This window comes from Hibiscus syriacus, unplaced genomic scaffold, assembly GCF_006381635.1.
Source record: "Hibiscus syriacus cultivar Baekdansim isolate YM2019G1 unplaced genomic scaffold, ASM638163v2 tig00111393_pilon, whole genome shotgun sequence".
Classification (NCBI taxonomy): domain Eukaryota; kingdom Viridiplantae; phylum Streptophyta; class Magnoliopsida; order Malvales; family Malvaceae; genus Hibiscus; species Hibiscus syriacus.
Genome location: NW_024063079.1, coordinates 685,814 through 757,902, shown reverse-complemented (window position 1 = coordinate 757,902; position 72,089 = coordinate 685,814). Strand labels below are relative to the sequence as shown.

The following is a 72,089-nucleotide window of genomic DNA, read 5'->3' as shown; positions in this document are numbered from 1 at the left end:
ATTATTTGTTAATTTAAGAGTGGGTTTTGATCCTTAGGTAATATTTAAGCTTATGGAAAGCTTAGGTTATCCTAAAATCAAAAGATGAAGAAGTTATGAAAGATTAAAGAAAATGAGTTTTTAAAGGAAATGTTGGAAAGAGTAATAAGTGAATTTTGAGAAGGAATTTGACTTGTCATCAATAAATAAGATTATGAAGTTAGAAAGGATTTATAACAAAGTTGAAAATTTAGTAAGATTCTTAATTTTAAGAATCATGATGAGATATGGAAGATAAATATGGTTATATGGATATAAGTGGTTTAAGTAATGGTAGTTGAGTTAAGGACATGATAGGGGCTTAAAATAAAAGAATTGAATGAAGAGTTGAATAATTTCGTGCTTAAAATGGAATTTATGGGTTGTGTGCATCGATGCACTCTCAAATAAATAAAAATCGAATGCAAGTAGTGTATCGATGCATAAGTAGTGCATCGATGCACCCCCTTAAAATACAAACATCGAATGTATTTTATGCAGCGATGCACAAGTAGTGCATCTGTGCATCGTTAGGGAATGCATCGATACACTATACAGTGCATCGATGCATACCTTCATTAAAAGATGAAATTGGCTTTTCTCTTAGCCTAAGGAGTGATAGTTTCGAATATATCAATTAGTATACTGATAAGTATAAATGTATTATTATGATATAGAATGAAAGTTTGTTCCGGAACAAACTAAGGATTAGGATTGATTCGAAGCAAACGAGGCCCAGGTGAGTGCATACAAGTTAGTTTATGATGTTCAATGAAAACAAGACTTGCGACGAGTCTATTTCCTATATTAGAATGTATGAATTTATGATCATATGTATATGTTTGATTTGAGTATATATGATATAAATTCCAGTAGTGTTAAATGATTTGTGTGAATACATGTAGTGTGAACAGTTATAGGATCTAATATGATGATATGATTGCATGGGAAGTGAAATAAGTTATATGATGGATGACCATACATGTTGCAGGGTATAGGTGATTAATTATGAGAATCAGTATAATATATTTATGACTACATGAGATGGGTGATGAGTTAAATAAGACCAAACTATAGAGTAATATGATAATAAGAGAATAATATATAGATCAGAAGATAATAAGAAGAGACTTTATGAAAATGGTATATATATAAATTACGGGACATGAGCATAACGATGTACGAACCTATAGGATAAACACTATAGGAAAAAGTGATATGCTTAAAAGAACTATGATATAGAATTATAAAATGAAGAACTATAAAACCTTATGAGAAGATTATAGGAGCTATAGAACTAAATTAAATGGATAGAATAATTCATAATTAATAACGTGAGATAAGTGATAAGGGTTATATGTTATTGTACATGTTAGTATAATAAATCATGTAAGCTGATACAAAGGGAAAATGAGATAAAGATAGCTTTTACCTATAGGATTGATATAAGATTATATGCCTGAATGATAACATGTACAAGGTAACTAAGCTCTATTATAGGATCTATGTGAGTATAAGTAACGTGATTGCATAAACTATATATATTTATATGATTTGGTATGTGCCATTTGATTCCTGGGTATACATGTAGATAATACATGTGGATATAAACTATGCAAAAGTGATCTATGTGACTAGATGTATATGAAATCTAAGTGATATGACTTATAGGTATTTCTATTATAATGTTACATGATATGTATGTTAAATGAATTATGTGATGGTATAAGAAATGATATGAATTATATAGGCAAAAACATGTACATGTTATGAGATAAGACATATGACTATGAGTTATGTGAAAAGCTGTGTGATACGAATGAAAGTGAATTACAGGTTTATGTGAATATTTGAAATGAAATAAATGATAATGCCCATGTTATGTGTCATGAGAGCTAGGCGTATAGTTGGCATGGCAAGAGTCGAGAGTCTACGCGGTCTTTCGGGACATATATATTCTTTGGAACATTTATGAGGTCTTTGAGACACATACTTGGTCCTTAGTATATGTATATGATTCTTAAAGAATTTCTATGTGGTCTTTATGGACATTATATGGCACTACGGTGCATTTCTACACGCCACTTCGGTGCAATTCTACGTGGCACTACGGTGCATTTCTACGCGACACTTCGATGATATACGAGCTGTGGTGACATCATTAGTACACAACCTCTATAGACTCACATATCTATAGTTCTCACAAGTGTACCATAGGCTAATCAAAGAGATAACATGAATACAATATATATATAATGTATGTGCTTTTGGTTACAGGAATTATGATTTATGGGTGTTTCTTGGTGAAATGATATGTGTGATATGATATACATAAATGATAAGAACAAGATCAGGTGATAAATAATTGGATGATAATGATAGAAATAATTATAATAATTTATATGATAATGCTAAGAAAGTAGATGATGATATATGTACATGAGTGTATTTGTTATATAAAAAGGTGTGTAATTTTGTATGAAATTGTTATATGATTTGTATGATAAGTTAGTATTAAATGTTCATGTGGTTTATATGGAATGTTTTATGATTTCTATTATATGTTTATTTGCCTCACTAAGTCATCGACTTAGCGTGTGATTGTTTCACACGTAAGTTCGAGAAGAATTTAGAGAGCATTGGGGAGCAAGACAGGTCAGTATCTCCTTTACAAAGTTCAGATCAGAAAATATATGTATTTGACATGTAAATAAAAATTTGAATTCGATATACTCGAATTTGTTTTGTAAAATCATATGATACTAATTTATGTAAATTAGTCAATTGTATTTAGTAAAAGTTTTAAAATTATTCACTATTTTGTTCAAGTAAAGGTTTTGAAAAGTCAATGTGACATCTCGGACTCGTAAGCGGGTCGGGTACGGGTTGGGGGTGTTACAGAATTGATTCATTTCAAAAGAAAAGAAAAGACCTACCGGAGCGTGTGTGTTGAAGAAATGTTCCTCAGCATGCATTTTTGGAATCATATCACCACAAACTTTACATTTTTTTAGATTACGGGAGCAATGAGCATAATGCAACTCGATGTTAGAAGAAGGTATAGCCCTGTCACTGAACAATTAAGAAGGAAAAGTACTTGTTAAATACTCTTCTGTATGGGAATTTCAAACGACGGTAAAACCTAAATAAATGAATGTTAGATAAATTAGTGATTAATCAATATATCTGGTTATTCTAACTCCGTTAATTCACTAAAATAATGTATTTCTATATTGCAGAAATATAAGGTAATAGATGAACCTTGGTAATCTTTGTCACAACTCATATTTAACCTTCCTAGGGAAACATAACCTTGGTAGTCTTTGAAACAACTCATATTTCACCTTCCTAGGGAAACATAAGATCATACTACAGCATCGTATGAAACTACTTCATGATAAATAGGAAAATGTGGAAGCCCCGAGCTGCTTTTTAACAATTTGCAAATGCTAAGCACACTTTTCCATTAAGTGGAATACAAAGGTTATTCTTTTATTAGAACAATAAAGGATAGCCTGGAATGGGGTTGTAGATGCTGAATGTGAACCACATGCTTCCAAGATGCTACTTACTACGGATAGCTGCATGAACCAACTGAGCTAAGCTCAGGATTCAAAGTGGATTATAAAAGTATTGTTAACGTAGACTAGAACACCGCCAAAAAAGAATCAAAAACTATGTACAAAGGTTCAAAATACCCTAAACAAACAGAATTCATCACATGAATTCTCAACTAGGAGCAAAGACAAAGGCTGTGATCACATGAACCGAATACAACAAGAAATTCATCAAACAAACAGAATTTTAGGTCCTAATCCAAGCTAAAACCAGAGGGTAATTCAACTAAATTATCCCCCTTCTCGACTTAATTTGGCCAATTTAAATTACCAATAATTTCTTTGAGCATTAACCAATCTACTACACAAACTCTAAACAAACCACGAAACAAGAATTCCTTCAATCCGCCAATATAAGTTCAAATAAACAAAAATCTCAGCTGATAAAAGCATAAATAAACAAAACCGGGATCGAAAATACAAGAAAAAAATAGCACAGATATCCAGCGAAACAGAATTAATTCTAAAAAAAAATCATAAAAATACTAATAAATACCAGTGATTGCATATGCGGGTGGTTTCTTCCGAAGCAATTGCCATAGCGATCCGTTTCAAAATCTTTGACCAACAAAAAAATCAACGAAAATAATAATCACGAGAGGGAAAATTAGATAAGGTGAACAAAAATTCGTGATGAATAATTAGTCAATTAACCTGCAAAAGACTTTGATTTTCCTTGAAACTCTCCTCTTTCTCTTTTATTTTTATATAAATTGAAAATGAAATTAGAGCGAGAGTGAGAGAGTTACTTTGATGACTGCTTTGATTGAAGCAACTGGTCTGGAGTTTTGACATTGGGAGTTGGGATGGGACCATCGATGGAGTCCACCATCCGGCTTTTCTCCCACGCGCATTCCACTGGAGATGAGTTGCACGACGATTTGCAATTTGGGCCCTTGCTCTTCTAACTTTTTTGGGCCTTCAACACAACAATATGCTCTTACGGAGAAAAAAAACTGATTAATTGTATATCATATTTGGTTAAAATACTAACAAGTCCTGAATTATTATTTAATTTGTTTTTAAGTTACCCAAATGTTATCTTCTATTCTTAATTATTTTATTTCAAATGAAAACTTATTTTATATTAAGATGGTTTTTGATAAGTTCAAATATTTATTATTTAAAAATTAAGTTGCAAAATGTATTTGATATATACTTAAATTAATAAAATTTATCAGAAAATTTTCATTAAGTGATAAATAAATAATTATCTATTTATCATTTTACATTTTTCATTAAAATATTACTTTCCTTCTAATTGTTAAGTAATTTTTAGGATTCAATTATATTGTGTAAAACTCTTTTAGTTTTACATAAATTTAAGATCGTTGGATGAGTATAAATAGATGGCTTAGGTTAACAATAGGAAATGGGAAGATATTTATTGAAAAAAAAAATAAGAAGATACTCGGTATCTATTTTACTCATCCAAAATCCTAAATCAATATAAAATTAAAAAATTACACGTATAAATGAATTTAACCCATTATAAAATTATAAGCATATTCATTTTAAGATTGAGGTAAGCCTCCAATTCCCCCTTATCGGGCTATTATAGCTTGCTCTCTTTCGACCTACAGTTGCTATGCTTATTGTTTACGACACTTCAGATGTCCAATTTTTATCTAGATCGAACTATCTTTTATAAATTTTTTTGAAGATTATCGTATAAAATTTATTAAGTGATTTTAGTGATAGAATAAAATATTTTAAAAAAATGAACTTTAAATAGTTACATTTGTTAAGTGTGTGTGCATTATTAACAGACTAAAAAAATTAAACATATATCGCATATAAACACCCTATAATATTAAAAAATGATACTTATACGGGGAAATGATAATAATCTGAATATGGAATATTTATATATTTTAATCTATTTTTTTTAATTTGAATGTTAAAATTATTATTCATTCATGATTTAGAGTGGTTAAATATATTATTATTTGAATTTGCATTACTTATGGACATTGCATATTAAACTTTAAAATTTGACTCTAAATTATAAAATATTGAATGTATTTGTTTATAAGAAAATTAAGCCTTAACCATTTTTAGTATATACAGATATTTGTGAATTTAAATATTTGACGTTATTTAAATTTTATTTATTTTTATAAATTTAAATATATATATAAGACAATAATATTTGAGATAAGATTTAATTACATAGTATATAAATTTTTAATTTTATACAGATATAGGACTGTTGGATGAGTGAAATAGAAAATTAAGATTAATAGTAGAAAATGAGAAGACATCAACTGAAATAAAACAAAGTTAATTCAACCCCTATTTTCATTCATCCAACGATCTAAATCTATATAAAACTAAAAAGTTTTACATTGGGCAAGTGTATTCTAACTAATAATATTATTTCAAATTCATATAATATTTGAATAATTTATGAATAAAAAAATTATTTTGAAAACTATCTATCTATTGCGAAATCATATTTTATGAATATGCAGTTGCATGATTGATAATCTGAGGTGATAAAGGTTTTTTAAGCTATTTGAATTTTATATATTATTAATGTTTGTTTATGATTAATATTTTAGGTTTATGGCTAACTTTTTTAATGATATGATTCAACACTCATTAATCAACTTATTAAAGTATTAAACCTTAACGGACAACTTTTAATGTGAATGTTAGTCATTTCATTATTTCATCTATTGGCTTTTTTCTATATAAAAAATTGAGTGAGAAGCATTATTGGACCTAAAGATATATATATATAATATTGCTTTTTTTTTTAAAAAAATGTATATCTATTGATTGATTAATCTGAATCGGATACTATAGAGGTGAACGACCCTCCCAACCTAATTTGTTCCATTTATAAACGTTATGATCGACACCTAACCTTACTTAAGAGATAATCTTACTTGAGAGATCTCACTTAGACACTTGTTGTTGGTGTATACTATTGTTGTTTGATCCAATAATTCCCCGGTCCCAAAGTTAACATTAATATACTTATAGTCCTCAACTCCACAACTGAAATTTCCACTGTCTGCCATAAATACGTAATCAACGTTGCACGTGGAGTTAGACTAGTGATCCATACCAACTTAAATATTTGCATTTCCTCTCCTCTATTAACTTATTCCACTTGACTAAGTTTTCATACTTATCATTTGAGTCGAATCCGATTAGATAATCTAAATTTCTATTCACTTGATATGAAAAAAATATAACTGAGATAATATATAAACATCTACCTAATAATATCATGTTGTTAAATTCGCAGAGGGATTAAATAGTAAAGAAAGTGTTGTTTTTTTCTAGAGGATTCAAGTCTGACCAATTATGTTTGTGGAGTGTATACAATATATGTGTTGTCAATAAAGATTAATAAAATTTGACATATATTATCTTATAACTACTCAAACTAATCAATAATATAACCATATTGCCAAAATCAGAAGTTTTGTAATGCCCAAATTATACATGATTTATTATGGAGATTGCAATATTTTGTTAGACTTAAAATATTATTCAATTTATTTAATAGTTATAAAAACACCCTAACTCATATTCGACCCGAATACAAGTCCGAGATGTCACATTTACTTTTCAAACTTGATTATTAAAGAAAAATCCCGGGGAATTTAAAACTTTCATTAAAACAAAATACTTTAATTTACATAAAAGAGACCACTTAATACAAAAGATTAGAGCATTCATAATTAATCAATTATTACATACCAACACTTTATACACAACAAATACCTACTTGTCAATTACTTCTGATCTAATTTCTTGTAATGTTGTTGTCCGTGCCACCGCTATTCTGAATCTTCTTATTTCTGGTATCTACGTGTAAATCACTTACACGCTAAGTCATAGACTTAGTGAGGCAATAAATGAATATGCAACAATATCTTCATGAATATGCAACAATATCTTTATGAATGCATTCTTACCATTTCTTCATGACATTTCAATATGCATGTATCTATTACACAATAACATATATAATCATATCATCATGTACAAAACCTTCTTGTACCACTTTCACTTTACTTTGTATTTCAATTGCCCATGTATATTATTGAGAATAGAGGTATGTGAGACATAGAGGTTGTGCACTAATGCTGTCACCACAGCTCGTATCAATTCCTCATGGGGCACCGAACCTTAGTTCAGTATTCGTCCCGAAGGACTCATATATGTCCCGTAGGACCACTACATCCCGAAGGACTATTATACCCTCGACTCTTGGCATGCCAATTACACCTATAGCTCTCATATCGTATACTATGGGCATTATTCTTTTATTTTATATGTTCATGTACTCATGTCATTTCTCTTGTGATCATGTAGTTCATGTCATTTCTCTTGTGATCATATAGCTCATGTCATTTCTCTTGTGATCATGTAGCTCATGTTATGTTCTCATATCACATATGTATTTGAATCTATTCATATATATACATCATTTATCCAATCACATGAACATATATATGTGTAACACCCCCAACCCGTATCCGACCCGAATACGAGTTCGAAGTGTCACATTAACTTTTCAAACATTTATTCGTATAAAATAGTGAGTAATTTAAAAAAAACTTGGATAGCATTTAACTCATTCAAAACGTTTACAAAATATATCAGAGTTCATACAATTTTTATCTTTAGGCTACATGCCAACTACACTCTATATACCATACATATATTTTCTGATCTGACATTTGGTAAGAAGAACTGACCTGTCTTGCTCCATCTTTATTTCTCTTTTCGCTTTCCATACCTACGTGTGAAACAATCACACGCTAAGTCGATGACTTAGTGAGGCATATAAAACATATAATATTTCATATAACATAAATCATACATAAACATATACCATCATTATCATTAAGAAACACACATAACATTATATAATTTACCTCTTACCATAGTAACTCTATCATTGACTCATCGCAAGCCAATGTTTGATCAATCACATAAGTACAATTTAAATTGCACTCACCTGGCCTCACTAGTCCCTTTCAATCTCTTATCTTCCCTTTTTATCGATCTTACTTGTCAATGATTCCGAACTCGTTTAGGCTTTGAATCACCTAATTATACATTTTAAGACAATTATTAGATACCCACACCTTTTAATTGGATACTAGCAACTTAAACGAACTTATTAAACCAATATTAACATTTTCCTTTAGGGGGGAATCGATTCCCTCCTGTGGGGGTATCGGTTCCCCTCTGGTATTCTGTCGTTTGAAGGGGTATCGGTTCCCCTTGAATGGGTACCGATTCCCTTTGCCCAGAAATCATATTTTTAGCTCGAAAATCACTTCAATTTCTCTCAAACACTATATCATCCCCCCCTTTTCATTCTTAACTCTAGTACACATACTTAAACCAATCTATATCATTTATTTCATCTTAAACCTTAGAATTCTATTCTCCATATAGAATTCAATAATCATATCAAATTTTTCATGTTATTCAATAATTCTAACACTTCTAACTTCTTAATCTCATAGATGACAAGTCAAATTCAACTTAAATTCAACTTATCAATTCTATTTCAAGATTTGATTCAAGAACTCAAAATCTTTAATCTCTCATATACCTTTCATCTTGTTGTTTTAGAACAAATTAGCTTTCCTTAAGCTTAATTATCATCTAATAATCAAACCCAACCTTGAATTGAACAAATAATCAACTAATAAGAAACTTACCTTTGCCCTTGCTCTTACGGGAGGGGAAGAAAGGAAGAAGATGAAATGCTTTCATCTTCTCATGTTTTTATCTCTTAATAAGGGATAAAATATCTTTCATGACAAATTACCCTTTTACCCTTTAATTCTTTAGATAATTACTAACAACTTTAAGGAAATATCCTCAAATAAATCATTGAACTATTCAAGTATTGTACTTTTATTATCAAATTCTGAAATTTACGATTTAGTCACTAACCCGTAGTTTGGGATGTTACAAATCTCCCCTCCTTTTAATAAATTCGTCCTCGAATTTTCATTGCACACACTGATAAGAATATCTTTGTTAAGCAATTTCACTTATACAGAACCTCATTCTTTACCATCTCTTGTACTTTGTTATTTTTCCTCAAAGCTCCCTTTAAAACTTGTAAATACTCTTCTCTTTGTCTTCATCATATCAATGATCCAAATATCTAACCGTATTCAAATCCAGATCATACTTGATTAACTCACTTTATCTTTTCTTCCAATCTTATAACTCTATCACCTTTACTATCACAGTTAGTAAATATCAACTGTTCAATCTAGGGCACGAGCCCTAATTAATTAATCATATTTTTTTTCCAACCATAATTATCTCAATAATAGTTTACTTAACTTGTCAAATCCATTCATTCTTAAACTTTTCTATTACTCTTTCTTATACACATACTATTTACACGTCTACTATTCCTTTTTACATATCATCTCTTCAATAAATCTTTCGTGCTATCATAAACTTCACTTCATTACTTTAATTCTTTCATTACATTTTTCCTTATGCTTTTACATTCCTTTCATATCATTTATACTTTTCCTTCTTTATCCTTTTCAACTTTTCTATCAATCCTTAGTTTCCGTCAAACATACAAATCCTTTAACTTAATACGCTCACTATCACACTACTTTATTATTCAACTAATTTCTTTCAATCAAAACATAAACCTTCATCAAACTATCCATATATTTATTCTTCTCAATCAAAATAATTCATTCTCTATTTCCTTCACTTATCAAACCTTAATTCTCATTTGTCCATAATATAATTCCTTTGGTTCGAATTCAACCATTCCATTTACCTTTGTCTTATACATAACTAAACCATATCATGTCCTTCATACTCTCATGCTATTTTATATCACATATATTTATCCTTAACTATCACTCCTTATCACATTTTCATGACTTTGATAGTCAACTTTACTTGCACAAAACCTTATTCTTAATCATTCTTATACTTATGTTTCTCCACTTGTTTCAACAATCACCAGATTTCAATACTCATCTAATCCATTTCAAATACTTTTTCTGCTTCGATTTACATAACTTCTAACAGGGCTTTTAACCCAATTCCAAAGGTTGTCTTTAACCTTGACTTATTATCATTAACTCATTGATTAATCTTCCAATATCATACCCTACTGCTTTAGTCTGACTGACTCTCATCTAATTCGATTCTCTGACAGAGAATATAACTAATTCATATCGGGTTTAAAGTTGAAAATCAGAATCTCTATCTTTCTTTAATGGTGCTTAACTATATACACTAATTCTCTTAATCATATGAGATTTTTGTTCTCCAATCTCTTCATTCTGAGCTCTTTATAAAACTTTAACGCGATTAATAATTTCTTGAAATAAGAAAAAATTTCGAAACCAGTAACACTCTTTTAATTTAAGCGCAAGCCCTAAACAACCAATCACATGTTCTTACTTATCCTTTCTAATCAAATCAACTCAACAATCTGTTAACTTATTAACTTATACTCATACACATGCACGTATAATTCCCTTGCTTCAAGCTCATATTCGAGCTTATTTGTTTTATGAACTGATCATTCATGTACTTATTCTTGAACTCTTCTATAAAAGATAACCACATCACTTGATCTTTTAACATTCTTATGGACATTTGTTCACCATACTTTAGCTTGACCACATAGTAACGAAACTACTCAATTTAACTTCTCCACTTTGGAGAATGACAATCTTCTAACATTATCTTCCTACCATTGATCAATTTTCTGCAACAATGGAACATTTCTCACATTCACCCTTGAACTCGGGTGTTCTCAACTCTTTTCAATACATTCATTCTATGAATTATTGAAGTAAAAATTAAAATATATAATATCATTCCATATCAGAACATTCTCTAATCTTGTACAGGCACACCCTGAGGTTTTTCGCTCTTCTCCCTGCCTGGCCAGGGCAGGTGAATGCTATTACCTGCAGTCTATTGCCTTGTGCTTCACTTTAGAAGCTCTCATATATTCATGTACTAATATCATTTCTTCTATCACATAACATGTGCATATGATCATCCAATTCATATAATTTAACATATCATTTGCATATGTTCACATATCATCTATCACATAAACATATATATCTCATAAATCATCATCATGTATTCACTTATCTTATATAACATAACAATTTAACTCTATTTACAAGACAATATACTCCTTACACTATCAGATCAGAAAATTTTTCACTTTATGTTGGCATGTATACTTTTTAAAGCACTTTTGACTTCATTTTTAGCCTAGAATCGGCTAAACCGTAGCTCTGATACCATTAAATGTAACACCCCCAACCCGTATCCGACCCGAATACGAGTTCGAAGTGTCACATTGACTTTTCAAACATTATTCGTATAAAATAGTGAGTAATTTAAAAAAACTTGGATAACATTTAACTCATTCAAAACGTTTACAAAATATATCAGAGTTCATACAATTTTTATCTTTAGACTACATGCCAACTACACTCTATATACCATGCATATATTTTCTGATCTGACATTTGGTAAGAAGAACTGACCTGTCTTGCTCCCTCTTTATTTCTCTTTTCGCTTTCCATACCTACGTGTGAAACAATCACACGCTAAGTCGATGACTTAGTGAGGCATATAAAACATATAATATTTCATATAACATAAATCATACATAAACATATACCATCATTATCATTAAGAAACACACATAACATTATATAATTTACCTCTTACCATAGTAACTCTATCATTGACTCATCGCAAGCCAATGTTTGATCAATCACATAAGTACAATTTAAATTGCACCACCTGGCCTCACTAGTCCCTTTCAATCTCTTATTCCCTTTTATCGATCTTACTTGTCAATGATTCCGGAACTCGTTTAGGCTTTGAATCTACATAATATACATTTTAAGACAATTATTAGTACCCACACCTTTAATTGGATGCTAGCAACTTAAACGAACTTATTAAACCAATATTAACATTTTCCTTTAGGGGGAATCGATTCCCTCCTGTGGGGGTATCGGTTCCCCTCTGGCATTCTGGAATTCTGTCGTTTGAAGGGGTATCGGTTCCCCTTGAATGGGTACCGATTCCCTTTGCCCAGAAATCATATTTTTAGCTCGAAAATCACTTCAATTTCTCTCAAACACTTCATATATCATCCCCTTTTCATTCTTAACTCTAGTACACATACTTAAACCAATCTATATTCATTTATTTCATCTTAAACCTTAGAATTCTATTCTCCATAGAATTCAATAATCATATCAAATTTTTCATGTTATTCAACATAATTCTAACACTTCTAACTTCTTAATCTCATAGATGACAAGTCAATTCAACTTAAAATTCAACTTATCAATTCTATTTCAAGATTTGATTCAAGAACTCAAAATCTTTAATCTCATATATACCTTTCATCTTGTTGTTTTAGAACAAATTAAGCTTTCCTTAAGCTTAATTATCATCTAATAATCAAACCCAACCTTGAATGAACAAATAATCAACTAATGAAGAAACTTACCTTTGCCCTTGCTCTTACGGGAGGGGAAGAGAAAGGAAGAAGAAGATGAAATGCTTTCATTCTCATGTTTTTATCTCTTAATAAAGGGATAAAATATCTTTCATGACAAATTACCCTTTTACCCTTTAATTCTTTAGATAATTACTAACAACTTTCAGGAAATATCCTCAAATAAATCATTGAACTATTCAAGTATTCTACTTTTATTATCAAATTCTGAAATTTACGATTTAGTCACTAACCCGTAGTTTGGGATGTTACAATATGTCTTATGCATGTATTACAATAATTATCATATATGCATGTTCACAACTATTGTACTATGAAAATCAATATAGGAATTAGACTTATCACAAGTCTTATTCCATTATACTATACATATAGTATGCACTCACCTTATGCTTTGCTTTGATTCGATTCTAATCATTTGATCGTTTTTTGGAATAAGCTTACTTAGTATCTACATAATCACACATGGATCTATATCAGTAATATAGCTAATATACTCTAATGGTTCACTCTTTAGATTAAGATAAATGTCAATTTCCTCTTTTAATGAAGGTAAGCATCGATGCACTACTTGTGCATCGGTGCATAAAATGCATTCGATGTTTTATTATTAATGGGATGCATCGATGCATGCCTTATGCATCGATGCACTAATTGCATTCGATCTTTTTATTTTAAAAGAGTACATCGATGCACTACTTGTGCATCGATACACCTTCAAACACTTTCTGGGTTTTAACCTTGATGCATCGATGCACTATGAATATGCATCGATGCACTCTGCCCAGAATCCTCTTTTTGAACCCGAAAATTCATTCATTTTGGATTAAATCCTTCATGTTTAATCCTCTTTTTCATTCTTAACTATAGTACACATCCTTAAACCAATTTATACTCATTTATTTCAACTTAATCCTCCAAATTCTATCATTCATATGTAATTTAAGAATTACACAATAATTCAACATGTTTGAATTCCACTTTTAACACTTCGTATCTTAACTAGATTGATGACAAGTCAAATTTAACTTTCAATTCTAGTTATGAACTCTATTCCAAGATTTCATTTAAGAACTTCAAATCTTAAATCTCTCCTAACTCCATCATCCTTTGATGTTAAGATAACTTAAGCTTTCCTTAAGCTTAGTTATCATCTAATAATAAAAACCCAATATTAAATTTAACAAGAAACTCAATAATCAGAAATCTTGCCTTTGCTTTGGTTCACACGCACAAGGAAGAAAGAAGAAGAAGAGAACTCTGGAAGCCACGTGTAAATCTTTAATTATTTTCCTTGCAATTACTCTATTGTTTCCATTCCTTCTTCCTTTCAATTCCTCCTACACAATAATTAAATGTAAATCTTTATATTATTCATTCATTTTATTTTAACCACCAAATTCTGAGACTTTACAATTTAATCACTAACCCGGTATTGAGGATGTTACAATTTGATAAATTTTTCAGTTATAATTAAATATAATATTTTTTTATCTTTATATTAATCGATTATATTTTAGACTTCTCCCCTTAAATAGATTCTTCATTGGGCCAAATCGATAAGAAGAATTATTCCTATATGGAAAGCATAATTAAGGAGTGACGCAACAACCCACCGTAGTGTGAGTGGGGGGGGGGGGGCAATGAAAATAAATTAACAAAAAGGAAAAATATCAGCCTAAAGTATACAACAAGAGATAAACAATGAAATAATTAACAAAATGAAGAGCCGAACTAACATTTTAGAGCTGTCGACATTGAAAATTTTAAAATGACCTAAATTGGATTCTTGATAATCGGGAGGGGCCAAGACTGTTATTATCTTTAACCAAGACCCAATAACGTCCCCACTTATTCAATAAACAAATCTCAAAACGGCTTTTGTATTTTTCTTTGGAGAATGTTATCGTATTTAACAGAAATTTATTCAAATTCATCCGTTAATAAATTGAAATTTGGTAATTATACTTTATAAAAAAAGAAAAAGTAAAGCATGTCGTAAGTTATAATTATAGGATTGTATTGAATTTATAAATGATTCGTGTGAACTTAACCAACTGGATCGCCATGAATTTAAGCTGTTGTGAGGCTGTATAAGTATATAATATGGTATTGAAATGGACAACGTGACTCAACAATCGTCCAAAATTTCTGACATAAACATTAAAATAGAACCTATTTGTAACTAAAAACAATGTGGCTCGTGCAAGTCATCAACGCAAACGTCGGTGAAAAATGACCTTTGGCTTCCCCAGGAAAACAACGGTGACGGACGATAGCAATTTGTCGGCCGTACCTAATCCATTTAATACCGACTATTGACCATGACGTGGCATTCTTAATTATAGATGTATGTAAACCTAATTAATTCACATGATTAAATCATCGAAATAGTAATTAGAAGATTTAATGAATCGTTTATTTCCTAAATTATGGAGTATATACTTTACCCACTTATCCTGTAAAGATTTTTTTGAACCTTTAGTCATTAACATTCAGTGAATTAATAGCAATTTGTTGTACGTTCAAATCAAGGTTAATTTAGTTAGAATTAAATAAAATTTATAGGGTCTGAACTGAATAAAATAAGATATATGTTATTTACCCTTCTCAACAAAGCCATGTGCTGACCATTGTGTCATGTATCATTGTTTCTATTACCGTTGATTTTTTTAGAATGGAATCCATGATTTTTGAATAATTCGATAATAAAATTAAATCTTAGGACATTAAAAGTTCTATAATAGAATGTTAAACCGATAAAATATATTTAATTTAAGGGCAAATGATTTATTAAATTAAATTAAAATATAAGTCAATATAAATTTATTTTAATATATAAAATATAAATCATCATACATATTTTTTGAGAGTATATTATTAACATACATCTTATAATATCAAAAATTATAAAATATTTTAAATACGATATCACACGAGAAATTCAAAAATTGTTGGGTCGGAACACAATGTGGATTTCATTGGCTAGAGAAGAGATGAAGTTGGTAATTTTGTTGATTAATTTGTGACCTCTACTTCCTCCACTGAAACATTCTCTTTGGCAGAATCTTTGATTTGGAGTTGTTCAATTTCGTAAGGGGTTCTCATTCTTCCACAGTTAGTGTTCTTCATTACGAAAGCATCTGATCCCGGTCCAATTATTCTACAAAATGCAAATTAAAAACACATAGATAAATAATTTAGAGAGAAAAAACAATAAACTTTTCAATTATTCTTTTTATTATAATTAAATTGCTAAATATTTGCTCTCACCTTTCACAAAAAATGAAACCGAACGGATTTCACAGTTTTTAAAGCTGCAAAAAAAAAAAAAACTTGGCAATAATTAATTAATTTTGATTTATCCAAAAATAATAATAATTTTGGAGGTAAAAACAATTTTGCAGATGAAGAGGGAAATGAGACTGACCGAGAGAGTGGATCATTGTGTAAAGGGTAACACAATTATTTTTAACAAGTTCAATCATTGCCTGCTGCAAATACACTCCATGGCTCACCACCGCTATCTCCTTTTCTTCCCTCTCCCACAGCCTACAACATTATTTATTTAATTATATATTGAATGAAATAATTTGGGTAAAATACACAAATGATCAAACTACTATACGGCGCTTCTTTATCGAGTCTCCGGATTATTAAAAGTTACAAAATAATCCTTCAACTATAAGGCATTGTTTTGGTGAGAAAGTACAAAATTATCACTCGACAATTCATATGTTCTAAACTCGTCTTTTTCTGTTAAAATATTGATGGTTGCCTAAATTGGATGTTAACTTGTTTGATTGAAATATGAATAGTTTGAGATTGTATGATCAGTTTTTTATCATATCTCAATCAGCAGGTTAATGCCTAGCTTAGACTTTCGTCAAATTTTTAACGAAAATGATGAGTTTTTGGAACATATGAATAGTCGGGCGACCATTTTGTAGTTTTTAATAGTAAAGAGACTCAATAAAACGTCCTATAGTCAGAGGATCATTTTATAACTTTTAATAGTCAGGTGACTCAACAAAGAAGCACCTTATAATCAGGGGACCGTTTGTGCACTTTACCCAAATAATTTGTTCTAGTTTTATATATTTTCTAATCATTGAAAGAATAAAAGTAGATAATTGAAATTAATATCAACCGTTTATTTGCATTAATACAACAATGCTAAAAACGGGTAAAATTAAAGGTTTTAATTAGATATTATAGAAAACAAACTCACCATTGGGTAAACTTCATTGCCCTCGCTCTCACTGCTTCATGTGTTTCTATTTCATCACCGCCTTTCCACAAAATGTCATTTTCATTTTCGATCTGAACATTAAAGCACTGTTAAATTTTAAGGCAGAGGAGATGAATGCAGCAACCGAAGGCCGCCGTGGAAACCAAGAGAATATAAAGTATTACTTGCCAATGAAAAATCAACGGCGGGGAAACGGGACCGGTAATGGCTGATGCTCCTTCTTTTGTCACATTCGAACTTTCCCTGCATCTCACAACAATATCATAATTAAGCTTTCAATACTCAATATATCTGTTTGTTTAGACTTTATGGTTTTTTTTTAAAGAAATAAAAAAAGTGATTTTTCTTTGTTTATTTCCTTCTTTGGGTATGGAGAGAAAGAAAGAAAAAATACATCAATTTACACTATTACTTTTAAGGTATTTTCTCTGCCTATTATTCTTAACATTATTATATAGTCATGTTTTTATATATGAGAGAGAGCAGTTTGAGAATTAGATAAAATTGTTTTGAAGAGATAAAATTTTTTAGTTTTTGAATTTGGTAATTCTTTTTACTTGATTTTTTACTTTTTTCTATATTAATCATTGAATTTGAATTTTTGATCAATTTTTAGTCCTTTTCATGATGTGGCACATTATCAAAGTGTCAAATCATTCAAACTAAATTTGGAAAAGTTGCTAGGTTTAGAGACTAATGCAATTAAAATAAAATTGAAGGATTAAGTTTGAAAAATTTGTCAACCTCAATGGCTAAAAGTTGTTTTGTACATTGCTTTAAATACTCAGTTATTTTTTTTTTGAAACATAATACTCAGTTAAATTTTTAGTATGTTAAACACCAACTCTTATAATTGAGATCAAGCATTACAATATAAAGTTATTTAATTTAAAATTTTTGAAAATTTAATAATATTAAATTTAAAATAAAAAAGTAAAATTTAATTTAATAAATATTCAAATTAACATGAATTTAAATATTATTAAACAAAAAAGTTTAAATGTCCCGTCCCTACTATGGGTAGTTCAATTAATTCTATTTGGTGATTGAAGAATTAATCAGATGAACACATTAGTATGAGAATTAAATACTCTCTGTAACGTTATCTGGGCACTTTTGCCATTAAACCAAATGTGTTTTTTCCTTTCATGACCTCATCCTTTGTTTTTCCTTCCTTCTGGTTTCTTTGGTACTGACCACTCCATGTGAAGAGAACACCGCGTGGGCCAAAAACTTGCTTGATTAACGGGTGGATGCATGGATTATTTTATGGGAAGATGAAAAACAAAGACCTAACTCAAACAATTTTGTTTAGAGATAAATCAAGGAGATGTTGGCACTTCTTGAAAATTTTATTTTTCATAAAATTTAAATACTTTTATTAATTATTTAATTTTATATTTTTAGAATATTAATAAATTTTCTTATTTTACATTATTTAAAATAAAATCATGCGTACATCTCTAATTATTATGTATATTTCCAGATGATACTTTTCCATAACGAATGCATATATCTAAGTGTGGAACTCACATGTGACCCTTGCCTGATCTATGCTAGCTCTAGTTCAAGTTAGAACATACCAGTCGTTCTCGGCAAAGTTCATATGCTATAATCGGAGGCCGATCGACGGTTGTGAATTCTTCATCGTCTTCACCATGAAAAATTCCAACAGCTGTTTGAAGTGTCCTGGAAACATCACCCCAAAATTTTAGAGGGATTGAAGGGATCCTTGATCAAAGATGAGAGAATTTTTGGTACCTTGACATAGGTGAAGAAATCACCACTTCAATCCCCTTTAGCAATCCACTTGAACAAACATCTTTTCGCTGATCACGAACCTATTAAAGAGAGACAGAAACATCACCACAAATGTCATTTTATGAAGGAAAACTGATTCAGCTCTGATCAATAACCTGTTGCCAGCCTAGAGGAGAGAGTTCAGCATCCAAATATTCAAACGATGTTAATGGATCTCGACTCTTCTCTGCTTCCAGATGTGCTTGCCTTGCGCATGCCTCACCTGAAATGTTTTGTTTTATTTTCATTTGCGTATTTCATCGAACAGCTTTAGACAATGAAAATACACAACTGTTGGATTGTTTTAAAACTTCACATGATTTGGCTTAGCAAACACTCGTTTTCCCTGTTTGTTTTGTGGGATAGAAATTTCGGTTTTCTTGGCCGTGATGTTATGATACTTTTTCCCATTTATTTTCTGTGGAAAATAAAGAAAATATTAATAAGAGAAAAGGGCACAAACCAGATGAAAAAGTTTACGACGGCCAAACTGAGCTGCTGCAATTGCTTCCATTTCGGGAAATGTGAAGAACAAAGGAAGATAAAAGGAAAAATATATAGAGGTAGGCTTTTGGCTTCTTATATACACGACACCATCAATGAAATTTCAGTGAATTCCTAAACTATTAATTTTAAATTTATAATTCAATCGGTTTTATCCCTGCAATATATTAATTAATTGGTTAAAATATTTCTAATAATTTTTCTTGTAATCATTTATATTATTCAAAAAAATTAATTTTAGAATAGATTACGTATTTAATAACTAAACTAGTCTCACTGTTACGTTTTGGTCACCTAACTTTTGTTTTGTTTCGATCACATATTATTAAAAAAATTAATGATTATCCTGATGTGTCATCATAAATACTGGTAGAGCCAGTATATATAATTGACAGCCCAAAAAATTTAATTTTTTTGCCCCTACAAATTATATATATATATATATATAATATATAAAAAAAAAAAAGATGACATCTCTTTTAGAAATATTTTAACACCATTTTAAAAAGAAATTCACTGTACATATTGTAAAATAGAAAATTTAAAACTCAATTTCCCATTTTAAAAAAAAAATCTTAATATAATTTCTAAACTTGACACCCTAAAATAATTTTCTGACATCTCCCTTGATCATAAATTAGTGTCACGTATCATTGAAAAAATAAAAATGACCCGTCAATAATTTTTTTTATTTTTAGCGATGTGTGATTAAAATAGAATAAAATGTAAGTTTAATGATGATGATTTAAAAAAAATAATTGAGTGACTAAAATGAAATCATGAGAATAATTGAGTGATCAAATAACATAGCTTACCCTTAGTTTAATTGTAATCGATATAAATTCATTTTATATATTTTTTTCCTGTGAAATATCATCTTATGTTAACATTTAAAAAAGAAAAGAATTGTGCTCATAGCAGTGCAAGGTTGAACATTGAATAGCGTAGACTTGATTGCTTCAGAAATTTGATCAGGCTTTCCATGGGAAAATAGTAAACTTTAAGGCTGGTTTAAATATTTCATAAATTATAAATTTAAATTTCAACATTTATTAAAAAAATGTTTGTTTTTCATGTAAACCCACTAATTTCTACGTAAATAAAAAAAGAAAAGAAAACGTGGAAATTCTGTGACTAGAAGACTTAAAAGACCATAACAAATGCAATCCTTGGAGCAAAACGAGCCGACACAAGGAAACTTCCTGCCGCTGCGGCTAGACTAGTCTATCCGCTGGATCGAACCACGATTTGGAAACAGATTCTATTGCGTTAATACATGGAGAGAGCAAAGGAGGCAACTTACTTGTTTGATTTGTTAATAATAATTAAACTTCCACCCCCAGGTCGACTTGAATTAAAATGAGAACTTAATTAAAAAATTATATAGATAGGGTTATTATAGTAATTATTCATAAATATATATGAAAAATTGAACTATCTTTCCATATCGAGTCGAGTCATAGGCTTTCATCCTACACTCGAACCCGATCTCGTTTTATATAAAGCACGAACCCGAATTTTTTATATAAAAATCCGACCGTATGAGGTCAGATCAAAATCCATTAATTTCAAATTAAATTGTCATTCTTATATATACATCATGCAACATATTTACTCAATATATATATCTTTAAAAAAATTAATAATCTTTTTGACTATTAAAACTTTTTAATAAATTATTTAACTTTTGAAATTCAAAAGTTGACAAAAGGCATTCAATTTCCACATGCCTCATTATACAATTAATGTAGTCTTTAATGCAAAGACAAGAAAAACAGAAAGTTGAATATATTAGCATATTTCTCTTTAGATAATTTAAATATAGATTATTTATAAAAATATTTAAAATATATAAAATTTTAAAATTTTAAGATAGGCAATTGCTTTCAATCCATTCATATTCCCACCCATAAATACTATATATTTGACTAATATATAATTATAACCTTCAAGCTATATAATTTCTAAAATGATTCCTATTTATAACTGAAAATTACATTATTGCCTGGTGGGTTAAAATCAAAGTTTGGTTACTTTGTAAAGGAAAAAGAGTTTCGTACTTGATGGAGTCTCCAGGTATCTTCCGTCGTCATATCTTGTTTGTACTCAACTCCCTAAAAATGACGTTTGCTTGAAAAGTATGTTTATTTGTTTGATTCCATCGCTATAACTCCGTTTGATCCCAATCTTTATTTAAATTATATAGTAAAAAAAATTATTGGTATTAGATTTTTTTACACAAGAAGAATTTTATTATTATTATTATTATTATTATTATTATTATTATTATTAATTGTATTATTTAAATTTAAGATTTTGTCGTCACCGTTTTTCACCCAAGGCGTCGAAAAATATATGTATGACAGAACTTTCGAGGAATGTCGATTTTAAATTGAATTAGTTCAAAAAAGACTGGAGTCGTCATCGATATTTTGGTTAGTTAGGCCGAATACCCAGAAAACGTCTTTTAAATGAATTTTAGAAAAATCATTTAAAGGCGAAAATTGGTCTGCGTTTAACCAGAAATTCATTTTTAAGGATTCGAGAGTTGGTTACACATGGGGAAGGGTAAGTACCCCCACAACGCCAAAGATTGGTACATCTCGTTATACGTTGTCAGAAATGATGAAATTTTACAAATTTGAACTCAAAATTTAAATTACGACCCTTTTCATTTCTATGATTTTTAGACTGAGTTTTAAAATATTTGACTCGATGAAAGATTTAATTCACTCGATTTTATTTAAAAATGATGTACTCTTGCTACATGAATTAACAGAAATTAAAATCCAGTTATGTTGGACGTAATTTCGTTAACTGCAAGACAATATTACCTTGTAATCTTGTAGGAAACGAGTAATCAAATGCATAATCATGAATACAACAATAATAAATGTAATATGCAAAACAGAATAAATAACCACCTAACATGACAAATAAATGATAAAATACAATTTTTATTTGAATAACCCTAAGAAGGGCACTCCAGATTTTTGGAGGTCTTCCTTATGTTAGTCAAACAATTGCTGAAATTCTCACATCATTTTATAATATTAACCATAAAAAATTATTAAAATAAGTTCTCAATCAACACTAAAAATTTTTTTAAAAACAGACATATGCATAAGTTTCTTGAAAAATATATGTATAAACATCATACATATTAATATACCGTAAAAATATTTTTACTATATTCTATTGAACTAAATAAAATAAAATGAAGTAAAGAAAAACAAATCACAACTACAAAAAGAAAAGGACATTAACGTAATAATCCACATTAATCCATGAAGATTCAACGAAAATTAATATCAAAATGAAGACAATGTCAAGTTACAGTGACTAAAAATGTAAATAAAGCATCCTAACATAAATACGACGAAGGACTAACATGCAATAAGTCAGAAACTAACATTTAAAATCAGTAATTTACCCAAATAATATTAGCTAAAAGTGCAGTGACTAAAATGTAAAGACAGACAAGTTCAAAGGATCTAAAGACAATTTCTCTCTTTTTATAAGATATATAATAATGGAAAATCATGCAATTGGGGTCTACACATTTCAAACAATTAACAAAGTCGAGGGACCTATTTCCAAAAACACGCTAAATGTTAAGGGACCTAAAAGAAAAATAAACCAAATAGTTAATATTTAATACAAAAATGAAAATAACGAAATGAGGACATAATTTTAAAATAAAATAAATTAAAGAGTAAAGTATAGTAATGATCATTGAACTTTTCTAAAGCTTTCATTTAGATCCCCCAACTTTTAAAACTTGCAATCCAGTCCCCCAACATTTAGTCCGTTTGCAATATGGTCCCCCAACATTTAGTCCGTTTGCAATATGGTCCCCGGCGTAACTGTTGGGGGACCATATTGCAAACAGAAAAAATGTTGGGGGACTATATTGAAAGTTTTAAAAGTTTGGGGATCTAAATGAAATATTTATAAAAGTTCAGTGATCATTACTATACTTTACCCTTATTTTATTTACAAATTATAAAATATAAAATAATTAAATTCGGGTAGTTTCGCTTCCAATTTCCGAGCGAAAATTTCTTTGAAAGTTATATATAAAAAGAATCTTCAATTCCCACTCTAAATTGGCTTAGAGTTGGAATAAACAACACGGAAATTTTCGAGTACCCTCAAATCTTCCCGAAAGTAATTAACACCAATTTAAGAAACTTGGCCCTTGACTCTATCAATCAATTCTTTGAATTCTCAGGTTAGTTTCTTTTACCCAATTCTTAGATCTGTCTCGTTTTTCTTTTAATTTATAATTTTGTTAGATTATACTTTGTGATGAATGCAGATGCGGTCGTGTTTCTATTTTTCTGGGAGTTTTTAAAATTTGATTTATATTCTGATTTTAGATTAGGGTTTTCATTTTTTTTGCCTAAATCTAATAAATTGTTGAGATTGGCTAATGATTAGTATCGTTTATGGGAATAATTTGATGAATTCGAAAGATTTGATTTTTAGAGTTCTATAAGGTTTGTGGTGGATTTTTTTGAAAAATGAGAACTGGGTTTGGAGTGATTGACTGAAAGTGGTGATGTTTTCTTTTAATTCCATAACTTGAATTTCTGGATTTTTTTATTTAAGTTTTGCCCTTTCAATTCGTGCATTTTCCTCGTGATATTTTGATCTTTTGGTTTAGGTATATAAGCAATGGTGAGTGGTTTTGGGGAATCAACAAGCATGCCTCCCCCAAGTCAATCTTGCTCGAGTAGTAGTAATGCTAATGATGCTGGTGATTTCGAATGCAATATCTTCTTTGAATTGGCTCAAGATCCAATCGTCACACTTTGTGGTCATCTATTCTGCTGGCCATGTCTATACCGGTGGTTGCACCATCACTCTAATTGTCAAGAATGCCCGGTTTGCAAGGCCCTCGTACAAGAGGAAAAACTTGTTCCCCTTTATGGCAGAGGCAAAAACCAGACTGATCCGCGCTCTAAATCGTATCCGGGTATGGAAATCCCCAACCGCCCAGCAGGACAAAGACCAGCAACTGCTCCTCCTCCACCCCGGGAAACAAACCAGTTTGTGAATTACGGGATTGGACTAATGGGCGGTTTTGTTCCAATGGCAACTGCAAGAATCGGTAACTTCACAATGGGTTTTGGAGGCTTATTGCCATCCTTGTTCAATATTCAGTTTCATGGATATCCAGATCCTGCTGTGTATGGAACACCTTCAGGATTTCCTTGTGGATTCCATACGTTTCATAGTGGTCATGCTCATGGGTTCCCCCCACCGACGACTCGGTGGTAGCAGGCAGATAATGTATTGAAGAATCTTCTTTTGTTGATTGGTTTCTTTGTCGTGCTTGCTCTGCTTTATTGGTGAAAATAGTTTCAAGCCTTCGGCCAGTTGTGGTTATTTAGTCTGTAAATACACCAACAGTACTGTAGATTACGTTTTTGGCTTCAAGAACAACTCACACCAGTGTCAAATCATATTTAAAAAAAAAAACAGTTTAAGTTTTCGGCCAGTGATGATCGAATGTTCTGCTTTACCATTGCCCTCTCAACTAGCAGTGGAGACTGGAGCTTGAAAATCTTGTTCTTGTTCTTCATCTTCAGGAGGATGTTCCGGTTGGAATGCTAACGTGTTTCCAGCATCTTGTTCGGTAACAGAGTGGAAAACTGTTTTGATGTTGGTACTCTTCAAGGTTTACAATGCGTTTGCAATTAACATATTTTCATTTGGATTCTCACTAGGTTTCGTCAGATATCAACCTTATTAGATTCATTCAAAGTTACAGTTGGTTTCTTATTCAAACTTGTATCTGACTTCAGATTTATATCTTGGAAAACAAGTGTATTCGAGACGGTTTAAAACAGATATCGGTTCTGTATGAGCAGAGGTGTTTCTAGTAATGTCCCGTCTGTTTTGCTTTTTTTTCCTCCTAAAAATAAATTGATTAAAATCTTAAACATATATATATATATATATAATTTCAATGTTTAAATAAAATAAAGGGTAAAGTATAGTAAGGGTCACTGAACTTTTCTAAAACTTTCATTTAGGTCTTTCAACTTTTAAAACTTGCAATATAGTCTCCTAACATTTATTCCGTTTGCAATATGGTCCCCCAACAATTACGTCGGGGACCATATTGTAAACGAACTAAATATTGGGGGACCATATTGCAAATATATTAAATGTTGGGGGATTGTATTATAAGTTTTAAAAGTTGGGGGACTTAAATGAATGCTTAAGAAAAGTTCAGTGACCATTACTATACTTTACCCTAAATTAAATTGAAATTGGTGACCAAAATGTAAGATGATGAAATTTGGATGGTCGTAGGTGTGATTTGACCAAGTGGTGATATCAAAAGCCCTAACCCTTGAAACACCGTAGTTTTGATCGAGCTATATAACCCCATTTTCCTCATTTTTTTCATTTTTTTCTTTTCATTTTATTATTAGACGAGTGTGACATATCCCATAATAATTTGAATTATTCACATTAGTTTCGTTGATACTCTTATAATTTACATATCAGTTAACTCTATATAACACCTAAGAATAATATCGTCGAGATATATAAAAACAAATTTAACTCTATTATAAAAAGACGCTGTCCCTATATATTTTAGATTTTTTTTTCACCCTTTAATCTCTACAATTCTCAAGTATTCAGTTCAATAAATTTTTCATTCAAATATAATAATGACTTATCATGAACCCCACCACTTCTGAATAAAGTTATCAGAAACTTCCATATTTATTTATTTATTATATTCGAGGTATGATCAATAAAATCTAGGTTTAAATTATTCTAAAAACCTTTTAAGGCAGATATGGTTAGACTTGTGACTTAATTAAGGTCAATATGCAACATCTGGTCCATCAATGTTTAGAAAAAGTTTAGGGTTGTCGACTGGATATTTGATTAAAAAACACCTCCGTTAAAATAAAGTTTTTGAGTAATATTAAATTTTGAATTTAATTTCAAATAATGTTTTAAAAACAATTTTAATCAATTAAATCCGTTCAATTTTACATTTTTATTTGAATAATAATTAATAGTTTATTTTATTTAAATAAACAATATAAAAAACTTATATTAATTATAAAATTATATTTTAAGTTAATCAATCACTATTCCGTCAATAAAATTATTTAAAACCAATAACTACTACCCGTATCAACAAAAATAAATTACAAATTGTTAATTTAACCACCTCATTTTCCATGCTTCCAACTTTTTCGAATAATATTTTTTAAAAATTACCTCATAGAAAGTGTTGAGAAAATTATTGTCTCATCTATGATTATTGTTATAGTACTTGATAGACGACGTCTAGATTATCTGGTGACATTTAAAAGACGTATAAATTATCGAGTGTCTTTGGAAAGGCATCCTCCGAACTACAACATTACTAATTTGCGGGCATGCATGTAATTTAACAAATTTGATCATTACCAATATTTTCTTAAATCGTCGGATGATGTATGTGTCTTCCAAAGTGATTTATACAAATTTGATTTTCTAAATTTCATTTACTTGCTAATTACCCTTCACCTATCTATCTACTCGTGAATTCCAATCATATATCCACCTTTTCATAAACTTCAACTAATGTATCTGAGTAACTTCTACAAACTTAGGGTTCAAACCTTTTTTTCAATTGTAGAAAATGTATATTAATATCAACAAATTCATGTGCAATATATATTGAATACAAGTATTAAATAAAATTATTTAAAGAAAATAAAATAAAATTTGGGTGACAGATTCAATCAATAAACGAACACCCTTATGTCTTCAAAGCAATATTTGAAAATTTCTTCAAAAAAATAAAAAAAATGGTTGAATCAACCAGCTTTTCAAGTTTCCTGATCAGCTGAAGCCTCTTATATATGCAACATGTCTACAATCTAGTTGGATAATTGTCGAATCCAACTCTTACTATAATTTTTATCTTTTTTCGTCTTCCTTGTCCTGATTTCGAGCTGAAATTAAGCAGCTGGTTCGTATCTCTTACTTATAAATAGTTATGATTCGTTTAAGTGGTTAACTCTTAGCATAGAATATTTTGTGTCCGTCCTATTAACAAGTATTATGGCGAGCAATTGAGTTGGAGTCAAGGGATTAGCCAAGATCCAAACGCAAAAGAAGGAAGAAGAAGCCGATGTTTGCCACGATGGCAGTGCGACTCCGGTTAAAGCTCAGACCACCAATGCACACCCCAATTTAAGGGTTAAAAATTCAGAAATTATAAAGTATTGGATTTAATTGGTATTTTGGAAGAAAATTAAGGATTAAATTGAAAAATTTTAAAGTTGATAGATCATTTTATAAAGTGCAAGAAATTCATCGGCTAAATTCATAGTTTAACCATTTTTCTTCAAGAGAAAATATAACCACTTCCCTGTACGCAGTTTCAGATTGTTTTTCAGTTTTCCTTCCCCTTCAACCCCTCCTTTCAACTTCGATATACTTAACGTCCGACCTCCGATCGACAAACCGAAACCACCATCATGTTCGTTGTCAACCGATGAACAAAACCCCTCAAACCTTTCGTCGTGAATCGTCGTCGTTAATTTCAGTCGGAAGTATCGTCGGTATTAACTCGATTTAAGTTGGTTTTTCGTCGATTCACGACAATCCGACCATCCGTTTTCGACACCTCCCGCACCATCGTGTTTCTTGCATCGTTCCGAGTCTGTCGGTGTCTTCTGTTTCTCCGTCGTCGCCGGCACGTGAAAGGGTGAGAAAGTTAAAGTTTTTGATGTTTCGGAATCGAGCTCTCCACCGTTCAAAATTGTGAATCGAGCTCGGTAAGTGTCTCAAAATTCCTTAAAATAATTATTAGGAATTTTTGCAGGAATTTTCCGACACCGTATCACTGTTCACGCGCCGTCACTGCGTGTAGGTAGAGATGCACATAAGCCAGATTTCAATCCAATCCGGATCGGAAAAACCGATCCGGTTTTTTCCCCCAATCCAAAAACCGGATTTTAAAAAAACCGGATCGGATTTTAACCGGTTTGGAGGGCTGGATGGTGTAACAGGTGTAACCGGTTTCGGTTTGTAAAAAAACCGGTTTTTTAAAAAAAACCAGATTTTTTCGGATAAAAATCCAGTTTTTTAAAAAAACCGGATTTTTTCCGGATAAAAACCGGTTTTTTATCCGGTTTGAAAAAAACCAGTTTTTAATCCGGTAAAAAAACCGGTCGTTCAAATTTTTCACAAACCGGTTATACTATCCGGTTTTTAAATATCCGATCCGGTTTAAAAAAACCGATTTTTCCAAAATCCGGTTTCGGATATTTTTTAGACAAAATCGGATATTCGGATTTTTTGTGCACCTCTACGTGTAGGGGGTGCTAATTTTGTAATTGATTTTTTTTAGGGTGATTTATGTAAAATTCGCGTGTTAGTTTTGTAAATATTTTTAGAAAATGTCTAATTTTATAATTAATTTCTATTAGGGTGATATTTATGTAAAACTGTTGACTGACCGTTGACAGGCGTTGACCACAGTTGACCTGAACTTTGACCGACGTTGACCGAGCGTTGAACAACCGTTGTCTTTTTCCGGGTACATCTATCATGACATTTTTCGACGTTCTGAGTTCGATTTCGCAGTCCGTTTTTTGAAATTCAGACCCGAAAGCCTCGAAATTTCCTGTCAAACCCATTGACTTTGACTTTAACTGAAAAGTCAAAAATTTCAAAAAGTCATATTTATGTTTTCGAAGTCTAGAATCCATTTTTCGGGTCCGTTTCACCAAACTCGAACCTGGTAAGCTGTTTTTGACTAATTTATCACCCGATTCGATCTGTTTTTCGGAATTAAGCTCCTTTTTTATGTAATTTCTGTTGATATGGATCCGAGGAAATATTGAAAATTGAATTAAAGATCAAAGATGTTCGAATGGAATTTATATGGTCGATCAGTATGGCACGAAAATTGAGGTAATACTTTACTACCTCTTTATGCTTTATGGTACATGTGAATATTGGTAAATGCATTATTGAGATAATGTTGGTCTCATTGTGTAGGTAATTAATTTCTACACTCGATTTGAATACGATAAAAAGGTTCAGTAATTGATTATGGTTCAAATGACTTTTATAAGAAATTGAGGGATTGTTAGAATTAAATTACAAGTTCTATGCTTAGTGATAAAGAAATCAACCTAGATCTGTAATTTATAATTTATTTCATCAAAAGTTAAATGTTAAAGACACTTGGATGAGAAATTATAAGAATACTTCGTTAGGGTAAAATTACGAAAATACCATTAAGTTATAAAAAGACAAGATTTGACTATGGAAGTTGGATAAGAGGTCTTTAAAAACATATTGATCTGATGAAACTACTGATGTGCATAAGAAATGCTAGTTTTGCTTAGAAAATATAGATAATCGGTTTTTAACCTAAGAGGGTTTGTTCAAGATACTAGAAGTCTGTTAAAGAATCATTTCAAGATAAGAAAATGTTCGGGAAAGCAATTGACCATAAGATCTCTAAATTATAATTATCTTCGTTAAGAGTTAATACCGAAATTATCTGGTTAAGAAATTATGAAAATACCCTTGAGAGGTAAACTAGTATGAGTTAACCCTGAATGAGAAAGTACTTTGAGAATTTATACTTAACTCGATAAATTATATATTTAATGGTTAAGATCATTCTTTGTACAGAAAATTCCTGATAACATGTTTGTAACTTCTGAGAAGGCAATTGACCTGAAAATCTCCGAATTAAGAATAAATTATTGAGGGTGCTCTTTTGTCAGAATTGTTCGAAAGAACTGGAAATGATGGTACATTTAAATTAAATAATAAGATCAGATGGGTTATAAAGGGTTAAAATACGCTGGATTAGTAAAATGACCAAAATACCCCTGTAATGGAAATGACTCAAGAGTATCGCCAAGCCAGGAATGAATGAATATCTTCAAGCTTTGAAATAGAAGGAAAACATTAAGCACTAAAATGACTAAAATTTCCTTATGGCCTAGACGGAGTAGATGTTTTGGATTTATTAAGGAATCTAAGTAAATATGAGTGTGGTACTGATCTTAGAAGTTATGGATCACATATTAAGCCGAGCAACCAATGCTAGTGTTATATCAGTACCAGAACGACATAGATGTCACTTGAATGCGTATTCGACTTCTCAAGTTTGGTCTGATGATAATTTTTGAAGTATTCAGATCAGCTCAATTCTAGATCACATTCTGTACTAAAAAGGGGATATTCGTTAGACAAATCAACCATGAAGACCAAATTGAACATAACAAGAGTACAATATGTATCTGAAATTCAGAAACGTCTGAATTACTATGAAAAACCTTGAAGTAACTGTAAAGGATTTGACTGCTAAATGAACTAAGTAATCTCAAGGACTGAGGATTAAGTAAGAGATTGGAATAAGTTTGGAAACTCTGATGAACTTATGTGATGTATCATCCCTATGGATTATGAACCACAAATCAAGTACGTTGATATTTCCTGGTATAGTTGAAACATGGAAATGAAATAAAGACCATTAGAATATTTGTTCGTCTCCTTAAGATCTGTTTAGTGATGACTCAGAAGATGATCTATGGATAATAATATTTGGTATTAAAGAGTAAATACTCTGGAAGGTTAATGAATTGACAAGTTGACAAGTATTAGTTATGGGAGCTATTCATCTGGAGTTGTTCAATAATCCAATCAATCGACATAGATTGTAAAGGTTTTGAATCTTAGTTCTTCCTTATCAGCTCAAGTCACATTCTGAATAACTGATTATTCCATCAGTTATTGAACTCTTCCAATAGTGATTCTAAATTCCGACATTCTATCGGTACTGAAGATCCGTGTGTCTCTGCCTGTTAAGATTATCATGTACATCTGAATAATATCCATAAACTCTGGTGTGTTCCCTAATCACATAAATATTTTATTTGATTTCTGACTTGAATTATGTTCTGATACATTACCTGAATTATGTTCTGATTTCTGATCTGGATTCTGTTATGATATCTGATCTGAATTCTGTTTTGATATCTGATCTGAATTCTGTTTTGATTTCTGATATCTCCGTTTACTAACGGAAAAATGTTTTATATGGGGGGTTTATTGTTGGAGGAAGTATATCTGCAGGCTTCTCAGCTGTGTGCTCAGAGCCTCACTGGTTGTGTGGGGTGTATGGTTCCGGGGAACCTACACAAACAGATTGTGAAAGGATGGGGATGTATATATATGTTTTAAAAAGACATGTATTTTTTACTGGTTTTATGGGAACACACTAGAAAACCTATATGATCTCCTGAACCTAAACATCCCAAATATTGTTCCATCTGAAATGAATACTATCTGTTATTGCCTGAAATATTAGTAGGATTTCCGCTCAATATAAAAATCTGTGGATATCTGAACCGCTAAGGAAATACATGTTATTTGTATCTGCATGTTCTTCAGCATCATCTGGTAGTTCTGTATTACTGAGCTTTCCGAAGCTCACTCTATTACTCACCATTGTAGGTTAAAAGAATTGTACTAGTGCAGCTATCACTTCAGTAAAGGAGTTTTTCCGGCGTTGTTTGTAGAGTATGGTATATGTGATTAAGGGGCATGTAATTGTATTTTGTTTTATATACAAGTCTAAAAATTTGTTTTATTTATGCATAATGATAAATCATTTTATAAGTTACATGTTTTAATAAAAGTTTTACATTTTCTGCTATTTTTATGGTGGGTCGCTTCGGTGGCCCTAATGTGACACTCCAGATCAGATCAGGTTAACCACATCGGTCTGGGGGGGTTACATTTAGTGGTATAAGAGCTTTGGTTTGAGTCAAATTTTTTCAAGATAGACCGGTCGATTGAATTTCAAAAGATGTCTGATCAATACATGCCCCTAGACTACAATCGTTCCTCTCTGAGCTGGAACTCCAGGGCTGAGTCCCTATCTATAACGAGTAAACTAAAGTTTCTATCCACTAAGGCTATACTTGTACAAAAAGGAGTACCAGTAACATCTGTCTAAACACTGTAAAGCACCTCACGAGCCATGTGAGAGTTAATCATCTGAGAAATTCTGACTCGACTCCGCAAATGAAATTGGGATATGCTACTGCTCTATGAGCCTATTCTCATGACCAAGGCTGAATTTATTATTCAAGGAAATTTTTGTTCGGACTCTTTTATTGAAATGAGGGAGAGTTCTGATAAGAATGTATACTCAACTGGTTAAGGATTATTGGAGGATCCGTATTTCTATAAGAGATACATGAAAGATATGAAAAACTGATTGAAGTTTCATTTCTGCAATAACGTGACATGAATGAATTTCGAGGATGAAATTCTTTTAAGGAGGGGAGAATTGTCACACCTCAATTTAGGGCTAAAAATTAAGAAATTATAAATTATTGGATTTAATTGGTATTTTGGAATAAAATTGATGATTAAATTGTAAAATTTCAAAGTTGGCAGACCGTTTTATAAAGTGCAGGAAATTCAGTGGCTAAACTCATAGTTTAACCATTTTTCTTTAGGAGAAAATATAACCCCCTTCACCATGCGCAGTTTCCAGATTGTTTTTCAGTTTCCCTTCCCCTTCAACCCTCCTTTCAACTTCGATCTACTCACCGTCTGACCTCCGATCGACGAACCGAAACCACCATTGTGTTTGTTGTCGACCGATGAACAAACCCCTCAAACCTTTCGCTGTGAATCGTCGTTGTTCGTCGTTAATTTCAGTCGGAAGTATTGTTGGTATTAACTCGATTTCAGTTGGTTTTTCGTCGATTCACGACAATCCGACCATCCGTTTTCGACACCTCCCGCACCATCGTGTTTCTTGCATCGTTTCGAGTCCACCGGTATCCTCCGTTTCTCCATCGTCGCCGGCACGTGGAGGGTGAGAAAATCAAAGTTTTTGATGTTTCAGAATCAAACTCTCCACCGTTCAAAATTGTGAATCGAGCTTGGTAAGTGTCTCAAAATGCCTTAAAATAATTATTAAGAATTTTTTCGGGATTTTCCGACACCGTATCACTGTTCACGCGCCATCACTGCGTGTAGGGGTGTTAATTTTGTAATTAATTACTGTTAGGATGATTTGTGTAAAATTCGGGTGTTAGTTTTGTAAATATTTTTAGAAGGTGGCTAATTTTGTAATTAATTTCTGTTATGGTGATATTTGTGTAAAACTGATGACTGTTGACTGTTGACCGTTGACCACAGTTGACCAAAACATTGACCGGCGTTGAACGACCGTTGACTTTTTCCAGGTACACCTATCATGACATTTTTCGACGTTCTGAGTTCGATTCCACAGTCCGTTTTTCGAAATTCAAACTTGAAAGCCTCGAAATTTCCAGTCAAACCCGTTGACTTTAACCAAAAAGTCAAAATTTTTGAAAAGTCCTATATATTTTCGACATCCCGAATCTGTTTTGCCAACCTCGAACCCAATAAGCTGTTTTTGACTGATTTATCACCCGATTTGATATGTTTTTCGGAATTAAGCTCCGTTTTTATATAATTTCTGTTGGTATGGATCCGAGGAAATATTGGAAGTTGAATTAAAGATCAAAGGCGTTCGAATGGAATTTATATGGTCGATGAGTATGGCACGAAAATCGAGGTAATACTTTACTACCTCTTTATGCTTTATGGAACATGTGAATATTGGTAAATGCATGATTTAGATAATGTTGTCTCATTTGTGTAGTTAATTAATTTTTACACTCGATCTGAATACGGTAAAAAGGTTCAGTAATTGATTATGGTTAAGATGACTTTTATAAGAAATTGAGAGATTATTAGAATTAAATTACAAGTTCTGTGCTTAGTGATAAAGAAATGAATATGGATCTGTAACTTATAATTTATTTCATCAAATGTTAAATGTTAAGGTACTTGGATGAGAAATTATAATAATACTCCGGTAGGGTAAAATTACAAAAATACCATTAAGTTATAAAAAGACAAGATTTGACTATGGAAGTTGGATAAGAGGTCTTTAAAGACATATTGATCTGATGAAATTACTGATGTGCATAAGAAATGTTAGTTTTGCTTAGAAAATATAGATAATGGGTTTTTAACCCAAGAGTGTTTGTGCATGATACTAGAAGTCTGTTAAGGAATCATTTCAAGATAAGAGAATGTTCAGGAAAGCAATTGATCATAGGATCTCTAAATTATAATTATCTTCGTTAAGAGTTAATACCGACATTATCTGGTTAAGAAATTACGAAAATGCCCTTGAGAGGTAAACTAGTATGAGTTAACCCTGAATGAAAAAGTACTTTGAGAATTCATACTTAACTCGATAAATTACGGATTTAATGGTTAAGATCTGTCTTTGTACAGAAAATTCATGATAACATGTTTGTAACTTCTGAGAAGGCAATTGACCTGAAAATCTCCGAATTAAGAATAAATTATTGAGGGTGCTCTTTTATCAGAATTGTTCGAAAAACTGGAAAGATGGTACGTTTAAATTAAATAATAAGATCAGATGAGTTATAAAGGGTTGAAATACGTTGGATCAATAAAATAACCAAAATACCCCTGTAATGGAAATGACTCAAGAGTATCGCCAAGCCAGGAATGAATGGATATCTTCAAGCTTTGAAATAGATGGAAAAACATTGAGCACTAAAATGACTAAAATGCCCTTATGGCCTAGACTGAGTAGATGTTTTGGATTAATTAAGAAATCTAAGTAAACATGGGTGTGGTATTGATCTTAAAATTTATGGATCACATATTAAGCCGAGCAACCAATGCTAGTGTTATATCAGTACCAGAACGGCATAAATGTCACTTGAATGCGTGTTCGACTTCTCAAGTTTGGTTCGATGATAATTTTGGAAGTATTCAGCTCAGCTCAATTCTAGATCGCATTTTGTACTAAGAAGAGGATATTCGTTAGACAAATCCACAATGAAGACCAAATTGAACGGAACAGGAGTACAATATGTATCTGAAATTCAGAAACGTCTGAATTACTATAAAAAACCCTAAAGTAACTGTAAATGACTTGACTACTAAATGAACTAAGTAACCTCAAGAATTGAGGATTAAGTAAGAGAATGGAATATGTTTGGAAACTCGGATGAACATATATGATGTATCATCTCTATGGATTATGAATCATAAATTAAGTACGTCGGCATTTCCTGGTATAGTTTAAACATGGAAATGAAATAAAGAGCATTAGAATATTTGTTCTTCTCCTTAAGATCTGTTCAGTGATGACTCAGAAGATGATCTATGGATAAGAATATTTGGTATTAAAGAGTAAATACCCTGAAAGGTTAGTGAATTGATAAGTTGACAAGTATTAGTTCTGGGAGCTATTCATCTGGAGTTGTTCGATAATCCAATCAATCGACATAGATTGTAAAGGTTCTGAATCTTAGTTCTTCCTTATCAGCTCAATTCACATTCTGAATAACTGATGATTCCGTCAGTTATTGAACTCTTCCAATAGTGATTCTAAATTCTGATATTTTATCGGTATACTGAAGATCCGTGTGTCTCTGCCTGTTAAGATTATCCTGTACGTCTGAATAATATCCATAAACTCTGGTGTGTTCCCTAATCACATAAATATTTTATCTAATTTCTGACTTGAATTCTGTTCTGATACATTACCTGAATTCTGTTCTGATTTCTGATCTGGATTCTGTTATGATATCTGATCTGAATTCTGTTTTGATTTATGATATCTCCGTTTACTAACGGAGAAATGTTTTATATGGGGGGTTTATTGTTGGAGGAAGTATATCTACAGGCTTCTCGGCTGTGTGCTCAGAGCCTCACTGGTTGTGCGGGGTGTATGGTTCCGGGGAACCTACACAAACAGATTGTGAAAGGATGGGGGTGTATATGTATATGTTTTAAAAAGACCTGTATTTGTTTACTGGTTTTATGGGAATACACTAGAAAACCTATTCTGATCTCCTGAACCTAAACATCCCAAATATTGTTCCATCTGAAATGAATACTATATGTTATTACTTGAAACATCAGTAGGATTTCCGCTCAGCATAAAAATCTGTAAATATCTGAACCGATAAGGAAATACATGTTTATCTGTATCTGTACATTCTTCAGCATCATCTGGTAGTTATGTATTACTGAGCTTTCCGAAGCTCACTCTATTACTCACCATTGCAGGTTAAAAGAATTGTACCAGTGCATCTATCGACTTTAGTAAAGGAGCTCTTCCGGCTTTGTTTGCAGAGTATGGTACATGTGATTAGAGGGTAAGTAATTGTATTTTGTTTTATATACGAGTTTAAAAATATGTTTTATTTTTGCGTAATGATATATCATTTTATAATTTACATGTTTTAATAAAAGTTTTAAATTTTCCGCTATTTTTATAGTGGGTCGCTCCGGTGGTCCTAACGTGATACTCCAGATCGGATCGAGTTAACCGAATCGGTCTGGGGTTACAACCAACGAACTTCACTCTCTTCAGAAGAAGAAATCGGCTCCCAATACGCCCCATGAAAACACCCAAGGTGTTTTTTCTAGCAACAACACTGAAATAGAGCGCCAGAAACAGCAGCTGCAATCCATCAGGTAATTAGTGCATCATTAGTGTCGTGTTTCTATACGGTGATTATTTTCTGTATGGGACAGTGCTTGTTTGGCGTCCTTGACGAGGGAGATCGGTCCGAAGTTGGTGAAAGGTGAACTTAATTGACACAGCTTCGTCTGGCTCGCCGAACATTGAAATGGAGGAGCATACTTTCATGGTGAACAGAGAAGAGCTGTGGATTACTTGAATTCCTTGGATAAGGTACTTATTCAAGTTTTAGTTAATTAAGTTGAGGGTTGCTTGCTGAGTTCAGACCACGTATCTCGCCTTAAATGATCAACCTGCGTCTTAGGAATGGATGGATGTAGTGATAGAATCTGTTTCAGGTTTTCGTAAATGATCAGTTTCTAAATTGGGATCCACAACACAGACTCAAAGTCCGTATCATATCTGCCAGAGCATACCATTCCTTGTTCATGCACAACATGTAAGTCACGAACCAAAAACAAATAGAATTGCAGATTTCTTCCATTCCATTCGTTTCAAAACAAGATAATATGATAATTTGGTGTGTCACAGGTGCATTCGACCCACTCCGGATGAGCTCGACAACTTCGGCGACCCGGAATTCACCAAGGGCAGTTCCCGTGTAATTGGTACACCCATTACATGACTTCCTCAACCTTGATAGGAGGGAGATGATCATTCTAGGCACACAGTATGCAGGGGAAATGAAGAAAGGTTTGTTCAGTGTTATGCAATATCTCATGCCTATGCGCCAGATCCTGGGAAGACAACTTTGTCCACTGATCATAATAGGTGTTTAATCGGAGATGATGAGCAATTGAGCATTGCTGGAGCGAGAATGGCGTGTCGAATATAGAAGGAGGTTGTTATGCTAAGTGCATTGATTTGTCTAAAGAGAAGGAGCCTGATATTTGGAATGCCATCAAGTTCGGGACCGCTAAGAACTCGGATTCATCTACTTTAATGGTGAACCTATAGCAATATCTAACTTGACCGCTATTGTTCCCCAGTGTTAGAGAATGTTGTATTCGATGAACATACTCGAGAAGTCGATCACTCGATCAATCTGTCATGGGTAAGAACTGAATCATAGTGAACAAATAATGTTCGAATCCAGGCAATTGCTGTTCTAACGATAAAATTGATTGCAGAGAACACAAGGACAGCCTATCTGATCGAGTATATCCCGAATGCAAAGATACTGTGTGTCGGGCCTCATCCGAAGAATGTCATCCTACTGGCTTGTGGTGCATTTGGTGTGCTTCCTCCAGTGAGCAAGCTGAGCTTGGCTCAAACCATGTATCATTTCATCAGTGGTTACACTGCTCTGGTACTTCAACAAACCTTCTTCATGTATATGTATATATATGTGTGTGTGTGTATAACAGATTGTTTATCATAAAAAAACAAAACAGGTTGCTGGGACAGAAGATGGTGTGAAGGAGCCACAGGCGACATTTTCGGCTTGCTTCGGTGCGGCATTTATAATGCTACAACCGACCAAGTATGCAGCGATGTTAGCAGAAAAGATGCAAAAGCATACCGGCTGGTCTGGAAGAACGTATACGAAGATCAAGAGTCGGAACAACATAGCTATAGAACATGGCTTCTGGTGTATGCATTTCAATTTCAATGGATAGTTATGTTCTTCCCTTTTTCTGCGGCAGCTATGGTGGAACAGGCAGTCGTATTAAGTTAATTTACCAAGAAAGATCATCGATGTCATTCATTCGGGGAGTCTTTGGAGGCAAACTACAAAACAACTGCAGTATTCGGACTCAAAATTCCGACCGAGATTGAGGGTGTTCCTTCTGAAATCCTGGATCCTATGAACACTGTTAATTGGATTTCTCTTTTTTCTATAGGTTTTTCACCATTGTTCTTCAATTGCGTCTTCCATTTTACTCGAAAACTTGAAGCATTATTTATTGGATTGCAGTGGGGTGACAAGATGGGCTATAAGGATAGTCTAGTGAAATTAGCTGGTTTGTTCCTACAAAATCTTTGAGGGATTCATGGATTCCAAGATTGGCAAACTGATGGAACAGAGACTTGCAGCTGCTCCTGTTTTTTTGAACAGCCTGGTGGTTCGGGATCGGTGGAAAGATGGTTTGATCTAAATGAAATAATTATGAGATCGTCAATCCAATATATTTGGATTCGATCCAACTGATGCAATTTTCTATATAAATCATATAATATTAAAATAGGCATATTTATATAAACAAAAATTAATACAATATAGCATCATATCATTTTGTCAAGATTAAAATTTTTAAAAAAATTAAAAAATATAAAATTCTAATATAGAGATTATTAACATAACAAACTCTGAACAAAACTTCACCTATAAAACCAGTTCAATTAAGTGTAAAAAAGATTAAAAAAAAACAATAAAAGTAATCCAATGTGTTAAAACCTGTTAAACAATGGACAAAAAAATAAAACCTGTTAAACTTCAACTATCCCAATTCTAGAGAGTGGAATAAAACAATGAAATAACATTTAACTTACAACAAGAATGAGATATAATGTAAAGGGTAAAGACTACCGATCCACAAACAAATCCACTGACCATTTTGTGCAGTGAAGTCTTGTTCCGTAAGAATATTTCATGTTACAAAATTCTATGAACAAGAAAAATCACAAATCTTTTACATCTTTGTCATTGCCAGATGAATAATTTTGCAGGCACTAGGCTCTACTGTATGGCGATGATTGCAGCAAATCGGCTCGGAATAAGCTTAACTAATGCACCACCGGGCAGAACTGTCAGAAAAATAGCTCTGATCAGAAACTATTTGGCATAAGAGAACGTTTAGATATCTGTAGTACAATCAAATGCAAATTATACACGATTGACAGTTGTCTCAAGCTGTTTTGTTGTCATTAGTTCTCTCTTTGCCACCTTTCACGTATCATGTGTGTGCTTTTTTTCCTATCTCTCGGACAGGCCAATATTTTTTATAATAAAAGTCAAACTTACTACAAGGGAAATTCAGAATTGAATATCTTACCCGTTTATCCCCACCTCGACATTAAAACGTTGTGGAACTGAGCTTTCATCACTAAACAGGCAAGGTAACCTCTAGATTCTTCTGAAGTAGCCAGCCTTTCGGATAAACAAGATTGTCGGTATGTAAATGTAGATGCCAATTCATAATCCTCGAACAACCAGGTGGTATACCTTCCATTTGGCTTTCATCTTCCACTACTTGCTCAATAAATGTTGTTTCCTGCATAGAAAGAAAAGTGAGCAAAGACAAGAATCAAGCTGTAAGCCTAACATTTGTAGAGAAAATACACATCGACATCAATGAAATAGTGCAAAATGCAACACAATGTGATTCATACTTGGAAACCCTCCTTCACTGTGTCCAATTGTCGAATTGAGTTTGAGAAGGGGCGTCACCATAGCTTTGGGTCCCACAAGATGGTGCTGTTGAAAGCAAATCCCGACATATCAACATGAAACCTACGAAGTCTTTTGCTTTTCTCATTTGTGTGCCATCCAATTACTCGACTCGCATTGCAAACTGAACCTTCCAGAATAGCCTTGTTTTTGCTTCGTTCAAGCATGGCAACAGGCCAAGTTCCGAAACGGCTACAACACAAGAAGATGCATATCATGAATTTGTGTATAATAGCATAATTGGAAAAGATGAAGCATTTCAAGGTAGTCACTTTACAGCTACACCATTGGAGAGCAATCTGTAGTCTATAACATGCAGATGAACAAGACAAACTCGGAATTCAATCTAGAGCAATCAACAATTAACAAGTCATATCAATCCAAGCTAAGGAATTAGCAAAATAGTTATTGAGATCCTCATTAGTCTTTTGAAAAGGGAAAACTTCTAAATATCAGCTAACAGCTTGAACTTTTAAGTCAAATAACCAAGTTCTGAATAGCACATACCAATGTCTGAACATGAATCGGTTAGGAGTATTTCGAGAAAAATAAAGATTCCGGGCAACATAGATCAAGATTACAAGTTCATAACAAAACAAACGATGAAGGCAAAGCTTGAAACATACAGGCTGAATGTCATATGAAAATGAAACTAGATCCGGGTAAATAATAGAGAGCTAAAACGGCGGATTTAATCCACAAACAAAAAATGCTATCATTTGGAAATGACAATAATTTTCAGATACTCACCAAACTACTAAACCAAAATCTCTACGAAAACAAGATGTTATTAAGAACAATTCAATAACCATTAACTTCCCAACCGCTTTGACCCAAATTTGTAATCCTCATCAACTCTCTTCAAAAGCAAGATTCCCTCAAAAAAAATTTAAAAATACCTTATAGTTCTCAAGCTTTCAAACAACTCCAGGGTGTAGACATTATCGTCGTCGGCAAAAAATACGATCCCGTCAAGCTTGTGCCGTTCGATATGTTCCAAAGCGGCGTTCCTTTGATGAACACCTCGGTCCTTCACGTTAGTAGAATTGCGCGTGGACACGACGTGCCGATACATGACCCCGTTTTTCCTCAAAATCTCGGCCGTCTCCAACGACACCGTTTTCTCCTCCACCACTATCCAAACCAACGGCGGCTTCACTAGCCTCAAAACTTGGCCCAACCTGTTCAAGAAATAAGCTTGGAATGCCCGATTATAAGTCGGCGTAACGACGATTAACTGCTTTAAAGGCTCTATTGAATCGGCAACTTCCTTTTGTTCTTCCAATCGAGTGTTAACGCCCAATGCAACATAAGAAACAATCGGATCCTCCGATTGGAGATCGACATGCGGCAGTCCGAGGTCGGGAGGAGCTAAATCCTCGGGTCGGAAATCGGTCTCCATGTGTCCCAACGGAACAATACCGAAAAGCAACCCTATTAGGAAAAAGAAGAGACAATGGAAAAAAGGCCGCCGCCATCCTCGACGGTAAAATAAATTGACGGCGCTGAACAACAGCTTCGACGGAGTGGAAGAGGGGAAATGCTTAGCGTTCCCGTTATGAAAGAGCTTGTTACGCAGAGACGAGGAGAATCCGCCGGCGCCGTTCTGGTAGGAACGGCTGTGAAATGCCGGAGAGAGAGTTCGACGAATCGAAGCCATCTGATTTGTCGACTAAAAATAAAAATAAATAAAGGAATGTTTAAGAGAAAGGGGTGAGATCTAGTCTAATAAGAGTTGCCGCGGAGACTCATCGTCTTTCACTTCCAGCTTCGCTTTCTACTTTTACTTTTATTTTCATCACCGCGTATTCGCCAGTTTACATGTTTTGTGTCGTAGTCTTATGTTTTACTGCTATATACAATATTTTATATACACTATTTATTTATTAGGCAGATCCAATTACGTGTACTTTTTTTTAGTTTTATACTTTTCTAAAGATTAAAATTAATAACAGTAAATATGATGATATTTACTAATAAAAAAAAATAAGAAGTTAATTTCAGTTTTTATTTTCTGATCTTAAAATGTATAAAACTAAAAATTTTATATTAGGTGTAAGTATATCATAATCCTATTTATTAATAATACATGATGATTGCAAGATGATACATTAACCGCTCGAATTTAAAATCTCAAAAACAAATTAACTTTAAAAAATATAACACTTTATTTACTAATTGAGACCACTTAATAAATTCTATATACCATTTATCTTTTTTTTGGAAACAAAATATAGATTACATTAACTATAAATGACATTAAAATAACAGGATAATCATAAGTAAAATGTAAAGGAGAGTGACTAGTGATTATTTTGATAAATAATATATAGAGACGGATTATTTTGACATCCCAAGCATCAATGAAAATTCAAGCCTTTATTTATCACAAAAATATGGTATAAGCGTTCATATATGAGAGTATATCGATCTGCGTATGTTGGACACACAAATAACAGTCCAAAAGTAATTGTATACGTATTCAATAGTATGAGATATACCCAGATGGTCTCCAGTCACAAATAACTGTAAATCAAACAATATTAGTATTGGATCTGACATGATTCACTAGTTATTACATATGATTAAATAAGTAAATAGCACTGATGATCGTAGTTCAATTCAATGTCACTCATAATCGCAATTTAACTTAGGGTCTATTTGTTTGCCGTAAAATCAATTACGGAATTGGTTTTCTCCGAAATTTCGTGTTTGTTTCATGTAATTCGTTTTCGAAAAATTTTTCCGTGTTTGTTGCACGTAATTCGTTTTTCGGAAAATATTTTCCAGTGTTTGTTTCACATAATTCGTTTTCCGGAACGTAATTCATTTTCTTAGTAACATAATTTCCTTTGTGTTTTTTGTAAAATGACTTACGGATTATTTTCCGAAATTCATTTTCCGAACTTTTCACTTCAAACATAAATAATCAAAATAATTTATTTTATGAATTTAATATTAATAAAATATTTTAATATCATTTTCATCAAAATATTAATTATTAAAATATTTAAATATATTTATTAATATTTATAATAATAATATTATATTTTTAATATTATATAAAATAATCAATTATATTATAATAATATAAGATATTATATTTTTATTTTAATAATATATAATAAAAAATTTTATATATTTAATAATGAATATTATTTATATATTTAATAATATTTTAATAAAATATTTAAAATATACTATTAATATTTTTAAAATATAATATAACACTATTACTTTAATAATTATATAATTTCTATATTTTATTTCACTAAAATATACCAATATTAATATTTTTATTAATAAAATTATAAAAGTAATATTTAATAATAAATAAATTATTTTAATATTTTAAAATAATAATACTAAGTTTTATCATAAATAATATTATTTATTATATTTAAAATTTGTAATAAATAATTTTTAAAAAACTCTTCTGGAAAAAAGGTTTAAATAACATCTTCCAAACATCATAAAACGTTTTCCAGATGTTTTTCAGAAAAATGTAATTCATTTTACGGAAAATATTTTCCGAAAAACGTTTTCCAGAAATGTAATTCATTTTCCAGAATTTAAATTCCATTAATTCATTTTCGGAAAATCAATTACAGCCAAACAAACAAACCTTTAATCACATTAAGTAATTAAAGATAGATGATTACGAATTGTGAAATGATAATTAAGGGAGAATAATTATTTGGTACACAAAAATATTTAAATGTCACTAAACTATGTTCAAATATTCATTTTGGCCATTCAACTTTTACAAATTAAAAAAAAATATTAAACTTATTAACAGATGATCATTGGATTTTATCAAATTATTACAAACGTCTTGATCTCTAATTATTTGTCCTTAATTATTATTTAAATATTAATTAAAATATATTAAAGTCACTTGCAAAGTAAAAGAAAACTACGGATATATTAAATTATGATCCAAATAGATTAGTCCTTGCAATTTAAATAGTTAATTTTTTTCAGTACAGCATAAAATGAGAATTGGCATTGCTGGATTTTGAATCCATCTGAACCACAGCATTTTGCATACGAAATCATCTTTGAAAAGAGCAAATATCATAAAAGAGAATATACTCTGAAACTAAAATTATGGCTCTAAACTAATTGTCTGCTGAATTCATTCCAATGGTTCTTCCGCATGTTTACATACATAAACATGATCATTCTCTATCATTCACTAAAACAAACTGACCTATTGGATTTTTTTTTACATTGCTAGTTTTTATATATAATTATCTACTGATTCCAACTCATATGCCGAGCCAGTAAAATTCCGTGGTAAAGGAAAAAGAAAGACTCGGCTGATCAAAGATAGATACAACCTTTCGACAGAAGCATCTTCGACGTACTAATTTACAGCAGCTACCATCTCTCGATGGATCTATCCATCCCTGTTGTGCCAATCTTGCTCATTTGGTATGCTAGAAAACTTGAAACATTGACTGTAGGCTCTGCGCAATTCGCGATCAATCTGGATACCATAGGTAAAAGCCAGACTCCTGTAATATATTCATTCAAGTAGTTCTGGATATGACCACATTATGAAGTGATCAAAAATATCCGACTCCAAAAACTCTATATGAGCAGCTCGTCCAATGAAGGTATTTAAGTTTTTTCCATACATGGACGTGTCAAAGTTGACATCACAACGGATAAACAGATGGTTCTCAGAGGTAGGTGACCGTATCTGGTCTAAGCAGTCGTTCAACATCTCCAGAAATGCTTTTCCCTTTCTGGAGTAGTCTGATGATGCTGCCCGGCATGTTTCAATTCTGGCAGAATGATACGGGACATAACCATCCTGTGAGGCAAGTCATCTGTTAATGACCTCATGAGTCGAAGGGAAAACATTTAATTTATACAGTTATTGAATTATCACTCGACTATAAGGTAAAACTGCTCAAGATGGCAACAAGTTCAAAGAGGCACGGAATACCCGGGTGACGAAAGGAGGATTATATTCTTGAAACTATCCAGAGTTTTTTTGCTGAAAAAAGAAAATCGACTATTTCAGAAATTCAGAGCATAAAAATAATTACATATTTCTGACATGTCTTCAGCATAAATGCACAATCAAATCAATAGTGAGTAATAAAAGGAGAATGGTGGCAAAATGCAAACCATAATGCGACTTTATTCACACTACCTTACAAAGTTTGTAGAAGAAAGTGTTACGGATATCTGGGTCATCTGTGAAAGTCAGCTGATGAATGCACTGCGTCCCCTTGAGCTTCTTCAAAAGCCACAACCCAGAATTGAATAAAGAATTTGAACTGTATAGATATCCCAAGTGTGTCCCAGACACAGATACATACGTATGGAGGAATCTTAGGTAAGGTTCCATACTACTATCTGTGCATACAGAAGCACATATCAAGCACACATTTCAAAATTAATAAAACTGCAAAATGAAGCTTTAGACAAGAATAACTACCTGCTAATGCTGTTCTTATTATAATGTTTCCAATAGAGTGACCGACAAAACTAAGTTTGATGTTTCGTAAGTGCCCAGTTTTCGAAGCTTTATCCATTTTCTTTTTAACATAAGCAATCACTTCATGCGGCAGCCTTAGTCCCGTATCTCTGAAGTCTCCTGATGTTTTCTCTTCATTTGCCTCCGACATAAGAAAATGTATCTTCGAATCTAGTAAAAGCCATTGGTTCCTAACAAGCCGCAAATCCAGATGATGACCCTGTATATTCAAGCCAGGATTAGACGTAAAAAAACCGTATGTGCCCTTCAAGGTGCATGAAAAAATTACTTCAGGTCCTTGCGTACTCCATATCAAATAATTCACTGGAATAAATAGCATTAAATTAAAGAAACAAAACTACAACCAAAGAAACAAGTGTGGGAAGCCTAAACGTCCCTGAAAACCATGCACAAAGACAACAATCTTCAGGTCATGCCTATTTTCTGCAGCACTTGTACTCCCAGCTTCAGAAAAAGTGGTTGTGGTAGCTAAACTCATTACATCGAAATTCCTCAAGTATGACTTATCACTAATAGAACGTCGAGGGACATTCATTACAGGTTCCATAATTACAATAGGAACTGCTGAAGGATCTCCAAATATTTGCATGTCTTGGATCGATCGATTGTTAATCAGTGTGCAAACAATTGTGCCATAAACTAAGGGATACAGAAATAAGTACAACAAGAAGCATAAACACAAGAATACCCTCATTTGTCCAATACTGCGCCGATGAAGCTCAGCTTGCATAGTTGCTATCTCTGCAGGCTGCATTGCACTAGATCAAATTTCCAAATTAGAAACCAAGTGAAAGAACTATTGTCTCTCCTAACTGAATACTTAAGCCAACAGCAATATATTTATACAACAATAACGTAAAACAAGTATTTACATCATCGGTTAACTTCATCAAATTTGGACCTCTCTTATGCACAAGATGATGGGAAGGCTCATCAAAACCACCATTTATATAATGATGAGGCATTTCAACCTTATTGTAAACCATCCATATTGACCATTCCGCTCTCCGATCCTTAACCCATGCATCACGAAGGAATTGCAATATCTGTGTTTTATTATCCCTGGAATAAAATGCAAATTTAACACCTAAAATATGCACAAATATGATGAAAGCTACATTAAGGGGCTCAACTCATCTTTTCGGTTGATTAGTACTTAGGGAAGAAAAGATTAATAATGTGAGGTCCAAGTAAATATTTGACAATAAATAAAGTGAATGATATTGTTCAACTAGATTATCTGCAAGAAAATACTTTTGAGTTTAAACACGCCTCAATACACTTCGTATTCTTGCAAGAACTACAAGTGAAAATGCATAACCTGACCTGTGGAAATTCAGAAATATTTTCCACAAATACAACACTTGTTCATCCCATAGATTAAACAATTTAATTATATCATCCTTGGATAAGTTCTGGAGCGATTGAACGTCTAATCTGCAATGACTCCCTGTTAAAGAGGGGAAGGTATAATAATTTCAATCAATATAAAATCCATAAAACCAAAAAATGGGCAAATAAATCGGAAAGTGTATGCTGCTGGATAAAATAAAGCAAGGACCTCAAGACCATTTTGTGGCTTGCCTTGTCCGGAAACTTCAGCATGAGAAGTAACCGGATTTGCTTGCAGAATAGAACCAGATAGCTTTGTTTCATCCATTGTGGATGTAAATTCAGTCAAATCAATTGCTTTGTTAATACCATTGCCAATCCTTCGCAGCTCTGCAAGCAGTGTGTCACGAGCATCTAATAATGCCTTAACAATCATGGCATATTTGAAGTCAATAGATGCCACTTGATCTAGTGCCTAGTGAATCACGTAATTGAACTGTCAGTGGATAGAATACTGACTACCAAGGATAATAAGACCCAATAAAAATATAAGATAAATTTGAACTATTGCTCAAGTAAATCCTTAAGAAATTCTAATGAAAATATCTACGCCCCCCCCCCCCAAATATATATAATACCTTCATTAAAAATTTAAACTAAAACCGGCCATATAAAACTTTCTTATCATAGATGATAAAGCATCATAATTTTAATAAATTCTGCTCACTATGTTACACTCATAATTTCCACCACATAAATGAATAGCCTAACCCATTATAGATATGTTAGTGTTTATTAACATCCAATTATTAGAACAAACCTGACTAGATCCATGGATAGTTCCACCAGCAATGGCACCAGGGGCACTGTAAGAAACCCTGGAATAATTCAACAATTAAGGTTACTGCAACATATCTACACAACATAATTTACTGTATAAACAGAACAACCCCTCTCTTTCTCTTTCATTTCCACCAAGAATCCCCTCACCCCAAAAGAAGGTACAAAAGGGGTGATGAAAGGAATATGTCTTGTGTGAAGTTAGCATCGCTGTTTCTAGAATCTGTGACAAACCTGAGTACTTCCTTGCGCCGTTGCGAGAACCAGCTTTTAGAAGACAGTCGTGAACACTTACATCCACAAGAACAGAATGAAATGAATCAAAGGGAAATAGGAATGCAGTCCAAAAAGAGCTTTAGGAGGGATCCAAAATTCATGGACAGCAGCAGGGTTACCATCTGAAGAAGCCTGAAACTCAGAACTGAATGCAGTGGTTTTCAGTCATTTATGAGCACTTTTAACTTGAAAAAAGAAAAGAAAGGAAGTAAGAAATGAAACAGAAGTAATTCAAGTCCAACTTAAATTCAAATCATGGAGTCATATGAAAATAGGACTTATCAACTTACCCTTTCTCCATTACAGGAGAATAGAGAAGCTCAAACTTCAAAATGACAGCTGATGACGAAGGGCCCTGTCAGATATTACTACATCAGCATCATAATAGGATATAAAATTACATATATTGACTTTTAATGGTTCAGCCATAGCAAAACAAATCAAGGTAGGAAAGAATCCATGCATTTCCTCCATGAATACAAAAACCAAATGAAGTGAACACCGGTGAAAGTCATAACTTTTAGGAAAATCCAATCACTTTTCTTTAAGAGGTGGCTGGGGTACAGATTTTGGCATCTTTTAACATCAAAAGACCAAAGCATCAAACCTCTAATAGACTAACATTAAGTCATATATTTACTAATGAAAATATGTGAATCAGTGGTACAAGCAGATTAGAGCTGTGTGAGTTCTGGCAATGCATGTTGTTCTCTCCACTGCAAAAAGAGTGTGTAGCGTGTAAATGTGAATATATGTGCAAAGAGATAAAAAGAGAGATTATATACCTCATTGTCAGTAAGGGGCAGATTAAGCGCAACCAAGATAGATAAAAGAACATCCTGTTTCAAATATTTTATTCGAAAAGGCCTTGTTGCAAAACTGTTGTCTGTATCATCAATCCTCCACACTCCATATACATCATCAGAACCAACATTTGGAGCTGCATGAAGACAAAGACCAATGGTTGAGTTATAATTAAGCATATAACAGACATCAAATGTATTTGCTTCAACTTCATCAAAAATATTTTTGATCAATTAATTGTACAACATAATACATTCTTCTATCATGCAGTGGCACTTCCCAATTGAGAACACTGCAAGGTTCATGTTTAGGTCTCTAGTGCGATTGCTTTAAATACAAAATGCCAGAATGTAGCAACATGTGCAATGTTACTAAAATTATAAATAGAAATATTCTAACCTTAAGAAAATTGTAATATTTTTTCTATAAAGGAGTGGAGGCAAATAGATATCAAACATTAGAAACAAAAAGTCACTAAAATTTATACTAATTACCTTCATATTGCATGACTCTTGAAGGTGCTCCTATAGAAGTATTGATCATTTTCCCATCTCATAGTAATTTTAAGTTGATACCATCTAAACAAACACAAAACATAAAAGGATGATATACACAATTCAAACATAACTGAAAATACAACAAATGCTCTGTACCCTTGCTGGAAAAGATCAAGGTTAAGAAACCTATGGGTGTAAACTGCAATCTCTTGGACTGTATCCAACATGACAGCCGGCTGTATTTTAGCCGGTCGCGGGTTTGCATCGGGCAACTTCTTCGCTTGTTCAAATCTATTAGTCCAACTAATTAACCACCCAAGACGTCGTAACATATGTAATAAAAATCAAGTATCTACAAATCTTGCATCCCTCTTTCTTGTTCACACTGAGGTAACAAAATCCACGGTCCTCCTTAAAACCACATTCCTTTTCTTTTGACTCTCATACAATCATCAAAGAACAAAGCAACCTCACATAAGAAAAACAAGACACTAATAACTCTCTACAGATCCATTGCCTTTATTTATACTTAATATATCAAAATTGTAAAAAGAAATTTGAACAAATCAAAATTGTAAATTTAATCTTGAAGAAAAATATATGCTTAGTTACATGTGAACTTGCATCATTTAAATTGTCAAAGTAGTAAAAATATTATTTAAATTAATATTTAATTAATAATTTTTATATTAACAAAAATTAATTTTGATGGGTTTAACTTGTTATCTTAAAATGCATTCCTTTAAGAAAAGAAATAAAGAAGCTAATCGCTTTATTTTTATGGCTTAGGTTATAAATAAGTACCTAAAGTATATTATTTTTTCATCTAAGTATTTAAAGTATTCAATTTTTTTCATCTAAGTTCTAAAAAAGTTGACGTGTAACATTAATTAAGAAGTACATTAAGTACTTAGATGAAAAAATCGAATACTTTAGGTACTTGACCAAAAAGATAAATTTAGACACCTAAAAATATAACAAAAAAATATTAAACACTTATTTTTAATAAAAAATTCTTTTAACACTACAAATTAATTTTGAAAATAATTTCGACACTTATTTTTACATTAAGCATTCTAAATATAAAGGCATTGTTAACCAACTTGAGAACTAATGTCTGAGGCGATCGTCTTGGTGGTGGAATGCTAAAGACATGGATCCCTATTCAACTCTTAATTCGGCCTGCAAAATCTCATTCCCCTAACAGTAGTGGACTTCCACCACTGATCATTTTAACCACCTTTAAGCTATCAAGCTCCAAAAATACCTTGCGCTTATCTAGCCTTCATGCATGAAGTAATGCATCGTATGTTTCCCAAATCTTGACATCTATAATCGAGCAAACACTAGGAACGGAATTAGGATCAAATATTAAAAGGGTCAAGGGTCTATTAAATACTTAAATCAGAAAAATTAAAAGAAACAAAGGACTTATTTGATTAATATTTAAACTAAAAAGTACTTAAAATGTTGTTATACCAACATATTCAAAAGTGGCAACCGTCTCTCCCATACAAAGAACGGCTCCGTCCATACAAACACCAATGTTTTACGAGAAGCCATGAATCCATTTGCCATCCCCGAACTCGGATAACACCTTCAGTAGTAGCAAGCTGATTTGCTAAACTCATTGCCCCATCTAAACTCGGATAAAATTTTAGGGTAAATAATCTATAAAAAATATAAAACAAAAACTTAAAATATAAGAAAATGTAAAATTTTAAGTACGACTGCACACTTAACATTCTCCTCGATCTATCCTTGTTAATCTAACACCACCGCTTGGCGGTACTTGTCATATGTTGCAAAGGCCCAAGATCATGGTTTGTACTGAAGCAAAACCAGAACAAATGCTTTGATCGAAGAACTTGCACCCATAGATTCTCATTATCTGAGAATTGATTGGACCTAATCTTCATAAAAAAAAGAGTCTACATTCTAGTGATTCAAATGCTTAAAACCTAATCCCCTTCCTCTTGCGACCCACAAATACTCTCCCACCTCACAAGACTAATCCCATGCTTAAAGCCCCTTACTAGTTTCTCCATCTCTGAGTATATCTTGATTTGGAATCCACGTTGATTGCATGGCCTGAAAAAGGTTACCTAATGTTACTTGTTTCGCTATTAAAAAATTAATAGAACTATTGATGAAATATTTTTTTTTATTTTTTTCAATGATGACGTTATATTATCTTATGGTAACACATCAACATCATCGTTGATATTTTAATGTCGAGTGACCAAAATAAAATCAAAACTAAACGTTATGTATGATTTAAAAAAATATTTGAATGATCAAAACGAAACACAAGTGATGATTGGATACTAAACATGTAGTTTACCCTAATGTTTGTTGTATTCTCTTCCATCTATTTTTTATATATTTGATTTTTTGTTTTATTTTATCAATAAATATTTTCATTGTATTTAATAATTTAGACACAAACTGTACTAAATAAAGATAAAAAAGCATCTAAATAATTAAGCTTTTTTAATCTTATTCCCACAATAACGGAAGTGTGTTTTTTAATCAAATGAAAAATTAATTAAGCAAAAAGATTACACTCAACCAATTAGTGCTTTAGTCCAAGGATCCAGGCATCAGAATTTATTCTTCTCTTTACTTTCCAACGACACAACTTCCATCAAACTCGTTTTCAAAATTCTCTCGCATATATGTAATTTATTAACTAAAAATGCCAAGAATATTGTGAAGATGATTGAAACATATATGACTATTCAATGAAAGTTTTGTCGTTTAGATTAGAAATAAGAAAGTTGGGATATGACAGTGCTAATGAATGCAAGAACCAGGCCACGATCTTTAATGGCGCAGCCACCTATGAAATATAAAAGCTGGGCATTATCAAAGAACAAAGCAATGGCACATAATATATTATAATATAGGTTGAGTCGAGTCCCCATTATAAGCACGGTTCGCGGTTGTGATAAAAGGCTGCCAAATTCCATGGAGGAAATGCTTGGCCACATATAGCATAGGTTTAGCATATTTTGGAAAAGACAGTTAAATTATAAAATAATGCTACAAGAAAAGATATTGGATCCAATAAGTATGAAAAGCCTTTACGCCCTCCAACGTCGGGGCCGACACTTGTACAACAATAATAATAACAAGGATTTAATGATGAATCGAAGAAAATCGACAGAAATAATTTTTTCTTTAAAAAATTTAAACTTTTATATAATTTAAATATATTTTATTGATAATTTATTTTCTTATAAATTCATATCTTAATATAAAATCATATACTCATTTCTAATAATAATATTGTACCTATAAGAATCACTTGATAAAATGGTTAGACTTTGTTTCTTTTTGTTGATTGTTGGAGACAGACACGTGGAATTTGAAGGGAATTATATCAATTAAGTTTTGGATTTGTGGATCGTTAATTTGAAGGTAAGGCGGATCTTACGTCCTAACAACCACAATTGGTTAATTTTGTACAGCTAAATTAGGTCTTAACAAGTGGGTACCAACATCCACTTCATTGAACTGACCCACTTTGTAAATTGAATATTGTTGACCTATAATCATGTGAATGAATTTTGCCCCCTATATCTCCATTTCGCATAGCCTCGACACGATTAACTCGTTTCGATACTCACCTAAAATGGATGTGACACTAATCATACACATATCACATACGTCAATCCTTTATCATCTTTTTGTTCAAGTCGATATAGGTTCAAAAATTATATTCCACAAAAATATGTATGTGTTCCGATAAAATAAAACCATTTTGATTATTTTGAATTAAATATATTCAAACACCTATAAAATTACTTGTATAAATGCTTTTGAAAATATGTTTTATAGAAAGATGATCTTAGAGGATCGGGTTTAAAATTAGAGTCAAATTAGATTTGAAAGTCTACTACGCGTGAAAAAAACTAAAGTATCTCACGACAACAAAAAGTTGATACCTTGTTAAAAACATATGTTGTCTTGATCTTTGAAAAGTAAAGAGTGATGACTCTATCGAACATGTTAATCTACTTAAGTCATCCTATCAAATATAAGATCTCTATTAGACTCTTCAATTGTATGAAATCTCTTTTAATATTTAAGCGTCACCTGACATTTCGAGAATACATGTTAATCTACTTAAGTCATCCTATCAAATATAAGATCTCTATTAGACTCTTCAATTGTATGAAATATCTTTTAATATTTAAGCGTCACCTGACATTTCGAGAATGTATAAAATATATCCATATAAGAATCACAACCATTGTTTTGAAAATCGGAATGGACCGACCGGTTCAACCGGGAACCGCTGCCTAGTCCGGTTCAATCTACACAGGTTGAACCGCTATTAGTGAACCGACCGGAACCACTGAACCGTTCAAACCGGACCGGTTGAAAACCGAAAAAAACCGGGAAAACCGCTAATTTTGTTTTTTTTTTAAATTAAACCAAATGACGTCGTTTGTTAAACGAGTCAAGTCGAACTCGAGTATTGATGAGCTCGACTCGAACTTGAAAACTTTAAAAGTAAACTCAACTCGACTCAAACTCACGAGTCAAGTTCAACTCAAACTCGAAATATAATATTGAAACTCGAACTTGATTGAAGTGAAAGAATAGTTTACTCAATGCTCACCAAAAGACTCCATGATTTTAAATGTCAAATTACCTCTTTTATTTATAGAAATTAGTTGAGATGCTCTTCTATGTGTCTTAGCCATGTGAGATTGTTTTGTTCTCATATTTTTACTCTTTAGACTTTTGGGATGTTCTTCTATGTTTCTTAGCCATGTGGGATTGTTTTTTAAAAAAATTAAACCAAACAATATCATTTTGTTAGGATTTTTTTAGCCTCAAATTTATTTTTTTAATTATAGTTATATAATTATATTTATTATTTAATATGTTTTACCTTAATTATTATGTTGTAGTTAATTTGAATCATTTTGTTTCACTTGATTTTATGGTTTTTAACTTGTATATGTTATGACTTGCTTTGAATATGACTTGTGATATAAATTTTTTTATTAAATATTTTTGGTATTTTTATTTAATTTTTTAAATAATTATGACGTCGTCCGGTTATTCCGACCGATCAGATCGGTTCTACCGGTTGAACCAGTGAACCGGTAGCATGACCGGTTCGCTAACCGATCCGGTTCTGAAAACTATGATCACAACTGAAAACGTTAAAATTCAAATACTCTTTTTTAACTCCATATCTGTCAACTCTAATTATCCATTTATCTCCTTCCCCTTGATTCTACACTAATCTCCTCCTTGTTTATGACTCTCGATCCATTAAAAGAGAACTCTTCAAACGACGTATAATGTCAAAATTAGCCTCCTACGTCTATTAAATTGGTCATTTTGTCCTATTTTATTTTTAGTTTTTTGACCCCTAACGTTTCATTTGTATCTGTCTACAAATTCTTTTGTATTTTAAATTTTTTCTTTGTATTTTCTATTGATAATCTGTTTTCGTCCCATGAAATTTTATAACTTTACTTCCATCGAAATTTTATAAATTTAGTCTCCTAACCAAGGCCGTGGCTAGATTGTTGGAGGCCATGTGCAAATTCTTATAAGGCCATGAATAAAAAAGAAATTAATGTTTATTGCCTGCATCTGATACTCATCACCAATATCGCATGTGAAGGGGCCAATCAATTTTTTTTTTAATTAATTACGTGTGTTCCACAGTGTCTTGAGGACAAAAAGTTGTCATTACCCCAAAGCCTAAATTTGGGAACCGACTTAACGAAGATAGTGGCTTAGTCAAGGCCAGGTTTGTTGCGTTTTATTCTTGATTATATTAATATAACTTATTAAATATGTCTAATTGTATTGTAATATTATATTATTTTTAACTAATAGAAGTTGCTAAAAAAATATTGTTATTTCCTGAGGTCTTGGTTCGAGTAGTTACGTTTGCAAGATGTGTGTGTTGTCAATGGTTAAGAAAGATTATGAACATATATTAATCATCCTATATTATTAAAAAAATTAATAGTAGTTAATGTTATTTAATAAATAAAACAACTCGAAAAACATCAAAAGAATAAAAATTAATCGTTTGACAATAAAATTATGATCATAAGAAGAAAAGTTAAATAAAACAACTAAAAAACTTGAAAATAAATAACATTATCGGTGGTGAATGATGAGCATCATCAACACTCTAACATCGTAATAGAATACAACTAACTTTTGTTTATCACAACTCAAACACTACATGTTTAGTGTGATTGTGAACATCTATCAATATGAGAAAACTGACTTGGGGATCCAAAGTAGGGATATATTAACAAGATAACCAAATAAATGTCTACTAAGGGATAACGATAAATCTAATCCTGAAAGAAAAAGAAAAATATTACAAGAGTGGACAAAAAATATCTATCTTTTTATAATAAAAATTAAAAAAAAGCATTAAATAATATAACTCACTATATATATATATATATATATAATTAGAATTAGAGAGATAAAAAGAGAAAAATAAAATAAAAGAGAAAAACATAACCAAAAATTACGACAAAACATATAAAACACTTCAAAATAAGTAGTGAATGAAAAATACTTGGCTAAACCAATAATGAACAAATCCTAAAAAAAGGAAAAAGAAATATTTGGGGGTCTAAATAAGTAAATATTATATTATGTACTACACTATTTGTACTCGTATTTCCAAATAAGAATTATTCGAATGCATCCATCACACGGTATTATTCATTTTGAAAGTTTAAAGAATATTCTCACGGCTGAGAATTGTTTTTTCCCAACACTAATTCTCTAGTTAAAGGTGTGAATTAGACATTTGTTTAGGGTTGATATTATGATATTGGTAAAATCGTGTTTGTTATCTCACATTGTCTACTTCAATTATGTTAATTTTCTTTAAGAGTACGATGCCTCGATTTTTATTTATAAAACTTAAATCTAAATATATATAAATTTATCAATATTCTACTTTATAATTACATTACACTGTTCAAAAAAATATTTGAAGTAACGTCCATCGAGTCCGGAAGGCTCGTATAATATTCTTACAATTATGTCTACTTTGAGAGATATCACAATGGATGGTTCCCATGCACTACATAAAATGTGGGGACCGCCCGATTGAGAAGATCCCATAAGAACAAACGACGACCATCAATTGTGCTCAAATCGCTGTTAATAATTCCACTCCCCCTCAAGCTACAACCAACCCCTTTATATTGCATTGTTTTCATCTAAACGCTTCACCAACTCTCTTATATGATAACCGAATATTTCAAGAAAGTTTACAGACAGGAAAGGCATAGTACATGGCTAAACAGATGCAGAAGACCAGCATGTCCATCGAGCGAAGTTCTGGAGAGTACGAGAATGGTGATATCCAAAAGAACTTGGATGACGATGGTCGACCCAAGAGAACCGGTAAATAAAAGCTGTTTATAATGTTTACTTTTAAAAATAAAAATAAAATCTAAGATGAATATGAGATAATATATGTTCAGATGTTTTCTTAACCTATCGGCAACGTTTACATACTCTAGTTATATAATCGTATTCGTATGTAACTTTTGATTTTGATGCGGCTCTGGGTTTTATTTTTTATTTTTTTGAAAGGGACTTGGGTTACTGCAAGTGCTCATATTATCACTGCTGTGATTGGCTCTGGAGTGTTATCTCTTGCATGGGCTATTGCACAACTGGGATGGGTGGCTGGCCCGGCGGTTCTCATGGCTTTCTCCTTCATCACATACTTCACTTCCACTCTTCTTGCTGACTGCTATAGAGCTCCTGATCCTGTCCATGGAAAGAGAAACTATACCTACATGGATGTTGTTAGAGCTTACTTAGGTATTAATGCATATTAAATGATGGATTTTACAGTTCCAAGAAAAATATGTGCTTTCAAAGTGAAATTACTTCTTGGTTATGCGTGTGTATATAAATATTTTCTTTCTTTTTTCCAGGAGGAAGAAAAGTTCAGCTCTGTGGATTGGCTCAGTATGCAAATCTTGTTGGAATAACCGTTGGATACACTATCACAGCATCGATCAGTATGGTGTAAGTATACAGATAGTCAAAAAGAATAATGGATTTGGTATAATGTCCAAAAATGTTGCTAATGTTTGATTTTTTTGACTCATTTTTTTTAGCATTTTGGTCCTTCACGCTTTATTTTAGTATAAAAAGACTCATAACATTTGATTAAATAATCATTTTAGTCTTTATTTTTTTAGCATTTCCTAACTTTTTATTTTAGGATAAAAAATACCTCTATTTTGGAGCATTAAAGAAAATATTTAGTCAATCATTAGAATTATTTTTTATCATTATAGCAATAGATTTTGTAACTTTGAAGTTTGAATTTGAGTTTCTTGTAAAATACCCTTTTTTGACTTAGGCGTTTCCTTTTGCTTAATCAATTGTGTTAATTAGCTTGTGAATCATCAGGGCGGTGAAAAGGTCAAATTGCTTCCACAAGCATGGCCATCATGTGAAGTGCCAAACATCAAACTATTCATTCATGGCCATCTTCGCTGCCATCCAACTCGTTCTGAGCCAAATCCCAAACTTCGACAAGCTTTCTTGGCTCTCCATTGTCGCCGCCATCATGTCTTTCGCTTATTCTTCCATCGGTCTCGGCCTCTCCATTGCCAAAGTTGCAGGTAAAATCATGAACATCTCACATAAAATAACAAAACAAACTCATTGAAATGAATATTAACGTAACTGTTTCCATGAAGGTGGGGGACATGTGAGGACAACCTTAACGGGTGTAACAGTAGGGGTTGACGTGTCGGGATCAGAAAAGGTTTGGAGGACCTTCCAAGCCATCGGTGACATTGCCTTTGCCTATGCTTACTCCACTGTACTCATCGAGATTCAGGCAAGTATACTTCCTCCCTACCATATATATATATATATATAAGCGAAAGCAACATTTTATGTTAGGTATAAATTTAGAAAGTTATATTAAAAATTTAAAAGTTGTACAATTATAAAATTTTAAAGGATACAAAATAAAATCATTGATAAAAAAATACAAAGAAAATATCTAAATTATATGAAAATTTAGTATTTCCAAAGGATGCAACCAACCCTAACATTCCCTCAGTTCATTCATGCGTATATTCGTATATAATATGTATACATGCAATTATGCAAACACACGTACATGTGTTTAGGGGCGAGAATATATGTTGTGATGGTAAACAGGTAGCGTATGGATTATGGGGATATATTTTTTCAAACATATCAATGGCATGACAGGTAGGGATGGATGGAAATGGCTGATAGGGTCGTTCTTCTAAAATTTTTAAATTATTATATAATTTAAATATTTTTTATTGATAATATATTTTCGTCTCATCAAATTTTATAAACTCATCTCCTTAATTTTATAAATCTCTCTTTAACATAAAATTTTATATTCGTGTGGTAGGTGAAGATAAACGGATTCATTACCATGGTTAATTAATTCTTACATCGATGAGAAGAAAAACTCTTTAAATATAATTGATTGCTAGGTCGTAATCCATGAAAGAACAGTTCAGTAGAAACAATTTACTTGTAAGAATCATAAAAAGAAACGTCAATGACTTACGAAAGAAAACCGAAAAAGAAAACACTTGAAAACCAGCTTTCGGCGACGGTTCTGGTCAACTGGATTAGGTATTAGGCAAAAGCATGTTGAATTTCAATCATTTTTCAGAGATGGAGGCCTGGGAAATCATTTTTCTAATATTTAATAACTTTGTCAAGAAAAAAAAATCAAAGCAGTTTGACAAAGAAGAACGGTTTGTTCATTTTAGGAAAAAAACAGTTTTTATTTGAAAATAGATATACTATAGATAAGTTATTTAGATTGTTTGTATATTATCGGGACAAAATGTTGTCATATAGACCTACAGATAGAACTTGGTATTAACATATGTTTTGTTTTTCATATTTCACCTTATATGCTAAATAAAAGTCAATAGTTTATTTTGCATAGGTGAGACCAAGATTCCTATGTGCCTTTGATCAAGTGGAGTATAATATTCTAGAGTTTGAGGCTCTCCTTTTTTCGTAAAAGAAAGAAGTCTTCCCATCTCTATCTTTCTTTGTCGACCATCTTTTCTTTTTTATGAGTTGTCGATTCCAATGAATTTATTAGCGACGGATTGTGACATCCAATCTACTTGTGTTTCTTTAACTTTTCAATTGTTTTTTTTATCGCATATCAAAAAAGGAAGAATCACTTTTTTCAAAGAGCAGCCTCAAGAATAATTCGTCGCCATAGATAGGAACAAATTACAAAACAAGAAGAACATGAGTGATACATCTAATCGTCACTATAAACAATCTTTTTCCATTTTTGTCTAAGAAAAATGGAATTTTTATGATTACAGGACACGGTCAAATCGAGCCCTCCGGAGAACAAATCTATGAAAAGAGCAACAAGCGTTGGTGTTTCGACAACCACTTTATTTTATGTACTTTGCGGTGTTTTCGGATATGCAGCATTCGGCAACGATGCGCCAGGGAATTTTCTTACAGGATTTGGTTTTTATGAACCATTTTGGTTGATTGATTTTGCCAACGTTTGCATTGCCATCCATCTCATTGGTGCATATCAGGTCAAATCTCATATCCTTACAACACACAAAAATAGAAGTAATTTAGTCTGGATTAGTGTAGTCTTAACAAGGGACATTTCTTTTAAAATTATCATAGTCTTCCGGAATTTATACACTCAAAATAAGAAAATGAAACTACATTTTCCGAAGATCTAATTTATTAAGTGAGATTCACTTTTTTTATTTTGTGTGTATCAAATCTCGAAGACTATTAATCTTGAAAGACAACATCCACTTTTAGAATTGCATCAATCTAAATAACATTACTTCTAAGATAGTAAATTTTATCACCATACGTGTCATTTTCTTATATTTTCATTATCTAATAATATGCTCTAACCATGGTTTACGCGCATTCAGGTTTTTGCACAACCGTTGTTCGGGTTCGTTGAGGGTTGGTGTTCCAGGAACTGGTCTGATAACAAGTTTATTACAGGTGAACACGCCGTTGACATTCCGTTGTACGGTATTTACTACGTCAACTTCTTCAGGTTAGTATGGAGGACATCATACGTTATCGTAACGGCTGTCGTAGCAATGATATTTCCTTTCTTCAACGATTTCTTGGGTCTCATCGGAGCCGGCTCGTTTTGGCCGTTGACGGTCTACTTTCCAATAGAGATGCACATCGCACAAACGAAAATTCCGAAATACTCGTTCCGGTGGATATGGTTAAAAATACTTAGCTGGGTTTGTTTGGTGGTTTCACTCGTCGCTGCAGCCGGATCCGTTCAAGGACTGATTCAAAGTCTGAAGACATATAAACCCTTTCAGACTCAGGAATGACACTTTTAATTGTTAGAAACTATGAAAACATTGTCCAATAAGTACCTGTAATTTGTTCACTGTTCTTATGTATTTGAAATATGAATCTGCTTATAGTGTGTTACCTTTTGAAAAACAATGTTAAGTCAGTTTCTGCAATGTTCTTCATGGAAAATGTGGTTTTTAAAACATTATCGAAATATACACAACGCTAGGCCACGCATTACCATAATTATCGGTAAAAAAAACCCCATAGAAAATCCTGTATCACACCCACATTTTTATTCTTTACAATATAAATAATCTAATCGTTATATATTATTTTTATTAGTATGAGGTGATTATAATGTGTAGAATTTATTCAGAATTTTCTTATTTAATTGGCAATGAACACACTCTATCGATACAACTGTTCAAACACGTGACCTCTAAAAAAATAACATCATTTTTTATCACGCATATTTATGTCACACCCTAAATTAGGGCTGAAATTTTTTCTTGAAATTAATTTTAAAAACTAAATTGAATTTTTAATTAAATTCGGTGACCAAAGTGAATTTTTAATTAAATTTAGATCCAAATTCAAGTACCAAAAATTGGAGGACTATAGTGTAATTATATTTTTACAAAAATTTGGGGTAAAATACTCAAAACCAGAAACTTTCCATTTCTAGAAAGTTTAAACTTCTTTTTTCTCTCTCTCTTCAACCTTTCCTCTTTTAGTAGGAAATCTTCAAACGACATTTCATCATCGATCGTTGCTTCGTTTTCGACACCTCCCATACCATCATATTCCTTGCGTCATCCCGATACCACCGGTGTTTGCCTTGTCTCCGTTGCCACCGGACTCTCCGCCGTTCACGGTTGTAAACCGAACTTTGTAAATGTCTCAAAACTCCTTAAATTGAGCATAACTTTTTCCATAATTTTTTCGACTCCTGAAGGCCCCGATGTGCCCCCACGTGTCGCCCCTGCGCGTGGGGCTTGTCCACCGCCTAGTGGGCTTCTAGAAACGGGTTGACCCGACCCATCTGCCCGATTCGATCTGACCCGACCCATTCAACCCAACCCGTCTAGTCCAAACGAACCGAACATAACCAGTCTAGCCCAAACTAAATTGACAGTCGACCGTTGATCGACGATTCGAGCCCGTTAACCCGAAAATGCTTAGTACTTTTAGCATTTTCCTTATTTATTTGAGATTTAATAATGAAATTGATTCGGGAATATATTTTCATGAAGGTACTCGTAAGTTTTTTCAGATCTGCATGATATGCGTTCTTCGAGAGTTACTCGTAGGTTTCTGTAAATTGTTTAAATAAAGGTTATTATTATTCATATTAGGATTCTGATATAGATTTTTCGATTCGTAGGATCTAGTGCTGCGGCTGATAGTGATCGACAGACCCAGTAGTAGACTTTCTTATTAGACTACTCAGACCAGTACATGTGTGTTTCATAATGGTGTTATATTACTATTTTAAACTACTTATCTGAACTGTTTTAAATTTATAACGATATTGAATATTTTTATGACATGATACATGATTTTTTGAATATTGTTTATATGATATCTGATTTACCGTATGTTTCTGATATGATCTCTAGTTACTGTATTTATGTATCTGATTTCTGAATATGAAATATTTTCATGTTTTAATGAATTAAACTACTATTTTCACTCGAATACATACATATTTATTACTGTCATGAGAGGTATTATTGGAGGAAGTATCTCATGCCTAGTCTCTAACTTGTAAGACCTTACCGCAAGCTCCTTTGCTTTATGCACATGGTAATTCCTTACTGCATGTCATTATGCTATACGTATAAGGCCTTTACCGGGTGTACATGTAGGTGTATGGTTCTACGAAACCTACACATTCTAGTGGTAGGGGCAGTGTTCATATTTTTAAAACATGTTTGATGAAATATTTTTACTGAAGTATTTTATTTGTATGTTTTTATACACCGCAAGGAGCACACTGGTTTTTAGTTCATTCTGTAAATTTTAACATTTTCAAATAGTAGCAGACAGTAAACTAACAGACTTGACATCAAGAGGACTGACCACTTCTCATTTTTTACCACTGTATACCCTTTTTATTATACTTTGGTGACACGTGTTTTTGCTACTATTTTGATATATTTGTATTAACGATATTTTGTTATATATATGTTTTATACGGTTTTTTCGATATATGTATATATATGTTTATCGTATGAATCTCACTATTGGTTAGTTTCATATTATACTATTATATGGATTTCAAAGTTGTTTTAAATATGAAAAGAACTTCTGAATACGATATGTGACCGCTTAGATTTGGTCATAACGTTCATGCCAGATCTAGGGGCTACGGTTTAAATATTCAATTAAATGCTGCAGAGAAATGGTGAGCTGAAAGCCACACTATCTGAGTATGGTAGTTTAGTTGGTTTGAAGTTAGAACTTTGACTTCAGTTATACATCTTTAGACATCCAACTTTACCATGTAATGTTCTTATTATTTAAAATATACTTTGTTACATCAATCCGTTGTAGTTTAGCTAGTTAGGATACTTGGCTCTCACCCGAGAGACCTGGGTTAAAGCCCCGGTAACGAAATCTAGTCTTTTTTAGTAAGGGCATTCATTTTTCTCGTGAGTAATATTACCACTAACCCATCGACTGTTTCCCTGGGCATTATTAATCATCTGCTCGTAATTCCTCTGGAAAAGCTTAATTCTTGGGCAACAATCATGGCCTTTTGCAGACAAAGCTTAAACTATTACGACTACCTATCTTGATGGTTAGGATCTCTGAAAAAGTGTTTTGTTAAAAGAGAACCAAAGACATGATAATAGAATATCATCACGGTTCCAGGGGTTGTGGAAATTTGTATTTCACTACTGAATTTGTATCTTTCTCTTGGTTTATATCCTGCTAAGTCGATAGTTGACATTTTTTTTATAAAACCTTAACCTTTAACTGCATCGGACTGTCATGTAGTTGCTGTGGTGTAGTGGTTATCACGTCAGTCTTACACACTGAAGGTCCCCAGTTAGATCCTGGGCAGCAATAAGTTCTTGTCTATCTTCAATGTTTTGCACTCCTTCACTCCTTAATGAACTTGTCTAATCTCACTAATTGGTTGCATGGATCCGACACTTATTTCGATACCCTTTTTCGTATATATAAGTTGTTGACTTTCCTCTTGTGTTACAAGAGCATAAGCCTCTGCTAATGTTGGTGAGGGCTCAGTGTTAAGAATCAGTGATCGAATAACATTATGTGGATCATGCATACCCATTAAAATTGGTGAACCCTCTCCTGATTTTTCCTTTTGGCGAAAGGGTCTTATTTGCACCACCCACCACGTTTGAATTTAGGAATTTGTGAATATGATCCACCCTCATTCCAAAGACATTTAAGTGATAATATGACATAATATCGTAGTGTCATATTTTTTAAAGGATCAAAAGTTAAAGTTCCAGGGTCAAAGAAAAAAAAATTATCAAATGGTTTGCAGGTTTTGGTATATGTTCAGGTCGTGGTTTGCGGGGATTAAATTTTGGCACAAGTTCGAGTTGTACTATGATGTTTAGGTTGTATCGGATAATGGTTGTTCTGCTGTGTTTTTGTTGGTGCTTTAATAAAAGTTATGGGTACTCTTTTTTCTTTCCGTTGTCTAGAATGGATCTCGACTCGATCGAGTTATGAGATTATTTTTAAAGAGGTCTTATATGCCTTTCAAAAAAAAATTAAGGACTATATTACTATAAACTACTAGGTTTAGGGACCAAATGTTACAAAATCAATCTTAAAAAACCCTTATATAGGCCTGACCAAACTTATCGGACTAGATAGCTAGATCTTTAAACAAATATACATTAGAAGGAACACTAAAACTGAATGGTACATCCAAGAATTCTATTGTATTAACAAACAATATATTTCTATTTTATCTTAAATTACATATAAAAATATTGATTTATTTATTCAATAATAAATAACAAACAAACCAATTTTAAATTTTATCATATTTATGTATAAAGTTTAAGATTACTGTAAAATACAACACATGTAAATCCTATCCATTTTTCTCGTCAACTGCTTTTAGTACCAATCCTTATATAAAGGTCTCGTAATACTTAGTTTTCATCTCATCAAATAAACTCTTATTTTCTCTCTTTTTATCGATCATTCATTTTGTAAAATAGCATTTAAAATGACACAAGTCACTCGTTCATCTATTTCAACTCTTCTAATTCTTCTATGGATTCTTCTAATAACAGGTTTTTTCTATCACCCATTTTTTTTTCAATTTTTTATCTTCTGAATTAATTATTTGATTTGTTATAATTTTAAGTTAGGACTAGTACGATATATACCAGTAGTGGATAAACTACACTAATGGTCATTAAACTTTAAGGATGCCTGTACTTTGGTCATCGAAATCAAAAAAATTCATTAGAGTCAAGCTTGGAAGTTATTACATTATTAACAAAAGTGATATTTTGGTTAAATTGTGGTTGAATTTGTTATAATTATTTTATGAAAATAAATTAATTATAGTATAAATTATAAAATAGTATAAGAATATATTTATAACATCAAGCAAAATCTATTAATTTTATAAAAAAATAATTATAATTTATATTTAAAACTAAAAGATTAAAGTAGTAATAATAACGTATTAATTATAACTTAAATTATAAAATAATTTAAGAATACAATTATAACATCAATTAAAATATATTTAATTTTATAAAAAAAATAATGAAGAAGAATAAAAAAAATAAAGTTAAAAGATTAATGAAGGAGTATAAAGATAATAACATATTAATTATAATTTATAATTTATGTTATAAAACTAAAAGATTAATAAAGAATAACTGATTTATTAATCATAAGATTATAAAATTATTATATTTTAATTAATGTTAACATATATTCTTATAAATCATGTTATAATTAATATATTTTTCATAAAATAAATATAATAAATTCAACCATAGTTTAACCTAAATATTATTAATGTAACAACTTTTTAGCATGGTGCAATTGTTAGATGTTGGACCATCTTCCTAAGAGATCAGGTTTGAGCCCTTTCATTTGTAATCCATAATTTTCATTTTTATTTTTCTACCAATCAGACTATAACATTTGTTCTTATCTTAGTAAAGTGTATTAATTTGTTAAAGAAAATTACATTTGGCATGCTGACTCAAACATGATCAAAACAAAAGCATAATAAAAGTTCAATGACTCTAATGAAGGTTTTTCGAATTTGGTGATTAAAATGCAAGCAACCTAAAATTAAAATAACTATTAGTGTAACTTAATCAAAGTTTCACTCACCGTACACACACACACACACAAATGATTTATATTTACATTTCATCTAACCCTTTTGGCATGATACCCTAATAAAGAAGATATGGGGCCTATAGCAGTAAGGGGTGAAACATGCAAAACTCCAAGCGGTAAGTTCAAGGGGGCATGTTTCAGTGATGAGAACTGTGAGCATGCCTGCAAGACCGAAGGCCACGAGGGAGGAGAATGCTACGGTTTTATGCGTCGATGCATGTGCACTACCACCCACTCTTGTTTCTAACCAATCATTAGTTTATTTGGTTTGTTCTTGAGGATTGATTGAGAGATTCTACCAAACAAAGTTTCTATATTATTTTAAATAACATTTAGTGATGTTTACATCTTTCTCATCCTCTTATATATTTCATATTTCTTTCGACTTAATCATCTTGAAAACAACCCTTTAAACAACACAATTGATTTTTGTCATTTAAAATGACCGCCCTCTTCTAACTCCCTCGCAACAAATTTTTCACTAGACTTTAAGCTTTACATAGTATCAAACCAAAATGATTTTGTAACTATCTAGAAAATAAAAAAAAAGTCCAATTTATTAAATGGAATTTACACTTACCATGACTCCCAACAATTGTTTTACTATAGTTTATGCTTTATAGGATCCGACAACTTTCATTTTTTGTGTATACTTCATACGCATTGTAATTTTCAGCATATGAAAGACTTTATGAAGTCATCCTGGAGTTGGAAAAATATTGACTGGAGTCTTAACATTCAATGAGTATCTTGTACTTCATAAAAATCGGGGACAACCTAATTCGCACATAAGGTTACATATCTAACTTTCAACCAAACGACCTCATTAGTTAAATGAATGGTTGACGAAAACGGGTAAAGAAAACGAAAGAACACGAGAATTTTACGAGGTTCGGCAATGTGCTTACGTCCTCGGTGCCTAGGCGGCGCTAGAATTTTATTCAATGATATTTTAGGTCTAGGTTACATCTCTATTTATAATAGAAAACCCTAGTACATAATTACAAAATCAACCCTGTACCGTACCGCGGGGGCTACGCCCCCGCACCCCCAACCCACATAATTTGTAACCCCACAACGAGACTTTATTTGTAAGGACAGTTGATGTTCGCTTCGCTCACTCCGCTCCATCTCCTGTCCTCTTTACTGGTATATTTATGAGCCATACCTAACAAATCTCCACCTTGGTGAATATCCTGCCCCTTGGAAACTTCAATGTGGGTTGGGTTACCTTGCTTCTTTAACAACTCGAAACATTCAACAAGTCCAAGCAATGCTTGAACTTGTCTGTCGTAACTGGCTTGGTGAACATATCAGCGGCATTCTCATCAGTATGTACCTTCTGAAACAAAACCTCTCCAGATGCAACCAACTCTCTGATCTTGTGGAACCTTACATCAATATGTTTAGTTCTAGCACGATACACCTGATTCTTAGCCAAGTGAATAGCACTTTGATTATCACAAAGCAACTGAACTCCACCTTGTTGAACACTCAACTCCTTCACTAAACCAGTAAGCCATAAAGCTTCTTTTGCAGCTTCAGCCGCTGCCATGTATTCAGCTTCAGTTGTAGATAGTGCCACGACAGATTGAACAGTAGACTTCCAACAAATAGGCCCTCCACCAAGAGTAAACACATACCCTGTCGTAGATCTTCTATTATCCAAGTCACCTGCATAATCTGAATCCACATATCCTACAACCAAAGGATTATCCCGCTGACTCCCAAAAACAATTCCATGTCCCACAGTACCCTTTAAGTACCGAAAGATCCACTTGACTGCATCCCAATGTTGCTTACCAGGTTTAGACATGTACTTACAAACTTGACTAACAGCATGAGCTAAATCAGGACGAGTACATACCATCGCATACATCAAGCAGCCAACAGCATTAGAATACGGAACCTTTGCCATATTTTCAGCTTCCTTATCTGTCTTAGGGCACTGTTCTGATGAGAGCTTAAAGTGATTCGCCAATGGAGTGCTAACTGGTTTCGCGCTGCTCATCGCAAACCTTTCTAGCATTTTCTCAACATAACCCCGTTGAGATAGCCGCAGTTTCCTTGAGTCTCTGTCCCTGCAAATTTCCATTCCAAGAATTTTCTTTGCAGCACCTAAATCTTTCATATCAAATTCCTGACTCAATAAAGTTTTCAAACCGATAACATCATCCATGTTCTTCGCAGCAATCAACATATCATCAACATACAGTAATAGAAAAATAAAAGAACCATCATCAAGGCTCTTAACATAGACACAACAATCATACTCACATCGGTTGTAGCCAATCTTGATCATATAGGAGTCAAACCGTTTATACCACTGTCTCGGAGACTGTTTTAACCCGTACAAAGATTTCTTCAATCTGCAAACTAAATGCTCGTTTCCAGGTTGAGTGAAACCTTCAGGTTGCCGCATGTAGATCTGCTCCTCTAAATCACCATGCAAAAAAGCAGTTTTAACATCCATCTGCTCTAAATGCAAATCCCAACTAGCCACCAATGCAAGTACTGCTCGGATTGAAGTGTGCCTGACCACAGGAGAAAAGATTTCATCATAATCAACTCCTTTCTGCTGTGAAAAACCCTTCGCTACCAAACGAGCCTTGAACTTCTCCCCCTCTTTTTCTGTTACTGCTGGTTTCTTCTTATACACCCATTTGCAACCAATCGGCTTCTTACCCTCAGGAAGGGGAACTAACTCCCATGTGCGATTGTGATTCAAAAACTCCATCTCCTCAACCATGGCTGCCATCCACTTGTCGTTTTCCTGACTAGTAACGGCATCATAAAAAGTAAATGGATCATCACTGCTAACAGTAAGTGCAAAAGATACCAAGTCTTCAAAACCCAATCTGTTCGGAGGCTTTATATTCGTCCATATCACCCTGTCTCTGGCGAGACTATAATCCTGCAAATCATCCGTAGTGGAACCACTAGAAGTCGGTTGAGAAGTTTCTGGTTTCTCAACTGGAAACTGCTCGAAATCCACCACTGTCGTGTCTTGCTTCTGCTGCAACATGGATTGTTCATCAAAAACGACATCTCTACTAATCACAACTTTCTTCGCAACTGGATCCCAGAACTTGAATCCTTTGACACCTTTCTTGTAACCCAGAAAAATGCACTCCTTCGATTTTGCATCAAGTTTGGATCTCTCATCAGTAGGTACATGCACATAAGCAGGACAACCAAAAATCCGTAAGTTATCAAAACTAACATCATGACCAGTCCATACCTCTTCTGCAACTTTCCCAGCCAGCGATGCCCTTGGCGATCTGTTGATAAGGTAACACGCCATGTTAACAGCCTCAGCCCAGAAGTGTTTGGGAAGCCCCGCATTCAACCGCAAACATCTGGCTCTTTCATTCAACGACCTGTTCATTCGTTCCGCAACACCATTCTGTTGTGGTGTCTTGCGCACTGTAAAATGCCTCTGAATCCCATGCTCCTTACAGAATTGTAGGAACTGTGAATCTGTGTACTCCGTACCATTGTCAGACCGCAAACACTTGATTTTTCGTCCTGTTTGGTTTTCTACCTCAGCTTTCCACAGCTTGAACTTCTCAAAAACTTCAGATTTCTGTTTCAAAAAATACACCCAAACTTTCCGTGAAAAATCATCAATAAAAGTAACATAGTACCTAGATCCACCCAAAGACGATGTCGTGGAAGGCCCCCATACATCAGAATGCACATAATCAAGAATCCCTTGAGTTGTGTGCTTCGCAGTCTTGAAACGGACTTTAGTCTGTTTACCAAGAACACAATACTTGCAAAAATCGAGCTTACAGCTTTTGACACCATGCAACAAGTTTCTCTTATGTAATTCTGCCATACCACGTTCACTAAGATGAGCAAGGCGCATATGCCACAATTTTGTCGTATCATCACAGGACTCAACAGAGTGAACTCCACCTGCAACGGTACTCCCTAACAATCTGTAGATATTCCCTGCAGTCATCTTGCCTTTCATCACAGTCAATGCTCCTTTAACAATCCGAATGGTTTCCCTATCCTCGTCAGCCTTAGGGATAAAACCATTCTTGTGCAAAGTGCCCAAGGAAATCAAATTCTTCTTCAAGTCTGGGATATGTCGAACACCACTCAACGTCCGAACGGAGCCATCGTGCATCTTTATTCTGACATCACCAATACCAACAATATTGCAACATCGATCATCACCCAAATAAACCGAACCAGAATTAACCGGCCTGTATGTCGAAAACCATTCCCTATTTGGCGTGATGTGATAAGAACATCCAGAATCAAGAATCCAAGCATCCGTCAATTGTGTCGTTGAAATAGAAAGCATATCACCCTCACTGCAATCAGAAGTATCATCCTCGACCACGTTCACAGACTTGGATGAGCCATCACGCTTCTCATCAGTCTGCTTTTTCAACTTCGGACAGTCTCGCTTCATATGTCCCGCCTCCTTGCACTTGTAACAGTGAATCGTCTTCTTATCCCTGGATTTGGATCTGGAATTCCGCTTCCCGGACCCTACCTTCTCTGGCTTCCGTCCACGATCTCGATTACCCTTGACATATAAGCTATCGACTTGAGAGCTTTCCCCTGCATTCTGCTTCCGCTGGTTGTGAGCCAACAAGGCTGCAGTAATCTCCTCAACGTTGATAGTCTCTTTCCCATATGTAAGAGTAGTCACCATGTGTTCGTAAGAGGAAGGCAACGAACACAACAGAATCATCGCTCTGTCTTCATCCTCAATTTTCACATCAAGCCGAGCCAGATCAGAAACGATTTGATTGAAGACATTCACGTGTTGCGCCAAATCGTGATCGTCCTGCATCTTCAGCCCATACAGCCGTTGCTTCAGATACAGTTTTGTCGTTAAGGATTTGGACATAAACTGACTTTCCAACTTCCTCCAAATTTCGTCTGGAGACGATAGATGCATGACATGATACATGACCTCGTCCGCCAAGCATAATCGTATGGTTCCTGCCGCTCGCTGCTGCAATTCTTCCCAATCTTCCTCATCCATCGACGCCGGCTTTGTAGGTCGCAAAGCCTTCAAGATCCCTTGCTGCGCCAATAGATCCTTCACCCTCGTTTGCCATAATCCGAAGTTACCCTGACCATCGAATTTCGCGACTTCGAATTTTGCTCCTGACATCTGATACCAATTGTTGACGAAAACGGGTAAAGAAAACGAAAGAACACGAGAATTTTACGAGGTTCGGCAATGTGCTTACGTCCTCGGTGCCTAGGCGGCGCTAGAATTTTATTCAATGATATTTTAGGTCTAGGTTACATCTCTATTTATAATAGAAAACCCTGGTACATAATTACAAAATCAACCCTGTACCGTACCGCGGGGGCTACGCCCCCGCACCCCCAACCCACATAATTTGTAACCCCAC

The 72,089-nt window shown here is 32.7% G+C and overlaps 3 protein-coding genes, 1 long non-coding RNA gene, 1 other non-coding gene and 3 pseudogenes across 6 annotated transcripts; 4 read left to right on the top strand and 4 right to left on the bottom strand.

Annotated features, from left to right (window-relative positions):
* Positions 1 to 3,029: 3,029 nt before the first annotated feature.
* LOC120160828 lies at positions 3,030 to 4,273 on the bottom strand. The gene is made up of 2 exons (XR_005519454.1): positions 4,132 to 4,273; positions 3,030 to 3,090 (listed from the first exon to the last, which is right to left on the bottom strand). It is a non-coding gene; the product is annotated as an uncharacterized LOC120160828 (long non-coding RNA).
* An 11,807-nt stretch (positions 4,274 to 16,080) lies between these two features.
* Positions 16,081 to 19,739, bottom strand: LOC120160817 (annotated as a pseudogene).
* A 4,113-nt stretch (positions 19,740 to 23,852) lies between these two features.
* On the top strand, positions 23,853 to 25,235 carry LOC120160834 (E3 ubiquitin-protein ligase RNF185-like). The gene is made up of 2 exons (XM_039171160.1): positions 23,853 to 23,963; positions 24,399 to 25,235. The coding sequence occupies exon 2, from the start codon at positions 24,410 to 24,412 to the stop codon at positions 25,013 to 25,015; it is 606 nt and encodes a 201-aa protein (XP_039027091.1). The 5' UTR covers positions 23,853 to 23,963; positions 24,399 to 24,409; the 3' UTR covers positions 25,016 to 25,235.
* Positions 25,236 to 37,425: 12,190 nt separating this feature from the next.
* LOC120160816 lies at positions 37,426 to 39,119 on the top strand (annotated as a pseudogene).
* Positions 39,120 to 39,951: 832 nt separating this feature from the next.
* On the bottom strand, positions 39,952 to 42,403 carry LOC120160790 (probable beta-1,4-xylosyltransferase IRX9H). 2 transcript variants are annotated; one of them, XM_039171128.1, is made up of 4 exons: positions 41,604 to 42,403; positions 40,647 to 40,896; positions 40,310 to 40,528; positions 39,952 to 40,061 (listed from the first exon to the last, which is right to left on the bottom strand). In XM_039171128.1, the coding sequence occupies exons 1-2, from the start codon at positions 42,362 to 42,364 to the stop codon at positions 40,701 to 40,703; spliced, it is 957 nt and encodes a 318-aa protein (XP_039027059.1). In that variant the 5' UTR covers positions 42,365 to 42,403; the 3' UTR covers positions 39,952 to 40,061; positions 40,310 to 40,528; positions 40,647 to 40,700. The 2 variants fall into 2 exon arrangements, with proteins under 2 accessions (XP_039027059.1, XP_039027060.1); XM_039171129.1 differs by lacking the exons at positions 39,952 to 40,061; positions 40,310 to 40,528; positions 40,647 to 40,896 and adding an exon at positions 40,996 to 41,050.
* Positions 42,404 to 44,998: 2,595 nt separating this feature from the next.
* On the bottom strand, positions 44,999 to 50,494 carry LOC120160815 (annotated as a pseudogene).
* Positions 50,495 to 57,226: 6,732 nt separating this feature from the next.
* On the top strand, positions 57,227 to 61,507 carry LOC120160789 (amino acid permease 6-like). Its single transcript, XM_039171127.1, has 7 exons — positions 57,227 to 57,387; positions 57,580 to 57,813; positions 57,930 to 58,023; positions 58,414 to 58,628; positions 58,707 to 58,849; positions 60,354 to 60,581; positions 60,942 to 61,507. The coding sequence occupies exons 1-7, from the start codon at positions 57,276 to 57,278 to the stop codon at positions 61,365 to 61,367; spliced, it is 1,452 nt and encodes a 483-aa protein (XP_039027058.1). The 5' UTR covers positions 57,227 to 57,275; the 3' UTR covers positions 61,368 to 61,507.
* Positions 61,508 to 64,337: 2,830 nt separating this feature from the next.
* Positions 64,338 to 64,410, top strand: TRNAV-UAC. The gene has a single exon. It is a non-coding gene; the product is annotated as a tRNA-Val (tRNA).
* The last annotated feature ends 7,679 nt before the right edge of the window (positions 64,411 to 72,089 follow it).

Bases quoted from the DNA above. Each gene is read 5' to 3' on its own strand.
- LOC120160834 (XM_039171160.1), top strand. From the start codon at position 24,410: ATGGTGAGTGGTTTTGGGGAATCAACAAGCATGCCTCCCCCAAGTCAA.
- LOC120160790 (XM_039171128.1), bottom strand. From the start codon at position 42,364: ATGGCTTCGATTCGTCGAACTCTCTCTCCGGCATTTCACAGCCGTTCC. The intron at 40,897-41,603 runs GTATTTTTAAAT...CTTGTGTTGTAG, and splicing joins GAAAGCTTGAGAACTATAAG to CCGTTTCGGAACTTGGCCTG.
- LOC120160789 (XM_039171127.1), top strand. From the start codon at position 57,276: ATGGCTAAACAGATGCAGAAGACCAGCATGTCCATCGAGCGAAGTTCT. The intron at 58,024-58,413 runs GTAAGTATACAG...GTGAATCATCAG, and splicing joins ACAGCATCGATCAGTATGGT to GGCGGTGAAAAGGTCAAATT. The intron at 58,850-60,353 runs GCAAGTATACTT...TTATGATTACAG, and splicing joins CTGTACTCATCGAGATTCAG to GACACGGTCAAATCGAGCCC.